The following is a 72,089-nucleotide window of genomic DNA, read 5'->3' as shown; positions in this document are numbered from 1 at the left end:
GACAAATGATACCAGTGGGAAACCTTGGGCTACACAAAGAAATGAAGAACACCAGAAAGGCAGAAAGGGTAAATATACGTATGAACATAAATAATTCCTTTCTTGTTATTTAAATATGTTTAAAGGATTATTGGCTGTTTAAAGAAAAACAACCATGTATGACGGAGTTTATAATATATGTAGAAGTAAAATATATGAAAGCAAGGGCACAAAGGCCAGGAAGAGAGAAATGGAAGTGTTATAAGATTCTCATACTATAAATGAAGCAGTATAAATTACTTGAATATATCACCTGACTGTGATATATTAAAGATATTTAATATAAACCTTAAAGCAACCACTGAACTAATAGAGCAAAAGATTATAGCTATTCATCCAAAAAAAGGATAAAAAATGGAATGATAAAAAACAGTGAATTAATGAGAAAGAAATCAGAAAAAGAAGAAGAGAGAAACAAAAATCAAATGGAACAAATAAAAAACAAATTGCAAGATGGTATATATAACACCATATATATCAATAATAGAAATGATCTAAATATATCCATTACAATACAAAGATTGTCTGATTAGGTAAAAAAGTAAGATCCAGCTGTATGCTATTTAAAAGAAAATTACTTTGAATATAAAAATCTATATGTTAAAAGTAAAAAGATAACAAAAAATACCATGGAAACACTAACCAAAAGAAAGCTGGAGTACCTCTACTAACCTCAGAAAAACTAGACTTTAGAACCAGGAATACTATCAGGAATAAAGAAAGATACTACATAATGGTAAAACTGTCAGTTCTCCAGGAACACATAAAAATCCTAAACGTGTATGAACTTTCAAAATATATAAGGCAAAAACTGATAAATCTGAAAAGAGTGATAGATAAATTCACAAGTATAATTAAAGACTTCAACACTCCTTTCTTAGTAATTGATAGAACAAGTAGGCAGAAAATGTTAAAGAATATAGATTACATGAACCACATAATCATTCGGCTTGATCTAACTAATATTTATAGAGCACTCCACTCAACAAAAGCAGAATAGACATTCTTTCCAAGTACACTTGAAGAAATCACCAACATAGACCATATTCTAAGTAATAAAGCAAACATTAAATTTTAAAAGGATACAAATCATGCAAAATATGTTCTCAAACTATAATGTAATTAAATAAGATTAATAACAAAATATCTTGAGAAATTCCCAAATATTTGTAAATTAAACAACACACTTCTAAATATCTGGCACATCAAGAGGAAGAATCAGGGAAATTTAAAATATTTTGAACTAAATGAAAATGAAAATCAAACATATCATTTTTTGTAGGATGCAGCTATCACAGTGCTTAGAAAGAAAATTATAGCATTAAATTCTTACATTAGAAAAGAAGAAAGACCTTATGGTGATAACTTAAGCCTCTAATTTATAAAATTAGGAAAAAAAGAGCAGAAGAGAATTAAACTTAAAGCAAGGAGAAGGAAGAAAATAATATAGATTGGAGGAGAAATGAACGAAGCCAAAAATAGAAAAATAATAGTGGAAATAAATGAAACCAATAGATGGTTCTTTCAAAAGATCAATACAATTGATAAACCTCAAGCAAATCTGAATAAGAAAAAAAAGACGCAAATTACCAACATCAGAAATGAAAGAGATCTCTACTGATCGCACAGATATTAAAAGGATAATAAAGAAAAATTACTACAAAACAACTCTATGCCCATAATTTAACAACTTAGATAAAATGGACCAATTCCTTAGAAGAGATCAACCATCAAAAATCACTCAAGAAGAAATAGCCTAAATAGTCCTGTGTTTATTAAATAAATTGAATTTACAGTTTAAAAAAACCCCTTCTATCGGCCATCAAAAAAATGAAATCTTGGGGCACCTGGGTGGCTCAATAGGTTAAGTGCCTGCTTTCAGCTCAGGTCATGATTCTGGTGTCCTGGGATGGAGCCCCACAGCAGGGATCCTGCTTCTCCCTCTCCTTCTGCTGCTCTGCTTCTGCCCTCTCTCTCACTTGTGTTCTTTCTCTCTCAATTAAATAAATAAAAATCTTTTTTAAAAAATCTTTTTAAAAAAACTTCCAAAAAAGAAAATTCAGGCCCAAATAATTTCGCTGATGAATTCTACCAAATATTGACAAAGAAATTATACCAATTCTAAACACTTCCCTACAGAAAATAGGATATTGCGCACCTTATCTCATTTTATGAGGTCAGCATTCCTTTAATACCAAAGCATAAATATTAAAAGAAAACTGCAGATCAAAATCCTTTCTTCAACAAAATCTTCACAAAACACTAACATCAAATCCAGCAATATATAAAATGGATAATACAATACCACTAGGTAGGTTTCATCTTAGGATAGCAAGACTGGTTCAACACTTGAGAAATCAATCAATGTAATTCACCATTTTAACAGACTGAGTAAGAAAAACCACACGATCATGTCATATGGTATGCATTTTCTGTAATCGATGCAGAAAAAATATTCAACAGAACTCAACACCTGTTCCTGATAAAAACTCTCAGCAAACCAGAAATAGACAGGAACTTTCGTAATCTACTAAAAGGCATCAGTGAAAAATCTACTCTAATGTCATACTTAATTAATTTATGAGGAAAGCAAGGATGTCCTCTCTCACCACTCCTGCCCAATGTCATACAGGAAGTCCTATTATGTGCAAAAAGACAAGAAAAAGAAATGAGGCATCTAGATTGGAAAGGAAGAAATAAAATTGTCCTTATTCACAGATGACATGATTGTTCACCCAGAAATCTAAAGAAATCTACAAAAATCTCCTAAAACTAATAAATGAGTTTAGCAAGATTACAGGATAAAAAATCAATATAAATACTGGCAATGAACAGGTAGAATTTGATATTTTAAAAATACCATTTACAATAATGCTGGAAATGAAATGCTTAAGAATAAATTTAACAAAAATATGTACGCATTTTGCTGAAAACTAAAAAATATTGATGAAAGAAATCAAAGATGTAAATAAATAGATATATTCTATATTCATGTGTTTGAAGCCTCAATACTGTTAAAAATGTCAGTCCTCCCCAAGTTGACGTATAAATTAATTGCAATTCCAATTGAAATCCCAACAGGATTTTTGGTAGATATAGACAAGCTGTTATCATACCAAAATTAAACAAAACAAAATAAAACCATTCCTTAATCTCATCAAAAATATCATCGGTATTGAAAATTATCCAGATTGTCTCAAATGGTGTTTTTTTTTTAACTGTTTGTTTTTTTGAATCACGATCCAAGTAAAATTCACGCATAGCAATTGATTTTTGCTTTTGAATTTATTTTCAAAGTTGGGACTGAAGAGATGTTGAGCTTTTGAGGATACACCACAAACAGGTTGTTTGTAGACTAGAGTTTCCCTAAGTTCAGATTTTGCTGATTGCATCCCTATGGTAGCATTGAACATGTTCCTCTGCCTTCTGTATATCTATCTTGTAAACAGGTAGCTAGATCTAAAGCAGGAATTGGCAAACTACAGCCTGCAAACAAAATCCAGCCTGCAGACTGTTTTTGTGCTGCCGCTTAAGTCAAAAATGGTTTTTGTGTGCTATGGTCTATAAGTTTGTGTCCCCTCCCTCGGATTCATATGTTGAAATTCTAACCCCAAAGGGGATGGTATTAGTAGGTGGAGCTTTGAGGAGCTGATTAGGTCATGAGGGTAGAGCCCTCACGAATGGGATTAGCACTTTTATAAAAGAGAACCCACAGTTCTCTTGTCCTCTCTGTACACTACTTATACTCACTGTGGGCTGGGGGGAGCCCCTTTTCAGCATGTCAGTGGCAGCCCCCCTCCAGTTTCAGTGTCACTGTTAATGTTTATCCAAAAGCAACTTCACTGGGGGTTTTCTTAAGGGGTAAAGGTCTTTTACCGAAGCTAACCCTTCCCCACATGTGGTAGAATATGCTGTTCTATATCTACTCCTCAATAAAGCATGTTCTCTGCTAAAAACAAAACAAAACAAAACAAAACAAAACAAAACAAAAAACCCACAGAGCCCTCTAGCCCATTCCACTATATGAGGACATAGTGAAAATGTGCCAACTATGACCAGAAAGAGGGCCTTGGTGCTAGTGCTTAGATCTTGGACTTCTAGCATCCAGAACTGTGAAAAATATATTTCTATTGTTTATAAGGAACCCAGTCTGTGGTATTTTGTTGTAGCCGTTCAAACAGGCTAAGACACTACATTTTTAAAGAGCTGTAAAAATTCAAAATAAAACAAAAAGAATATGCAAGAGAACCAATAGGTCTTCAAAGCCAAAAACATTTACTATCTGTCCTTTTACAAATAATATTTTTCAACCTCTGATTTATAGAACTGATTCTCTGACTATTTAAAATATGTTTTTTAAAAAACTGGGGACCAATACTTAAATCATACAAAATAGACTTTAAAATAAAGACTGTAATGAATCTCACACACACACACACACACACACACACACACACAAATGTAGGTTTTAAAAAGGTGAAAATTTACTAAGGTCTGTAGTCTAGTTCTCTAGTTCTTGGTAGTCTAGTTCTCTGATGTCAATTTCTGGTTTTGACATTGTACTACAAGTATGTAAGATACCACTCTGGGGTCAGAATTACCTAGGACTCTTTTGTACTTTGCAACTTTCTGTAAGTCTATACTCATTTCAAAATAAAAACAAAAAAAATTCCTTTTTAAAAAAATCACCTTTAGGGGTGCCTGGGTGGCTCAGTCTGTTAAGCATCTGACTTGGGCTCAGGATGTGATCTTGGGGTTCTGGGATGGAGCCATACATCAGGCTTGCAGCTCAGCAGGGAGTCTGCTTCGCCCTCTCCCTCTCCCCCACCCTCGCTCGTGTGCTCTCTTGCTCTCTCTTAAATAAATAAATAAATAAATAAATAAATAAATAAATAAATAAAATACTTTTTAAAAGTCACTCTTAAAAATGTCTGTTAGAAAACAAAGTGAAAAAGTAAACAAAAATAATATTTTAAAATTTCCAAATATTTAAAGTTGATAAAGTGACATCAGTTTAAGTTCACAATATTCATGGGATTAAAATGGGATTTGGTTGGATTCAGAGTGAAAAAGTGATCTGTCATCCCATCACTCAAAACCGCATGTTACCTACATGTGTGCACAAAATACATAAAATTAGCAATTAAAAAAAACTGTAACAAGAGACAAAGAAGGGCATTACATAAAGATAAAGAGATTAATCCAACAAGAGAATATAACAACTGTAAATGTCTATGCAGCCAACATTGGAGCATGTGACTACATAAAGCAATTCTAATGGACATACAGAGACATGAATAATAATAAAATAATAGTAGGACAGTTTAACATTCCACTTCCATCAATGGATACTCAGGCAGATATTCAATAAATTAACAGTGTCTTTGAATGACACATTAGACCAGATGGACATAATAGATTTCTATAGAACATTCTATCCAAAAACAACAGAATACATATTTTTTTAAGTGCACATGGAACATTCTCTAGAATAGATCATATGTTAGGCAACAAAACAAGTTTCAATAAATTTAAGGAGATTAAAATTATACCATGCATCATTTTCAACCACAATGATATGAAACTATAAATCAATCACAAGAAAAAAATTGGAAAAAAACACAAACACATGGACATTAAGTAACATGTTAATAAAAAAACCAATGTGTAAATGAAGAAATTAAAGAAGAAATTAAAAAATACATGGAGAAAAATGAAATGAAAACACAAATGTTCTAAATCTTTGGAATGGGATGAAAGCAGTTCTAAGAGGAAAATAAATAGCAATACAGGTCTACCTCAAGAAACAAGAAAAATCTCGAATAAACAATCTAATTTTCCACCTAAAGGAACTAGAAAAAGAAGAACAAAAAAGGTCCAAGGTGAGTAGAAGGAAAGAAATAATAAAGATCAGAGCAGAAATAAATCACATAGAGTAAAAAAAATAAAAATAAAAAAATCAATGAAACCAAGATCTGCTTCTTTGAAATGATAAATAAAATTGATAAATCCTTAGGTAGACTCATTAAGAAAAAAAGAAAAAGGACCGAAATAAATAAAATCAAAAAAGAAAGAAAAGAAGTAAAAACAGACACTACAGAAAAACAAAGAATTATAAGAGAATACTACAAAAAAATATATGTCAGTATATTGGACAACCTAGAATAAATGGATAAATTCCTAGAAACACATAATTTTCCAAAACTGAATCAGGAATAAATATAAAATATGAACAAACCAACTAGTAACAACTAAATTGAATCAGTAATAAAAACAAAACCAAAAACTTGAAAGTCCAGGACCAGATGGATTCACAGATGAATTCTGCCCAACATTTAAAAAAGAGTTAATACCTACTCTCCTCAAATTATTCCAAAACAGAGAAAGGGAAGGAAATCTCCAAATACATTCTGCAACGCCAACATTACCCTGACACCAAAACCAAAAACATCACAAATGGAATTTATTCTAAGGATGCAAGGATTATTCACTACCTGCAAATCAATCATTGTGATACATCACATCAACAAAACAAAGGATAAAAATCATATGATCATCTCAATAAATGCAGAAAAAGTATTTGACAAAATTCAACATCTGTTCATGATAAAAAAAAAAAACCTCTCAACAAAGTGGGTTTAGAGGGAAAATACCTCAATATCATAAAGACCGCATATGAAAAACCCACAGTTAACATCATATTCAATGGTGAAAAACTGAGACCTTTTCCTCTAAGATCAGGAACAAGACAAGGATATTCACTCTCACCACTTTTATTCAACATAGTACTGGAAGTCCCAGACACTTTAATTAAACAAGAAAAAGAAATGAGGCATCCATGTAGCTAAGGAAACTGTCATTATTTGCAGATGACATGATACTATACATAGAAAACCCTAAATACTTTACCAAAAAAAATTATTAGAAGTAATAAATGAATTCAGGAAAGTTGCAGGATACAAAATTAATACCCAGAAATTGGTAGCACTTCTATGCACTAATAATGAAGTAGCAGAAAGGGAAATTAAGAAAACAATTCCATTCATAATGCACCAAAGAGAAGAAAATAGCTAGGAATAAACCTAACCAGGGAGGTGAAAGACTTATACTCTGAAAACTATAAAGCATCAGTGAAAGAAACTGAAGATGACACAAACAAATGGAAAGTTATCTATGCTCATGGATTGGAAGAATTACTATTGTTAAAATGTCCATACTACCCAAAGCAATCCACAGATCTAATGCAATCCCTATCAAAATACCAACAATATCTTTCACAGAACTAGAACAAATGATCCTAAAATTCTTGAATCTTGAAAAAGAAGAACAAAGCTGGAGATATTGTCATCCTAGATTTCAAGATATACTACAAAGCTGTAGTAATCAAAACAGTATTGTACTGGCACAAAAATAGACACATAGATCAACAGAACAGAGTAGAGAGCCCAGAAATAAACCCATGCTTATATTTTCTTTTTTTTTTTTAAGATTTTATTTATTTATTTGACAGAGAGAGACACAGTGAGAGAGGGAGCACAGGCAGGGGGAGTGGGAGAGGGAGAAGTAGGCTTCCTGCCAAGCAGGGAGCCTGATGCAGGGCTCAATCCCAGGACCCTGGAATCATGACCTGAGCCGAAGGCAGATGCTTAACGACTGAGCCACCCAGGCACCCCCATGCTTATATTTTCAATCTATAACAAAGGAGGCAAGAATATCCAATGGGAAAATTGGACAGTGACATACAAAGAATGAAACTGGACTACTTACACCATACACAAAAATAAACTACAAATCATTAAAGACCTAAATGTGAGACCTGAAACCATAAAAGTCCTAGAAGAGAACACAGGCAGTAATTTCTCTGACATCGGCTGTAGCAACATTTTTCTAGGCATGTTTCCTAAGGCAAGGAAAACAAAACCAAAAATAAACTATTGGGAATACATCAAAAGAAACTTTTTCACAGCAAAGGAAACCAACAAAACAAAAAGGCAACCTACTGAATGGGAGAAGATATTTGCAAATGATGTATTCAATAAAGGCTTAATATCCAAAATATATAAAAATTTAATCAACTCAGAACCAAAAAACCTTACAAATAATCTGATTTAAAAATGGCAGACACTTGGATAGATATTTTGTAAAGAGGACATAGAGTTGGCCAACAGATGTATGAAAAGATGTTTCACATCATTAATCACCAGAGAAATGCAAATTAAAACCATAATGAGATATCACCTCACACCTGTCAGAATGGCTAATATCAAAAAGACAAGAAACAAGTGTTGGCAAGGATATGGAGAAAAAGGAACCCTCATGCACTATTGGTAGGGATGTAAAGTAGTGCAACCACTGTGGTAAGATTTGTGGAGGTCCCTCAATAAATTAAACATAGAAATACCATACAATCCAGTTATTCCACTACTGGGTATTTACCAAAAGAAAATGAAAACACTCATTTGAAAAGATATATGCACCTCTATGCTTACTGCAGCATTATTTAGTAGCCAAGATACTGAAGTAACCTAAGTGTCCATTGAGATAAATATAGTGCAATGTCACACAGCCATAAAAAGGATGAGTTCTTGCAATTTGCAACATCATGCTTGGACCTAGAGGGTATTATGCTACGTGAAATAAGTCAGACTGGGAAGGACAAATGTCACGTGATTTCATTCATACGTGGAATCTAAAAAACAAAACAAATGAATAAACAAACAAAAAACAGAATCAGACCTGCAAATACAGAGTATTGGTGGTTGTCAGAGGGAAGGAGGAGAGTGGGTTGTACAAAATGGGTGAAGGAGAATGGGAGATATAGGTTTCCAGTTACAGAATAAATAAATCCCAGGAATAAAATAGCACACCATAAGAAATATAGTCAATGATATTGTAATAGCATTGTATGGTGACAGATGGTAGCTACCCTTGTGGTAAGCACAGCATAAGATATAGAGAAGTCGAATCACTATGTTGTACAACAGAAACTAATGTAATACTGTGTGTCAGCCATACTCAAGTAAAATATTTTTTAAAAATAAAATATGTTATTACAAAGGTATTGTTCTGATAAGGTTTTTTAAATCCTCCTGGGGCAGTTTCGATTTACATTTTCCTAAGAATCTATCCATCTCTTTGATGTTTTTAAACTTGTTTGCATGGATATGTATATAGTACTCTTATATAAATTTAAAAAAAACTTCATTATTACTCTTGGCCTTAATTTTAAGCCCACTTTTTTTTTTTTTAAAGATTTTTATTTATTTGACAGAGAGAGACACAGCGAGAGAGGGAACACAAGCAGGGGGAGTGGGAGAGGGAGAAGCAGGCTTCCCGCCGAGCAGAGAGCCCGATGTGGGACTCGATCCCAGGATCCTGGGATCATGACCTGAGCCGAAGGCAGACGCTTAACGTCGGAGCCACCCAGGCGTCCCTTAAGCCCACTTTTATCACTACAAAATTTCTGAGCAATTTGGAACAAATCACTTATCTTGTTTTAGTCTCATAGTCTCATAAAATGGGAAGAATAATAAAACTTACCTCACAGAATTTTTGTGAGGATAAGATGCAATAATGTATGTGAAATTGGTTTCTAAAATAGTTGAGCCCAAGTTGAGGCTAGTTGTTATTTTTAACCTGCTAGGTTATTTGTTATTTTAACCAACTCATTTCATTTATGTAGACTTTTCCTTTTAACTTTGACATGTTACCTTTGAAGTGGGAAGATAGGGGATTGGATCTAGTACACGAGTGAAGGGGGTTAGCCTTATATAATAATGACATTTGTCAGGAGCAAGGGCAGAGAGTGTGGTTACAGATGTTTGTAAGTGGGTAGTTGTGGTGGTGAAAGTCTGTAGAAGTTCTCTTTTTATTGCTTTTATGTTAGTCAAGTTGAAGGCAAAGTTGTCATGTGAAATTCAGGACTAGAGAGAAAATGTTGAGGAGACAGAGGTATAATAAAATACTCGTCTAAGCGATTGGGTGAGTGACTGGACTTACAAAATATGTGTGATCACCAGGCAGCATTAACCAGTCCATAAAGCTTTGTGGTCATTTAAAGTGAGACCAGTCAGCATAGTTGCATGCTTTACTCCAATCACACTTAGCTGACTGTGGCAGGCACCAAGGAGATATGGTGTTGCGTTCAACCGGGGCTAGACTTTTGCCACATAGATATGATGAAGCAAAACAGGGCCAAAGGAGTTGAGAGTTTTGCAAGGGAGTGAGTATAGTGATCATAAATGGAGTTTGAGCCGTATAAGTAGGGAAGAGAAGACATCAGCGGGATGTGGGACAGTGAAATATCAGTAGATCAATTAATTTTAAGTCCCAATGAAATCAAAGAATAGAAGGAGTGAGGTGGTTTTGTTTCTCCCTGAGCTTGTTTCTTGCTCATCTCACATACATTAAAGCAGTGGGCTTTTCTAAGAATTCACACATAAACAGAGGTAGGAAATAATTTGGTGGGCTGAACTAAAGAATTAACTATATTTTAAGTTCTCATACAAGTAGTTCAGATATTAGTAGATTATGTATGCTTCCTTAGGGACTGCAAGATCTAGGAAAATCAGTGGCCTCAGCCTCACTTTGTCATGCCCACTCACACCATTTTCCTTTCCCAACCTTCTTATAGAGGAAACCTACTTCAAAATGATTCCAAATGGTGTTTTCATATTGCAGTTTACTTAAAGAAAGGGAAGTGAAGCTGTTCCATACTCCTCAGAGTGTTCTTTCCTTTCCTATCCTTCCCCCTGCTCTCCTTATTTACAACCTCCCTTTTTGAAAAAGAGATGTTGGGGAAGGGTGGGAAGAAGAAATGTGTAGTCCAGCAGATACATTTCTCTTTGCTCTGTGTGTAATTTCAATGAAAGTCTAATTGCAAAGGTTTTGTTCACTTTTGAAAAGTACACTTTTCAGATGAACTTATTCAGAGCAAACATTGACCAGACATTCTACATTTTTAGTTCTTGTGGTCCACTGAGCCAAGAAATTCTCCCACAGTAGTCCCATGTCCTCCTTCTTCCTAGCTACAAAAGAGAAGGGCATTGCTGCTAACAAGCAAGATAGTGAAGGATGAGAAAAATAGGCAGAAGGAATAACCAAAGGAGGTAAGGGGAGGAATACTCCTCCTTGGCTAGCTAGATACTAACACTCACCACTCAATTTACCTGCTTTGCTTTCCACTCCTCAGTTTCCCTCGACACTTGACCTGACCTGACATTGCTGACAGAATATTTTGTGTCACCTTCCAATTGCCTAAGCCCGAGACTTCCTATCTCAATATCCCATCCGTGTCCAATCCCTCCCTGGCAGGGTGGTTTGCTTTTCTTTCACTTGAAAACAAAAGCTTTCTAACAGATACAGGACACTTTGTGTTTTATATACGTATGTATTTTGATTCTTCACAACAAACATGTATTTCCATCGTCAGTATTAATAGCTAACGTTTAACTCATAGTCCTTACAACTCTATAAGTCAGCTATTGTTATTGTCTCCATTTTACAGATGATGAGTCTGAGGCACAGAGAGGTTTAGTAACTTGACAAAAGTCAAGTAAAAAGTAAATGAGTAAATGGTGGAGCTGAGTTTCATACCCAAGTGTTCTGGTTCCAGAGTTTATGTTCTTATTCACTTCACTAAGTTGCCTCTCTTTTTATAAATGCAAATATAAAAATAAAGAAAAAAGGAAAACAAAATTGCTCCTTTGGCATTCCTACTGCCACCACTATTTTTCAGATGTCCATCATCTTGTGTTTAGACTAGGCATCTGCCTCTCAGGCCTGGCCTCACATCCTCTCAACCCTCCATTCTGCCAGGCTGAACCGAAAAGCACTTGTCTATGCTGTGCTGTATCTCACCTTCTGTCGTAGGCCTATGGAAATCTCTTCTGCCATTCTGAAATGCGCGCATGTTTGGAGATGCAAGAGACTTAACACTCCACATAGCGACCTTTGACAATGGGATGTGGGAGCTGTAGAGAAATAGTTCCCTCTTCTGTCTCTCCAGGGACAATTGTAAAGCACATTCTCCATGGCTCCCCAGTGGTATCTATCCCCAGTTTTGCAGCTTGAAAATGTACCCTTCTAATGAACTTCCTTCCATTTCTGCTTCACTCTTCCCAGTTCCTACTGTTGCCTGGGATCACTTCCCAACATCAACATGTATATAAAAGTCCTTGTCTCAGGCTCTGCTTTCTGAAGGAAATGCAGGGTAAGACAGACTACTCTTCCAATAGAATATATTTAACTTTAACTTTAACTTTAACTTTATTGTTCACACTTTGCTACTTTCTCATTTAAGCCTCCAAAATTTAGTTTGAATTAAGTGTTGATAGTATATCTCCATTTTCATAGAGATATACTTATTCATATATTGCAATAACATGTGATGATTCTTTAAAAAAAATTACATAGAATATGAAAAGACCGTTCTCAGCCCATGATAATTTGTCCATGTCTTTGTCTTCTCTTAGTTGCAATTTAGCCGCTACACCTCCAGACATCATACCTGCATTCAGGGAAGGAGGAGTGGGGGAAGCTGCAAGCCATGCAAGCTGAATCTGTTTCTTCTATCTTACAAAGCAAATGCTTTCCCAGAAGCCTCCCTGGATGACTTCTTTTTGTTCTCATTAGCCAAAACTGGACCATATGGTCATCCCTGTCAGCAAAGGAAGTTGGAAAGATTGCCATGATTGACTTGAATTGATCATGATTCAATACTTGGGTCTGGACACATTGCCAAACTGAACAAAAGTGGGGTCTATCAAGAAGGAATAAGGGAAAAATGGATATTGTTGAGGCAATTAAATTCCTGTCTGCATTAACCTCTATACTTAACACAAATAATGTTTTTTATATGCTGCTTTTTTTCTTTTAATATATCACAGACATCTTCATATGTCAACACACAAAGACCTATTTTTCCTTTTCCAAACAATGCATGCTTAAGTGTTTAAGCATGAAGTATACTAATGTCTTTGCTTTGAAATGTATAAAGAATGAAATGAATGATGCATGAAGAGATTTGTTGGATGGACAGATGGATAGAGATGTATCCACGTATGATGGCAGAAATAGCGAAATGTGAATTGTAGAAATCTAGGTGGGGGCTCACTGTACTATTCTTTCAACTTTTCTATATATTTGGATATTTGGATATATTTGGATATTTTCATAGCAAAATTTTGGGGAAGTATGAATCAAATTGAATAATATGGACAAATGTACAAATATTAAAAATAAATTATAAAATTATTTCTTTTGCTACAAAATTATAATTTGTCACATGTTAAGGGTGTGAATGTAATTTTATGGATTAAAAAAATCATATGTCAACCGCTCTATTGAAAATATCCATTTTTTTAAAAGATTTTATTTATTTATTTGACAGAGAGAGAGAGACAGTGAGAGAGGGAACACAAGCAGGGGGAGTGGGAGAGGGAGAAGCAGGCTACCCGCGGAGCAGGGAGCCCAATGCGGGGCTCGATCCCAGGACCCTGGGATCATGACCTGAGCCAAAGGCAGACGCTTAACAACTGAGCCTCTCAGCCGCCCCAGAAAATATCCATGTTTTTAAAAAGAATAATTAATGTAGGTATACACAATCATAAATGTTGCTGGATATGCTTGTAACAGAAAAAAATGCGATGGCAATTCCTATTCTGTGAGTTGTTTCTGTCCTTTACATCTTTTCACTTTTAGAGCGACTCTGAAATTTTGTGGAGTGCCTATCCAAAAATACATAGCACTCTACTTCATCTCATACCAATCTCCTACCTTATTTGTTAAAGAGGGAACGGGTATGTGTAGCCTGAAAGGGCGCCCAGGTAACCTTAATACTGACTGAATCTACAATTACTTTATAGCCTGACCTCCTCCTAGCCCAGGGGCAAGGCAATCCTGAGTCAGAAGCGCTGAGAAAGCCCAGGGAGGAGGTACATGGTAGAGGAGTCAGAGAAATAACCTAGTTTGGAGATAGGTGTGAAAATAAAAGGTATAAGAAGCCTCGGTTGGGGCACCTGGGTGGCTCAGTCAGTTAAGCATCTGCCTTCAGCTCAGGTCATGGTCTTGAGGTCCTGGGGTCCTGGGATTAAGCCCAGCATCGGGCTCCCCACTCAGCGGGGCGTCTACTTCTCCCTCTCTCTCTCTGCCCCTCTCCCCCGCTCATGTTCTTCCTCTCGCTTGCTCTCTCACTCACTCAAGTAAATAAATAAAATCTTTTTTTTTTTTTTTTAAAGCCTCTGAAAGTGGAAAAGGACTGGAGGAGAATGGGGTAAGGGAAGGGCTGGGCCAAGGCAGCAACTGGGAAAGAGGTGGAGGCAGATAGGTTAGGGAGGGGAGTTATCAGTAATTCTTTACAATAGGAGAGGGAAGAAACTATGTTTACACCAGGAAGGGTGGAGTGTTTACACAGAGAAGTGCTATACTTTGGGAGAGGCAAGTGCCAAGAAAAGAAAATACTGGAAGTGGGAAACAGACTTGGAGTTTCTAGGGTTAGAAGTTTGCTTGTGTATTACAGAGAGAGGGTTAAGGTGGGGTTTATGGGTGAGAATATCCAGGGGGACAAATGGCCTCAAAGAGAATGAGCAAGGCTACCCCTGGCCCCCAGTGGAGGAAGAGTCTAATTGCACTGCCTGGCACTTCCAGGACAGTGTCAAATGATAGTGGTGATAATAAGCATTCTTCTCTTGGTCTTGGCTTAAATAGAATGCCAGGTATAGCAAGATGCTGACTTTTGGTTTGAGACAGATTTCTTTAAGAAATTAGGTATCCTAATGTAGTTATTATATAGTTATTATTAATAATGTATTTTCAGGAATGAAGTTGAATTTTCAGCCTCGAGATGATGGTTCTTTTCTTTGACATGTTAAAATGGTCAGTTATCACTATTGCATTTCCTGTTTCTGAATGAACTTTACATTTCTGAGAAAAACTCTACTTGGTCATGGGATATTATTATTGTATTATTTTGCCAGATTTGATTTGCTAGTGTAAAGATGTTTGTACCTAATATTGATAGTGAGACTGATACAGTTTTCTCTTTTAGTACTCTTTGTCAGGATTGATACCATGTTTATACTGGGTCCCTAGAATAAACTTGTAAATTTTCTTTTTCCCTCTCTCTGGAAAAAATTATGTAATGTAGAAATGATCTGCTCCTTGAAGGCTTGAATGAATAGCCTGTGAAACCATCCAGCACTTTGTGGGTGGGAGGGAAGGATAGATCTTGGCAACTTTATGTTAAAGTAAATACATGTCTATGGTAAAAATTTCAAACTGCATGAAAGGTTATACAACAAACAGTCCTCCCTTGAAAGTCATTAAGTAGTCCCTCCCACCTCTTACTGCCAGTCCCTCCGTTTGTCTCCTGAGGCAACCACTGTTACCAATCTCTTGTGTAGCCATTGGGACATAGTCAGTGAAAATTCAAGTATATGAATATATATTCCCTCCCCCTTACTTTTTCCCCAGATGGTAGCATACCATACAAACTGTTCTGTACTTTGCTTTTTATATATTTGATTTTTCATTTCCAAAATTTTATCCCAATGAAATTCCCTACTTCCTTTTTGAATTAATTTTGACCATTTTTCTAGGAAACTGCCTGTTTCCTCAATATTTTCTAGTTGTTTTCTCAGAGTTGCGCTTTGTATTGTTCTGTAATTTAGAACAACTAAAAAGTTCTCCATACCTATTGGCCTAAATATTAATCTCACTTCCACCACTTACAAAGTTTCTGGGCAACTTTGGGCAAGTCATGTTGAGTCCTGCTGCACTGTAAATGTTCATAGTCTAACAGAGGGTAATGACTGAAAGTGTGTTAAAGAATACCGAGCTTGGCAATTTTGTAAGATATATTTGCAACTAAAAACATAAAATAATTCTGGGGCGCCTGGGTGGCTCAGTTGTTAAGCAGCTGCCTTCAGCTCAGGTCATGATCCCAGGGTCCTAGGATCAAGTCCCGTATTGGGCTCCCTGCTCGGCGGGAAGCCTGCTTCTCCCTCTGTGTGCTGCTCCTCCTGCTTGTACTCTCTCTCTCAAATGAATAAATAAAATCTTAAAAAAAAAATAAAAACAAAATAATTCCTATTTTAGGAGCATGTCCCTATGCCACCTGCCTCCTCTACAACCGTTCTTTCTGAGTTTTTTTCTTCACAGCATATTACCTCATATTCAAGCTGTACCCTATTAGTTAAGTGAGGAAAACTGACATTTTAGCCGGAACTAATTAATGCCTAGGGAACGTGAACACTGACTGCCTGAACAATTGTTTTATGGCCTGTCCTATTCTTAACCCAGCATCAGAGCCATCTTGAAACCAGTAGCAAAGAGGCCAAGAGATGAGGTTAGATGGCAGAAGTTGGAGCTTGGGGTTAGGGAGAGATAACTTAATTTTGGAGGTTGGCAAGGAAATAGAAGAGATTATCAACGGCCTCAGGAAAACGGGAATGGACTTGGTAAACCGATAACAAGTGCCGGAAATCTGGCCTGGGGTGGAAGCGGGAGGGGTAGAGTGGGTGGCGAAGCTGGGGCTGGGGAATTTACCTAATATTCTCTTGTAAAAAAAAAAAAAAAAGTTTCAGGGACTCCTGGCTGGCTCAGTCATTAAGTGTCTGTCTTCCGCTCAAGTCATGATGCCGCTGTCCTGGGATCAGCCCCACGTGGGGCTCCCTGCTCAGCGGGGAGCCTGCTTCTCCCTCTCCCTCTGCTCCCCTGCTCCTGCTCTCTCGCTCTACCTCAAATAAGTAAAATCTTTTTAAAAAAATGTTTCAAAAGATGTTTCATATCTATTGGCCTCAATTTTAATATCACTCCCATCAGTACTTGAGCAAGTACTGAAACTGTGCTTGAGCTGAAGAATTGAGAATAAACAAACAAAAAAACCCCACACAAGCCCCCTACACCCCCCACCCCAACGTTGGAGAATTTCGTCCCACCATATTCCACATTCTTTCTTCTTAAATTTAAGACTTGATTTCTTTCTGGATTGCCTATCCAAAAATATAAAGCACTTTATTACACACCCATCCCTACCCTGTTTGTTAAAAGCGGAAACCTGATATTCATACCACCGAAGGACACTCAGGTATCCTGAATCCTCCTTGCATCAAAAATGATTGTATTACCTGATCGCATTTTAACCTGGGGCCGAGGTAAAGTGGAGTGAGAAAGACCCGGAATTAGGTAGGGAAAAGAGGTTGGGACATGCAGGTGTTTTTTTTTTTTTTTTTTTTAAAGATTTTATTTATTTATTTATTTGAGAGAGAGAGAATGAGAGAGAGAGAGTGCACACATGAGAGGGGGAGGGTCAGAGGGAGAAGCAGACTCCCTGCTGAGCAGGGAGCCCGATGCGGGACTCGATCCCGGGACTCCAGGATCATGACCTGAGCCGAAGGCAGTCGCTTAACCAACTGAGCCACCCAGGCATCCCCAGGTGTTTTTTTTTTTTTTAAGTTATTACTACAACAATCACCCTCTTTTAGACCTTAAACATCTTTAGTACTTGCTCCACATCACTTAGCAGTTTTAGAAGTTGTAGTGAGATTAACACTTTGGCCAACGTATATAGAGAAGCTAGCTTCGCCCCCCCCTCAAAGGGGGTGAGGGAGAAAGAAAAGTAACGTTGTACAGTTTATAAAAGCTGAGAAGTGGAAAGCGGCTGGTAGCGGGGGGAAAAAGCGCAAGGCAGCAGCGACGGCGGAGGAAGCAGTTGGTCAGGCGGCCTTGATCTCTTTATTCAGGAGCACGGAAACGCGAATTTCTTCTGCGGCCCGGGGAGGCGCAGGCTTTTTCCGTGAAGTGCTAGCTCTGCGGACCCGCCCTGAGAGCGAGAAACGGGTGCGCGGGTGCGATGGATTAAAAAAAGGCAGCCGTGGAGCGATCTCAGGATCGGGGCTGAGTATGAAAGGGGGAGCATGTCTAAAGGGACCTACGGTCCCTAAGAAGCGAAGCGAGGCGCGGCGACTCGGACCGCTCCCGGACACCCGGAGGGACAGCAACGTGCGACGGGACCGACAGCCGTTACCAGGCGCCTTTCGGTGACGCGACCGCCGCGCGATGACGCGCTGACCAGCCGCGGCCTCCACGTCTCAGGTTCCGCAAAGGCCTGTGGGAGCGACCGGGGAGAAGGAGGGCTAAGATGGCGAAAGCGGCCGAGTCTTCAGGAGACCCGGGGACAACATCGCCCAGGCCCCTGGTGAGCTTGGGTTCTGCGGCAAAAGGGACTGAGGGTGAGGCAGAGTGCCCTTAAGGAAGTCGGGTGACGGGCTCCTGGCCTGAGAAGGCCGGAACTCCTTCCGGTAGGCCCTTCCTATACCCGGTGCCAGAACCAGTCTCAACACTGCACCTGCTCTTTGGGCTAACCGCTTTCCCCCTGTCCTCCTCGTTCCTTCCACGCCTTCTTGTGAAACTCCTATTCATTTTCCTGTCCCATACTCTCAGGGCTTGTCCTCCTCCCGTACGTTGTGTTAAATGCCGAGCTTTAGGTGATTTCTTAAGTATCTTTGCTTCTGCTGTCCTTCATGTTATCAAGTTCTGTCACTAGTTCTTGTTGGAGTAGCAGTATTCTTGGATTAATGAGATTGCTTCCCAAAGGACGTTACAACTTGATTATTGATTTGTTCAGTGACCTCAGTAGGCTTGATTTAATCCCTGCCCTCCCTGTTGCAGTTCCTTGCAATGCTCTTCATGATGCTGTCTTGCTCCTGTCTCTACAGGGGGTACGATTTCCATTGCAAGTACAAGCCCAAAGCCTGGACAAGTATTTAAGAACACAGGTTTTGGAGTTAAACCTATCTGGGCTGGAATCACCCGCTCTGCCTCTTATGAGAGTTTGGGCAAATCATTTCACGGAGAGTGTTTCTTCATCCGTAAAATGGATATAAAAATACCTGCCTCAAAGAGTTTTTAGGAAGATGAAATGATATAATTTATGTAAAGTGTCAAACACAATCAGTGTCATGAACTGAGGAGTGTAATTATTCAACATTCTGTCCCAAGATCCCTCTTCCCAAACGGTGTTCAGTTTTATAGCAGTTGTTTAATAAATGGTACATCCCTTTCCTCTGTTTTAAATTGGCAAATTAACAGCAGAGGACTGAACTGGGAGTCAGGTGAAATTGCTTCTAGTCCTGGTTCTGCTTACTAGCACTATTTTTTCATCTCTTCATTCACTCAACAAATATTTATTGAGCATCTACTGTGTTCCCGGCACTCCTTTAGGCACTGGGGATACAGCAGTGAAAGAGAGTGAGTGGGTCCAAGTTCTCATGGAACAATTGTGACCTTGAGGAAGTCACTCTCAACCCCAGTTTCCTCATTTGGAAAATGGGATAGTAACTCATCACAGACTTAATGAGAGTACTAATGAGCTATTATACACACAGTGCCTCGTGTGACATAGTTACAGGTGCTTAGCTGTTTTTAGTTCCTGTTCCACCTCTTTTTTAATGAAGTTTTCCCCAATTAATTTTAGTGGTTCTGGTCATTCATTACTCAATGTCCAATCCACTTCTACTCAGTAATGTTTATTGAACTCCCACAATGTGCAATGCATTATGCTAGCTGTTTTAGGGCTTGCCCTTATGTTGCCTACAGTCTAATATGACACAAGTACAATGCTAAAATAAGGTAGTAAATCAGAGACAGTTACACATAAAATATTAACAAAATTTAAAGGAAGATGCTATCATGCATGTCCAGTTGGGGTGACAAAGCAAGCTACACAGTAGAAGTTATATTTGAGAGGGCGTCAAAGGGTGGGTAAGATTTGAAATTTCAGGTGAGCGTAAGAGCTATCAATGATTGAGCGCCTGCTATCTGCCAAGATTGTACTAGACATCCTCTGCATATTTTCTAAACTTCACAGCAACCATTTCAGTTAGGTGGTTTTTAAATTGTGTTTTACTTGCAGATGAGGAGAGGAGACTCAGAGAGGTTTGATCATTTCCCTAGGGTCTTAGAACCAGTTAGTGGCCGGGCCTAAAACTTGAAACTAGGTCTGCTTCTGAAGCCCAGATTATTTCCATTAAGACTGCACAACCTCTCAGAAGTTGGGAAGTGTTAATGTATTTATAGAACAACAGGTAGATCACTTTGGCTAAAGTACAGGGAAGTCTTAGGAGGTAAGCCTTAAAAAAAATAAGGCCACTGAATTAGGGAGCAGTATGAAACAGTGGTTAGGAATTTGTGCATTGGGGTCAAATTGCCTAGGTTTGATTCCCAGCTCTGTCATTTAACCTCTCCATGCCTCCGTTTCCCCATCTGTAGAATGAAGATACAGTAATAATTAGCTTATAGCGTTGTTAGGTGGATTAAATGAGTTAAGACATGTAAAATACTTGGTAGAGTGCCTGGCACGTAATGATCATACAATAATAATAATGATCATACAATATTTCTTCTTATTGACTACTAAGCTTGGAGGTTTAATAGGCAATGAGGAGCCAGTGGAAATTTTTGAGGAGGGAAGGGTTTAAAGTCATGAATTTGACAACATAATTGAGGGAGAGTTACCACGAGGAATGTTTGGAAGCTAGACTAGTGAAACCAGTAGTTCTAGGAACAAGTGATTGCTACCTGGACTATAGCAGTGGTGGGAGCCATGAAGACTGGACACAGGCAGGCTCCTTGAGGGTTTGGAGTGCTAGGGAGACTGTGTCTTGGATCAGAGTTTTTCGAACTGTAATGTGCATAGCAGTCATCTGGGGAATCTTGTTAAATGGCGGATTCTGATTTGGTAGGTCTGAGAGGACACCTGCGATTCTGCATTTCTGACAAGCTCCCAGGTGATACTGCTGCCGCTGCTGCTCCCAGTACCGCGTTTTATTTTATTTGTTTTTAAAGATTTTGTTTATTTATTTTGACAGAGAGAGAGAGAGACAGTGAGAGAGGAAACCCAAGCAGGGGGAGTGGGAGAGGGAGAAGCAGGCTTCCCGCTGAACAGGGAGCCCAATGTGGGGCTTGATCCCAGGACCCCGGGATCATGACCTGAGCTGAAGGCAGACGCTTAACGACTGAGCCACCCAGGCGTCCCCCGGTACCACATTTTGAAAAGCAAGATACTGATGCCCTGAACAGAAATACGTAAGAGGAGGATGAGGACCCTAAAAGTTGATTAATTCACTTTGGGACATGTTTAGTTTGAGATATTGGCAGGCCATCCAGTAGATACCCAGCAGGCAGTTTGTCTAAAACCTGGACTTCAGGGCTCAGAAGTCAGGACTAGGTTTAATTAGGAGTCATTTGCATAGAGTTGAGAAGACAATCCTTGGTAATGCTTACCTATTGTTTGTCTGTTTAGGGAGCAGGAAAAAGAGTTATAATAATGGCTTTAGCCTGAGGGCTGGAGGGATGTTGGCCTCAGGTAAAGGGACTAGCTGGAGACCACACCACTAGTCACCCCTCCCCACTTCTTGGAGCCAAGCCTCTTGGACTGAGCTGGTTTCTGCTTGATGCCCCCCACCCCCCAACTTGTTGGCTCTTTGCTCCAGGATTTTGGTCAGTAGTATAACCCATCTGGTCCCAGCTACTTTCTTAAGTCTGCAGTCCCTGCTTCTACTGTATCTTTTTGGCCCTGCCTCTACCTGCTCCCCTCCTTGGCCCAAGCCAGGCAGCAGAGTGTACACATGGGTTTCTGTGCACACGTGTGCATATGTGTGCATGAGCCTACCTGCAGAGGGAGAAGGGAAGAGACATTGCGTCCAAGGCACCTTTCATCCCCACTGAGAGGCTAGTCAGAGAACAAGGTCCACTAGACCTGACTAGCTGAGGGCCTAGAAGTCCTGTTTGTCATATGTGGGGCTTGAAGTCCACAGATCCTGGCTTAGCTCTCTGAACCGTATCACTGATTCTCCTGAGAAGAGATATTAAGGAAATGTTGGGATGGGGGAATAGGATAGGAATCACATGACACTTTAGTGACTGCAGTGACCTCTAAAACCAATTAGCTGGAGTTAGGCCAAACTTCACAGGTTAAGGGCACAGTCTTCCACAAGCCTGCCCTTACTTCAGACACCAGCCACAGGTTTGAATGTTCCCAGGACCACCCTTACTTCTGACCTACTGGCTGCCAATTCAGGGGTTCCCATGATCCCCTCAAGCTCCATACTTCACTAGAATGGTTCATAGAATTCAGGACAGCACTATACTTAAAATTACAGTTTTATTATAGCAAAAGGATACACTCCAAACCAGCAAAAGGGGGAGATGCATAGGGTGAGATCTGGGAGGGTCCCCCTAACACAGAGCTTCCTTGTCTTCTCCCTGTGGAGTCAGGACCCTGTTAACCCCCTGATACATCAATCTGTGACAATAGGCAGAATATTGCCCACCAGTGAAGTGCAGTCATGTATCTAGAGTCTTTATTAGTGTTTCTTTATGTAGGCATGATTGACTAGATCATTGACTCCTCCCCTCCCCAGAGGCCAGGTTTATCTGCGTTGGTGGTATAGTGGTGAGCATAGCTGCCTTCCCAGAGGCCAGGTTTATGTCACAGGAGTCAAAGCTTCAACCCTCTAATACTGTGTTTTGTCTGTCTGGAATGGTTTGCCCCCATGCTGAGTCATCTCATTAGCATAAACTGTCTAGGGGCCTACCATGACTCACCTGTTAGCTAAACTGTTAGGGCCCACCATGAATAACAAAAATAACACTATCATTTAGGAAATTCCAAGGGTTTAGAGGCTACCTTGCAGGAACAGGAGACAAAGGCCAGCCAAATTCCCCATTTTATACAAGGGACAGAACTGGAATTGACCCCCTGGGAATCTTGAACTAGAGCTAACATGTATCTAGCCCCTGCTGTGAGCCTCTTACTAAGTGCTTTACACACAGTAATGCATTTCTTCCTCACAACAACCCTGTGATGATGATACTATTCTCAATTTTATAGATGAGGAACTGAGGTATGGAGAGGTTAAGGAACCTGCTCAGTGTCACATAGGTAGTAAATGATAGAGCTGAATGGCTTCCAGCAGCACACTTAACCAATACGCTCCAAATATCGTATGTTGAGCATTGACCGTGTGCTAGGTGCAATGCTGGTGTTACCTAATTCTTACGATGGTGTTGTCTCCAAGTGAGGGCAGAGCCCAATTTGGCTTTGAAGCTCATTCCTTCTGTACTGCTTTGCCTTCCCTAGCAGTTGCAGGCAGCATGAAAACTCAAAACAGCAATCCTGGAGCTTGAAAGGTCAGTGTCATGGTAGTGAGAGAATACAGCTTCAAAAGGGGTTATTGACATATTAAGTGCTGAAGAATATTCAGAGGGCGAAGGGATCCTTGTACTTCTTGGTTATGAGGTCACTGTTACAGAGCCGTGGGGAAAGTAAAGTTGTGGGAAGGCCAAGTGCCAAGTTACAAAGGATTAAGGGAGTGGGCGAGTGCAGAGCAGTTTGATCAGGGAGGAGGAGGGGAAGGAGAGTAGTTTGAGGGAATGGCAGAAACAAGGAAATGATGTATTTAAAAATTCTATTACAGAAGTTTTTAAGTATATAAATAAAATAAAGAGTGGTATAATGAACCCAGGTACCTATCAAAATTCTGCTGTTCTTATTTCATCTCCCCACCACATTTTTTTTCTGGAATATGATTTTATTTTTTTGTTTAATCTTTTTTTTGTTTAATCTTTTTTTTGTTTATTTTTTAAGTTCACGTATGTATAACATACAGTGTTATAATAGTTTCAGGTGTACAATATAATGATTCAACAATTCTATACACATCTCAGTGCTGCTCATCAAAATAAGTGTGCTCTTAATCCCCTTTATCTTTTTCACTCATCCCCCCAATCAGCCTCCAATCTTGCAACCACAGGTTTGTTCTCTATGTTTAAGAGTCTGGTTTTTTGGTCTCTTTTTTTCTTTGCTCATTTGTTTTTGTTTCCTAAACTCCACTTATGAGTGAAATCATATGGTATTTGTCTTTCTCTGACTTATTTTACTTAGCATTACTTAGCCTCTAGATCCATCCGTTTGTTTTTTTTATATTTTATTTATTTGACAGAGAGAGACACAGCGAGAGAGGGAACACAAGCAGGGGGAGTGGGAGAGGGAGAAGCAGGCTTCCTGCCGAGCAGGGAGCCCGATGTGGGGCTCGATCCCAGGACCCTGAGATCATGACCTGAGCCGAAGGCAGACGCTTAACGACTGAGCCACCCAGGCGCCCCTAGATCCATCCATGTTGCTGCAAATGGCAAGATCTCAATCTTTTTTATGGCTGAATAATATTCCATTGTGCATATATACCACATCTTTATCCAATCATCTATCAAAGGACACTTGGTATGCTTCCATATCTAGGCTATTGTAAATAATGCTGCAGTAAACATAGGGTGCATATATCTTTTCAAATTAGTGTTTTTGTTTTCTTTGGGTAAATACCCAGTAGTGGAATTACTGGATCCTATGGTAATTCTCTTTTTAATTTTCTGAGGAACCTCCATACTGTTTTCCACAGTGGCTTGCACCAGCTTGCATTCCCACCAACAATGCACAAAGGTTCCTTTTTCTTTGGAGTATGAGTTTTAACCTGTTTATTTTTAACTAATTTTATACCTACAGAAAAGTTGCAACAGAGAGTTCCTATATAGCCCTTACCCAGTTTCCTCTAATGTTAACATTGTACATAACTATAGTACAATGATCAGAATCAGCAAATTAACATTGACACAATACTATTAACTAAATCACAGATCTTACTTGAATTATACCACATTTCTACTAATGTTTCAGGATCTTATCCGGGATCTCACATTGCCTTGAGTTGTTGTTTTTCCTTAGTTCCCTTCAGTCTTTAATGGTCTTTCATTGTCTTTCATGATCTTTTCTTGAGTGTTTAAAAGCAAATCCCAGACATATCACTTCGCCTGTAAATACGTCAGTGTGTTTCTCTAACAGGGAAGGACGTTTTCTTTATCACAATAACAAGACTAATAATTTCTCAGTATCATCTAATCTCTGCTCATCATCTCACAATTTTCTAAAAACGTGTGTTTTTATAGTTTGTCCATATCAGGATCCAAAGTCAACAAATTGCATTTGGATAATAAGTCTCATAAGTCTCTTTTACTATTAAACGTTCTCCTGTTTTTAATGTACTTTATTTGTTTAAATTCAGTCATTTGTCTTGTAGAACTCTCCACTTTCTGTATTTGGCTGATTGGTATTCTCATGGTATTTTTAGTATGTTCCTCTATCCACATATTTCCTGTTAACTCTAAGATATAGAGGCTTGATTGTATTCAGGTTCATTTCGGTTGGAGGAGGGGCAAGAATAAAAAGAACTCAGATAGCCCCTAAAATTAGGAATGTTTTTTTTTTTAATCCTTTATTTTTAAAAATTTTTTATTGTTATGTTAATCACCATACATTATATCATTAGTTTTAGATGTAGTGTTCCATGATTCATTGTTTGTGCATAACACCCAGTGCTCCATGCAGAATGTGCCCTCTTTAATACCCATCACCAGGCTAACCCATCCTCCCACCCCCCTCCCCTCTAGAACCCTCAGTTTGTTTTTCAGAGTCCATCGTCTCTCATGGTTCGTCGGAATGTTTGTTTTTTTAACTGTTTATTAAGAAAAGTTTAAGAGGTATACAAAAGTACAATGGTAAAATATACCCTTATGTACCTAACCTTTAGGACTTACCAATTTATGGCAAGTCTTCTTTTTTCTATAGCCCTATCCATTTCCCTTCTATACTATTTTGAAGCACATCTTAGGCATCATTACTTTAGTAAATATTTAACATGTATCTCTAAAAGAAAAGGAGTCTGTTTTTAAAGAACATAACAGTATCATTAGTACATCCAAAAAATTAGTAATTCCCTAATATCAAATATCTTGTCAGTGTTCAAATTTCCAGTTATCTCCTAAATGTCATATTTTTATGATTTAAAATCTGGCCCACTACCTATTTTTATAAATAAGGTTTTATTAATTGTTTATGTCTTGTCTTGGACTGCTTTCATGCTACAGCAGCAGAGTTGAGTAGTTGCAATAGAATCTACATGGCTCTCAGAGCCTGAAACACTTACTTTTGGCGCCCTTTACAGAAAAAGTTTTGTGACCCTTGCTCTAGGCAATCATCTTTTAGAATAATTTAAAACAAGAAAAAATATTTTTTATAATTATCTTCATTTTAACCACTTCTGGAGATCTTCTTTTCCTGTGTAAGTCCAAGTTTCATTCTGGTATCACATTCTTGAAGATCTTTCTTTAACATTTCTTGTAGTGTGTGTCTCAGCTTTTGCTTGTCTGAAAAAAGTATTTTGCCTTTATTTTTGATAGCTATTTTTCCTGGGTTTAGAATTCTGGGTTGACAGTTTTTTGCAGCATTCTAAAGGTATTTCCATTTTCTTCTAGCTTGGGTAGTTGTGGGTGAAATGTCTGTTATTTATCTTTGTCCCTCTGAATGCAGTGTCTTTCTCTGGCGGCCTTCAGGATTTTCTTTATTTGTGGTTTTCAGTAGTTTGATTGTGTCCAGGTTTGTGGATTTTTGGTTTTGTTTTGTCTTTAGGTATTTATCTTGAGTGAGGTTCTCTGGGCTTGGATCTATCATTTGATGTGTGTCATTATTTTTGGAAAATATTCAGCCATTCTTTTTCCAAATATTTCTTCAAACACATTTTCTCACTCTTCTGGGATTCCAATTATATATATATTAGACCATTTAATATTGACCCACAGCTCTTGGATGCTTATTCTGTTTTGGGTTTTGTTTGTTTTTTCTAGTTTTATTGAGATATAATTGACATAATAACACTGTATAAGTTTAAGGTGTACAACAATGATTTGATATATTTTTTTCTCCTTAAAATTTTCTTTTTGTTTTAGTCTGGATAATTTTGACTGACCTATCACTGATATCTTTTTTTGGCTGTGTTGAATCTACAGATAAAGCTGTCAAAGGCATTCTTCATCTGTTACTGTGTTCATTTATTTCTGGGATTACCATTTGACTTTTACAGTTTCCATCTCTTTGCAGAAATTCACCATCGTTTGTGCATATGCCTTTTCTACTAGAGCCTTTAACATATTAATCATAGTCCTATTAATTTTCCTCTGGTAATTCTAACATCTGGGGCATCTCAGAGTCTGTCTGGTTTTATTGATTGCTATGTCTCATCATAGTGGGTTGTTTCTTCATTGTGGGGGGAGTAATTTTTTTTATTGAATGCTGGCCATCATGTATAGAACAGTAGATACTGCCTGGAAGTGGCACATCTTTTCTGCCAAGGTTTTCCTGTGGGGATTAAATCAGTCTGGTCAGGAGTTGAACTGTGCTTGGGTTTTATCCTTGCTATGGGAACCTTCAGTGTGTCCCCAGCTTCAAATTCCTCTTCCATTACATTGTGCTTGGGGTGAGTGCTAGATCATCCCTGTGTTTTTCCTAACGTTCCTGTTCTATTCTCAGCTCTCTGCATTTTCCCTTTGCCCTTGCATAAGATCGTGGTTCTCTCTCCAACCTCTAGGCCCTCCCCTAGCAGTAGACTGCTTTTGGTTTTGACTCCATAGTTGCTAGCCTGGGGGGTGGGGCTAGCAAGGGAGGGGGGATTCTTTGCTGTGTTGGTCCAGCCTCAGCCTTAGGTAAACTGTGTATCCCTGTGTCTCCTGAGTGGGACTTTCTCAGTGATTCTGTTTCTCCCCCCAGCTGAAGGAGACTGTCGTGGTCTGGCCTCAGGATGTTTTCCTATCCCTCCCCCAGGAGTAGAGAGATTTGTCTTTTCCCTTTCCCCAGCCACAGCGGGTCTTCGCCTGTGTCCTGGAGACAACAGAGTTCTCCCAGTAGCTCTAAGGCTCTTGTTCTGTAGGGGAGAAGGGTCTGAGCAGGGCTCTTTGCTTTTCTCAGGATTGGCAGCTCCTCCCTTCCCCAAAACCCACACCCAGTGGAAGTCGGTGGAGAAGACTCTGCAAGTGGGTGTGAACTCCCCTTGTGTCTGATGCTTCCAGGGGCTCTGTACCCTCGTACTAGTCCATGCTTGGCCTTTAGCAATTAATTCTAAATTTTAGCAGAATTCTTAAGCATCTGTGTGATGCCTAGTGTCATTCTCTGTGTTATGATACAATGTACAAAGTGGTGCTCATGTCCCATGTTTTCCTGGAAGTACCTCTCTTTTCTCAGATTTTAATCAGGCTGCTTGGTTGCTGTACAACCTCAACTCTCTGATGGGTTCGAGGGAAGTTATGATTTTGTAGTTTATCTAACTTTTTCTCATTGTTCTAGTGGGAGGGGTATTCTTTCCAGCTTTCTACATTCTAATCACAAGTCAAATTACAGTGTATTAAAGTCACTTGAAATAGTTGCTGTGTGGTTGTGCATTTAATTCAACATACAGTAGGTTCATTTGTTTCATTTTTCTTTGTCTTAAGGACTTCTTTTAAGTTTTAATTTTGTTTCATAATTATTGCAACGATTTATATGATTTCAAGCTCTCAAGTCATATATATAGAACAACTTGTATTTGAAGAAGCCTAACTTCTCTCCCTGTCTCCTCTACCTTATTCCCCACTTTCCTTAATAGGAAGTCTCTTTAAAAAAAAATCATATGACTTACTTCTTACATACGACTTACATCACACTGCATGATTTATCTCTTACACATTTCTTACATTTAAAAGATAACATTCAGGTGCGAGAGTGTCTATTTGTATTCCCTCCTTTCTTAGATAAATGGTAGCATATTATACAAACTTTTCTCCACATTGCTTTTTTATTTAACACTCCATAAATAGTTCTTTGGAGATACTCCCATTCCTTTTACAGCTGCATAGAACTCTGTTATGTGCATATCCCATACTTTATTCAAGTAGTCCTCCGTTGAGGGGCATATGGATTATTCTCAGGATTTTGCTTTTACAAGTAGTGTTATAATGAGTAGTTTTGTTTATATGTCCTTTTGTGTTTTTGCCGCTTTGTCTTTAGACTCCTAAAAGTGGCATTGCTTAGTCAATGGGCAATCCATATATAAATTTGCTAGATATTGCCAGATTCATCTTCAGTAGACTGTAGTACCAGATGTGTGTGAATGCTTCACCTGCAGAGTATGTTGTCAAACTGTTGGATTTTTGCCAGTCTTAACAGGGAAAAATTTTTATTACAAGTAGCTTTAATTTGCATTTCTTATTAAAAGTGTGTTTGAGAATTTATTTTTCATAAGTTCTTTGAGCAACTTTATTCTTCCTAAAATTTCAGTATACTGTCTTGTACTTGGTTTACCTACAACTGCTACCCTCTAAATATTGTGCCTGTTGGGCCAAAATCCATGTGAGAAGGGATTGCTTTTGTTTTCTTAGGAACTTGAAGATTTCAGAGTTTTAGTTAGAATAATAAAATTTGGCAGATGAATGTAAGAGTTTATAAGCTTGCAATCTCATAATTCACTTTGGAAATGTTATTTGATCTGGTTTGCTAGGTAACCTGGTAAAAAGAGTAGAAATCAAGATTTATTTTGCTATTTCCCTGTTCTCCCCAGTTTCCCGTTAGGCTTCACCTAATGCTCCTTTCTAGCCAGCAGAGGCCACCGGAGCCTACCAAGGAGCAGAAGAGCTACAGAATTGTGGCTGTGTGAAGATGTGATTGCCGAAAGGTCGCTTTCAAATAGCTTTGCAGTCTTGTTAGCTTGTGCCATGTGAAGGTTTCATGCTTGAAAGAAAGCAAATATTTGAGGGCAAGAAAGTGTCTATTGCCATTTACTTCATAATTTTTTCCATCATATGCCATCTCCTTCTTTAAGTTAAAAGAAATAAGCATTTGAGAATTTTAGTTGACCATATTGTTTAATGTCTGGTAAACTAATACGTTACTTGAAAAACTGTGTAAAACCCTACAAAAAGACGTAGTCCCTACTCACTAGGAAATGATGTCTTTGAGGAATGCTGCAGTTGATTATAGACTTTACTTTTTTTTCCCAACTCTTCTCAGTTTGCAGGCCTTTCCGATATATCAATCTCACAAGACATCCCCGTGGAAGGAGAAATCACCATTCCTATGAGATCTCACATTCGGGAATTTGACAGCTCCACATTAAATGAATCTGTTCAGAATACCATTGTAAGTGAGACTAGCTGAGAGAACTTCTATTCAGTATCATGGGACTAAATAACTATAGTACTTTGTAATTATTTTTATTTGGCTAACTGATTTTCAGTATATCTTATTTATTGAAATTTAAGATTTTCCCCTAGAGAATAATTCGGTACAGCCTTTTTGGAGAGCAGTTTGGCTATAATGAGTATTAAGAATCTTATAATGTTCGAATATTTTTAAGCTGATAATTCTGCTCCACATACAGTATATGGAATTTTTTTAAAAAATATTTTTCAAAATACAGAAGAATATTAATATACAAAGATGTTTATTACAACATTCCTTATGATAAGGAGAAGTTGAACAACAGAAGGGATATCAGTTAAGTAAATTATGTTACATCTATGTAATGGAATACTAAACAACTGTTAAAAATGTATTTACAAAGAACTGTTAATGACATAAAGAAATTTCTAGGTAAAAAAGTCAGGACAGAATTAGCTCAACTATATTTTGACAGGTTATATTTGTATTACCATACTCTTCCTCAAATGTCATGATTTTTTTTAAAGGTTTTTTTATTTATTTGAGAAAGAGAGGGAAAATGAATGGGGTGGAGGCAGGGGGAGAGTGAGAAGGAGAAGCAGACTCCCTGCTGAGCAGGGAGCCCAACAGGGGGCTCGATCCCAGGACTGTGAGATCGTGACCTGAGCCACCCAGATGCCCCTCAACTGTCTTGATTTTTAAAAATCTGGCTTTTAGGATTCATTTACCAGTTAAATTGGGAATGTTGGAGATTAATTTGTTTTATATTGTATATAATGTGGTAGCTGGGGAGCAGGCTAATTGGCCCTTAGGACTTCATCAGTTATGAACTAAAAGTCAGATGCCATGTGTTGCAGAGTAGATTTTAATAGTTATATTATTTTAGTTTCTTTAAGTAACATATTGGGACAGCTATATTTTTCTTTTACAGAGCTTTAAAAAAACAGAGCTGGTGGGTGTGGTAAAGAGTTAAATGTTGGCTTAAGGAGTTAATAAAAAAGTTAATAGAGCACTGGGTAGTATATAAGACTGATGAATCACTGACCTCTACCTCTGAAACCAATTATACATTATATGTTAGTTAAGTGAATTTAAATAAATTAAAAAAAGAAAAAAAGTTAATAAGAAACGCACTACCTTTCTGTTTGTTTGTATAGTGAAGGAGTTAAACTGGAATTGTAGCTCCCAAATTCAATGAACCCAAGAGGTTAAAATAAAAGAAATTTGAGCAAATTAAGTGAGGGGACTACTTGGTAACCTTGGTCATGACAATACAACAAGTTGTTTCTGTCTTTCAGATGCGTGATCTAAAAGCTGTTGGGAAAAAATTCATGCATGTTTTGTACCCAAGGAAAAGTAATACTCTTTTGAGAGATTGTAAGTATATGAGTTTTTTGAGGATTTGCTATTTTTCAGCGTACCTTATCATAAATACTTTTATGTGGCTAAATTCCTGTGATAAGAAAACTGACATTTTGCAGAATGAAAAAATATATAAATGAACATGCAAATGAACATTCTGAAGAATTTAAACATTTAGAATGGAATTTCAGAGATTGGAAGATTTTGCTTAATATATTGTCTTCATCAATAAATATAGACTGTATATCTTCACCTGCCACTGAAAAAAATATTTCTGGAAGGTGCAAACACATAGGGACTTTATTCAACCACAGAGCTGACAGTCTCCAAGGGAAAGGCAAAATGTTTGAATATTAAATTAGAGTAATAATACCCATTAAGGATTAACAAATCAATACCTTTATTGACATTTCTACTTGCAGAACTATTAGTCTGATGACTGCTTTTTTTTGTCCACGAGGTCTATCAAAACAGTGTTTGCAATAAATTATGCTCTTATTTAGAATTTATCATTAAAATTGTTAGACCTTTTATTTTTGCTTTCATAGTACCCTTTATCAGACAAATTGAATCAGTTGTTTGAGAGTAGTAACGATGATGTTGTACATGAGTGTACCTTCTATTTTGGCAGCATTTCAGCTGTAATGTAGGGATGTCAAATATGTGGCACACGGCTGCAGTGTCAGAATCTTTTTTAACATAGTACACTGGGGGTTGGAGCTGACAGGATTTGCTACTGCTGGTATGTAGTGGAAAGAGCATGGACAGATCTGGGTTTGAATAGTGGTTCCATCACTACCTATGTGATCTTGGATAAGGCAGTTAACTTTTCTGAGGCTCAAGTTTCTTCCTCTGTTAAAGTGGAGATAATACCGTGTATCTGCTGGTGAGGCTTAGAGATAATGCGTATCAACCACCTCGCACAGCATCGGACATTTCTTGGCACCCCATAAATGGTAGCTGTTACTCTAGTGCCTTGCCCTCCCCCTACACACACTTCTTTTTTAATCCTTACAACAACCTTGTGAAGTAGGAGTTATTGCTCCTGTTTTACAGATGAAGAGAATGAGTCTCAGAGAAGCTGAGTGTCTGGTCAGGATGACACAGGCAGGACTAGCACCCAGTTTTCAAGTTCATTGCCCTTTCCATTCTACCACTGCTATCCCAGATGTGAGGATACCCCTTCAACTGCTGCTGTGGCTCAGTCCAAAGCAAGTTTGCTTCAGTGACAACGCAGAACCAGTGTGCTATCTTGCCGATTAGTGATGATGATTAGCTGTGTCATGTGTTAAGGTCCATTCCCAGACCTTGTGGGGATAGACACATAGGCTGGCACAAAGGGTAAGTCAGTCATGGCCCAAATTTGCACTTCTGCCCTGCCCTGTTAGCATAGCCCTTGGCAAAGTGGCAAGGAAAAAATTCACGACTTAAAACTAAATTAAAAAAAAAAAAAACACAATGTGATATCACTTCCCACCCAATAGGATGGCCATTATCAAAGAAACAGAAATCACAAGTATTGGTGAGGATGTGGAGAAATTGGAACCCTTGCGCATTGCTAGTGGGAATGTAAAATGGTGCAGTCGCTGTGCAAAATAGCATGGTGGTTCCTCAGAAAATCAAGCATAGAATTACTATATGACCCAGCAATTCTACTTCTAGGTATATACCCAAAAATTGAAAGCAGGAACTCAAGCAGATATTTGTGCACCCATGTCCATAGCAACCTTATTCACAATAGCCAAAAGGTGGACGGATGGATAGACAAATTGTGGTATATACACCGTGACATATACCATATACTAATAGACTATGACTCAGTTTTCTTTTTCTTTTTTTAGATTTTATTTATTTATTTGACAGAGACACAGTGAGAGAGGGAACACAAGCAGGGGGAGTGGGAGAGGGAGAAGCAGGCTTCCCGCTGAGCAGGCAGCCCGATGCGGGACTCGATCCCAGGACCCTGGGATCACGACCTGAGCTGAAGGCAGACGCTTAACATCTGAGCCACCCAGGCGCCCCTATGACTCAGTTTTAAAAAGGAGTGAAATTCTGATCCATGCTACAACATGGAAGAGCTGTGAAGACATTGTGCTAAGTAAAATAAGCCAGTCACAAAAGGACATATGTTTTTTCACTTACATTTGGTTCCTAGAGTAGTTGAATTGATAGAAAGTAAAATGATGATTGCTGGAGGCTAAGTGGGGAATGGGAGTTATTATTTCAGGGTTGGAGTTTTAGTTTAGGAAGATGAAAAAGTTCTGGAGATGGATGATACAAAGGTTGTACAACAATGAAAAAAAAAAAAAGGTTGTACAACAATGAATGTACCCAAAGCCTGTACACTTAAAAGTGACTAAAATGGTAAATTCCTTAATAGAATATATATATATATTCTACTAAATAGAATATATTCTACTAAAAATAGAATATATTCTACTAAAAATATATATATATATATTCTGCTAAAATAAGAAAATAGTTCTAAAATACTGTTACAGATTTTTTATGAATTAAAAAAAAAACTTAAGTGTATTTTTTTAAAAGCCAGTGTATTAATGTCAGTTGTACTTGAATTCACTTTTTTAGTTGATAAGTTCAAAAATTTAACAAGAAAAACAATATTTTATCAGAGTGGTAGGATTATAATTTTTCTTTATACCTTTTCCAAACTTTCCTCAGTGGTGTCAAAATTACATATATAATGTGAAAAAAAAAACCAATATAAGTATGTACATATGCATACTTCTTTAAAGTTATGTACATAAGAGGTTAAAGTTAGAAATGGTATATGTATCTTTTTTCATATTAGTGGAGGAAGGTAATTTTGCTGTAGGCTGTATGTTACTGAACTGTTGGCTGATTAATTTACCTAACAGCTATTAACTGAGAACCGCTGTGCTTAGACCTGATGTTGGCAGAGCCTTTTATACTTTTCCAAAAGCTTTCATGTTATTTGCTAAGGTTTGACCTTATGAAATTACCAATATTGGCCTGTTTTTTCACCTATAAGAACAGCAATTCCATACTAGTTCAGTGTAATGATTATAGAAGGGAAGCAGTGTGGCAGAGTGGAAAGAACTTTGGAGTAGGACTCAGAAGACCAAGGGTCTGGTCCCCCCTCCATACCTAACTATTTATATAAACTTGGGGAAGTCACTTCCTTCTAAGCTCCATTTCTCATATTCTTGAGGTGAGCCTGATTATACTTGCCTTGTCTAATGTAGTCTCAGTTTGGTGGAGTGACTTGGCTCTAGTCTTTCTGAGGGTGGGGCACCTAAGTCTTTTGACTCCCGGCCCCTTGGTCTTTACAGCATGCTGGAATGTGGCTTAGTAGGTGGGAGAGAGGTGATTTGTGGTCTAAGAAGTCAACAAAATTTAAAGGATATATGAAGAAGGGCATTCAGAATTGGGGAGCAGGGAGGGCAGGTAGAGGGGTAGGAGAAGTGGGAAGGCTTGGGCAGGCAGAAGGAGCCTTGATGTCTGAATTCCAAGAGTGGGAGAGGTAGATAATTGGAATAAAGTTAGAAAATACTACATAGTTGTTTCTTAATAGTCTTCTGTTTTTTCTTGCCTCATAGGGGATCTGTGGGGCCCTTTGATCCTTTGTGTGACACTTGCATTGTAAGTACTTACATTTCCTTCCTTTGTCATTTGAGATAGACTATACTTTTTTTGTGTGGAGTTTCAAAATTGAGGGGAATTTTGAATATTTAATTTAGAACTTCTATGACATATTGTACTCCTTATGATTTAAATCTAAAAAGTGAAGCAGGTTTCCAGATCAATTCAAAGAGTGATGGAATTAAAGGTATGAAAATTGCGCTCCTCTCTGTTTACCAATAACTTATTAGCCTGTTTTAGCCATTTCTGTTGAACTGACATTTGTTTATTCTCATGCACCTCCCCATCATTAAACTAAGTGAATTAAATATCTATAGGTTTAAGCACTGTTTATTTGTGAACATAGTTCTTTTTAAATCTTAATAATAATACAGATGAGAATGAGAATAAATTAGAGTAGAACTGGTAGAGTTCAAAGCAAGATCATGTTTCAAAGTGTTAGGCTTTCCATACACATTGTACTTAAAGGGAGAAGACAGAAGAGCGAAGTTCCATTGGAAAGGGGAATATAACCATTGGTAGCATGGAAAAAAATACTGCATTAGGATTCAGTTCTGGGTTCTCATCCTGACTGTGCTATCAGCAAAGCGATTTTGGGATACTTAGAACCCTAAAATGTGTATAATGATTTTTCCTGGTTTACAGAAAACTTTTAAATACCTTCTCTTTATTTTATCCTCATAGCAAGAATATTATTTTCTTTTTTTTTTTTTTTTTTTTTGACAAACAAGCTTAGGTTCAAAGAGATTGGGGACTGAACCGAGATCACTACAATCAGTGGTAGACCTGGGATTCAACCTCAGATTTCCTTGATTGCCCATTTTCTTCCTCTGTGATTATTATACGTCTCTTCCCACCTAACCCCTCTCGGTCTCCTCTTCCATATCTATAAAAGGAGATGGCTAAGGATCCCTTCCAGGCTTGACCTTTGATGATTCTAAATTCAGCAAATTTCTAATGACTTCTCTGCCCGTATTTAATGTGGTAATTTAGGTAATAACATAGAGTGCTATTTCTTATGCCTTTAATAACCACAGCAAGGGCAATACTCAGTGCCTTGACGGACAGGTTTATAGTAGAATCACTGAGCATATACTTTTTTAGTTTTAAAAGGTTAACATTAGAGATTATGTAGTTTAACCCAATTTATTTGCAGAGAGGACAACTGGAGTCCCAAGACATCAAGTGATTTACTCTAGTTTATACACCTAGTGACAGAACTAGGATCACTTTCTGGATCTCCTGCCTTTGAGGCCCATTAATGTTCTCCCATCATACCATGCTGAAGCAGTAGAGATTCTAGACAACAAGTGATGAGTGCCAGCATTCCTTGCATCGGATTGTCAGGACTCAGAATGGAGTACGTACAACTGTAGAATACAGAAGCCTGTCCCGGCAAACAGCATAGCAGGGCGAGACTTACTATGTGATTCCTCTATACTATGTAATAAAAAGAGATTGGGAGCTTGGTGTTACTATTTTTCTGGGGGAAAAAATGACACTCAGTCCAAGTGTTCTAGTCCACAATTCAAAACAGTTTATGTCTGTAAAATTCTTAGACAAAGAAAATATTTCAGTGACTGTTCAACTACTCCATTTTAAAGCAAAGTCTTCTAGTAATAATCTGTGTTTTGATTCAAAAAAATCACCTAAATAGGTTTATAGACTGTTTCCATTTTGAAATGTCAGAACTAGGGGCACCTGGGTGGCTCAGTCAGTTAAGTGTCTGCCTTGGGCTCAGGTCATGATCCTGGGGTCCTGGGATCCAGCCCCATGTCGTGCTCCCTGCTCAGTGGGGAGCCTGTTTCTTTCTCTCCCTGTGCTCCCCCCCTGCCCCCCGCTCTTTCTCTCTTGCTCTGCTCTCTCTCTCTCTCAAATAAAATCTTAAAAAAATAATAAATGTCAGAACTAAAGCCTTAACCAAAGGATTACAAATGCAAATGTGTCTAGGGGCTAGAGAAGTAACCTAAATGTGTGCATGATTTGGTGACCTGAAGCCCCTTGTGAAGGGACCTGCTTCTATGTCAGTCAACTGCTCCCAGTTGTTGCCATGTAGGAATGTAAGCCCACTGTTAGAAAGTCTTCAGGTTTTTCAGGAAAATCCAGAAATACATATTTTTAGGTGAAACCTCCCAATTTTAAAAACTGTCACTTGAATTTAAACCCATTTTAAGTTTTGTACCGACTGACAACCTCATGTCTGTGAGTCACATTTGACCCTTCAATTTATAACCTCTGCTTAACCAAAAAGGTCTTCAGTAATCCATTTACACATCCCAACAAGGCCAAGTGAGGTGACCCTTGTAGTCCTGAGGCATTTGGAATTGGAAGTAAGGGAGCCTTGCCAAATATTTCTGGCATTTTACTTTCATACAACCTATATATTACAGATCTTCAGGTAAGGTTTAGGACAGCTCCCTGATTCAAAGTTGCCTTAACTTTATTGCTCTAAATAAAAGATGAAGCAATTCTCATGTCATTTCCTTGTCACAGAATGCTTCAAAGAAGCTCTATAGATAGTGAAAAGGATGGAGGGCCCCAGTTTGCAGAAGTGTTTGTCATTGTCTGGTTTGGTGCAGTTACTATCACCCTCAACTCAAAACTTCTTGGAGGAAACATGTGAGTATTATTAAAATGTACTTTTTCCCTTGCCAGGTAGCATATCAGATTTTTAAGGAAGTCTGGCTAGTTAGGTATTGTTTTAAAAGAAAAATGAAAATAAATGAGGGCTAAAGAGAAAGTTCTCTTAAACCCACTGAACAGAGATAACCTAGTTTAACTTACCTTAAATTATCTAGGGTCCTATGATAAGCTTCAGATGCTCTCTCCAGCTCCTAAAATCATATGGAGACTTTTTTTGTGTTAGAAGATTATGTCCATTTTGCAGAAGAGATGGTCTGTAGCTTTCAACAAATTCTCAAATAGGTCTTTAAACTAGTCTAAAATAGAACAGATTAAGAACAACTGTCTTAGAGGTTCAGTGGGAGAAGGAAGTCTCTAGGAATTAGAGTGGATCATCTGGTACCCTAGATGGTTGACTCTCAAGGAGTTTGAGAGGAAAGGAGGAAGAGTATGGGGAGAGAAAAATTAAAGCATATGCTTAATACAGAAGCCTCTCCTCATAAAATCAATGTTAGGGTATAGGTATTATGTATTTGAAGGAAGGTAACAATCCATGATATATAGAAATCTGTGTAATAAACTGTATCATGATACAGATCAACTATATTTATGATCTTTACAGATGTATGTTATTTTTTAGATCTTTTTTTCAGAGCCTCTGTGTGCTGGGTTACTGTATACTTCCCTTGACAGTGGCAATGCTGGTTTGCCGGTTGGTGCTTTTGGCTGAGCCAGGACCTATAAACTTCATGGTCCGGCTCTTTGTGGTGATCGTCATGTTTGCCTGGTCTATAGTAGGTAAGAATGTACTTATCTCTACAGTAGCAAAGCAGACAAAAACATGAGTTAGAGATGTAGACCAGATGAGGTGCAGTGTAACTCCTGAGTCATATGTGAGTGGTAGGATTCTTGCCAGTATCATCCATAGAACCCTCTTCTCTAAGTAGGCAATGATAGGGATGCTCTCCATCTTATCTGAGTTGGATATCTGGACTTCTGAGATGTGGACAGTCATATCCTTTCTTTTTTATTCTTAAATAATGGATAGGGTCGGGAAAGGAGATTACAGTAGACCTAGCTCAGAGCCTAGCATATAGGATGAGGCATAGGTGACTTGAGAAATGACTTGGGCTTTTTCCTGACAAATTAATCATGATGAGAATAGTAGCCAGCATTTACAGATTGCTTATTCTAGGCAAGCACTGTTGTGAGTGCTTTATATGCATTATCTCACTTAACCCTCACAACTCTAATAAATAAAAACTAGTATTATTAGTCCCATTTTTACAGATGAGGAACAGACCCAGTGAGGTTAAGCAACTTGCCTTAGGACACATAACTAGTGAATACGGAATGAAGTTTCAAACCCAAGCAGGTGACACACCTGTTTAGAGCTGTATTATACTACCTCCCAGTATAGGTTGTTAGGTATATCATCTATACTACTTTGCTGCTTCAGTAGAAAATTCTGCCAAAGATTAGGAAGAGCCTGTAGCGGTGGCAGTGAATGCTATGTGCTCGTTGTTGTTGCATTCCTAAAATTCTCTTAAAATTCTACCTTCAACTAGAACTGTTCACTGGCTTCTTACTTCATGGGACAGACAGACTGCCTAATATTTTTAAGTGCATTAACATATCTTTGCTCTGGAACATGGTTAAAATCCAAGAAGTAACCCAAAAATAAGGTCTGAGAATGCCACAATTGATATTATGAAGACTGTGTGTTAAGCTCGAGTGCTTTACCCATGGGAGAACCCCCTCATTCCCTCACTTAGAGTCTGATAATTTACCATACTTGTAGTTCTAAATATCCAGTGTCCAGGCTCATGGCAGTTCAGAAAGTAGAATTTTAGAAGAGAGAGAAAGGCATTCCATTTTTTAACTCAGCAAATATTTCTTGAGCACAAACTATGTGTCAGGCATTTTGCTAGGCATGGTCTCTATCCTCAGAGTTCAGAACTTAGTGGAACAGCCAGACAGGGAAACACTTAAGGGCAATAGGCGTGCCAGGTGGGAGATGGAAGTCTGTGCAGGGTATGGTAGGGACACACAGGAGGTAAGTGGGCAGTTCCGCCTGGGATGGCGGGATACAGGATGGTTGTTCAGGAAAGACTGCCCGTGAAGGGTGATCACTGATGAGTAAAAGGATGAGTCTCATTTCCTAGGTGGACAAGAAGAATGGCATCTAAAAGAGCCAATAACTTAATAATGAGAACAATTACTCAAAAAGCACAGCAGTATGAGGCCATTTGCCATAGGAACAACTCGCCTTATACATCTTTCTCAGTGTATTTGGCACAGGTCAGTAACTTTTCAGAAAAGGGTAGGAAGCTCCTTTTAGAAAGATTTTCATGTGAAATGGTTGAAAACTTTCAAAGTTTAGTATTGGAAACAAGTAGCTCTCAACTGTCTGGAAAACTATGCTGCAGAATGCCTTTTTCTCTGAAGATCACAAATATAACTGAGCTTTTTGTGTAATTCTGTGTTCCAGACTATGCCAAGCACATTAAAGTATAGTAAATGTTAGCGGTTGTGACAATCTTATTATATTAAAGATTCCATTCTGTTTTGTTTGTTTTGTTTAGCCTCTACAGCTTTTCTTGCCGATAGCCAGCCTCCAAACCGCAAAGCCCTGGCCATTTATCCCGTTTTCTTGTTCTATTTTGTCATCAGTTGGATGATTCTCACATTCACTCCTCAGTAAATCAGGAAATGGAAACTAAAAACCAGTGAATTGAAAGCTCATCTGAAAGATGCAATTCACCATGGAGCTTTGCCTCTGGCCCTCTTTTGTCTAATTTTGGAGGTATTTGGTATGTGAGGAGATTTAAAAGGGAGCCATAAAGCACCGTCACTGCTTATGTAAGGAACCGATGTTTGAAAGGCTGTCCTTTGCCTCCTGATGTTATTTCTTCAAAATACGTAGTATATGCAGTATACTGCCTCAAGGCATGTTAGGATCACTGTGGTCCTTTCGAGTGACAACCAATGATTTGGGAAGCACATGGATACATCCTGCAAGTTGAGTGGACTTAGCAACTGTATTTTCAGTTTTGAGAATACCAGTTCAGGTGCAGCTCTTAAACACATTGCCTTATGACTATTAGAATATGCCTCTCTTTTCATAAATAGGAATGGGTAGTCTATCCATGTTGTTTTATTTCTTTTTTAGGCTTAAAAAGGCAATGACAGACGTTGGGAAGGGGCTTCATAATTGGGGAGGAGAAAACATGCATTAACCAGTATTCAGATTTTGACCGGAGAAAATTCTGCACTCGTAGCTTTTTAAAAAAGCAAAGGACATCTAAAGAATCAGCTTCTTTAGTTGTTCTGTATAGTCCCTTTTCCGCCATGCTTATTAACAGCACCGTACTGACACTCTAGTTTTTAATCTTACTCCCTAGCTCTGAATATATAAGCTGTTAGCAGTCAATATGTAATTTTCCTTTCATTAAAGTTCTCAGTGGACCAGTGCTTGAACTTATCCGAGTGGAAGACCTCAGAAATTTAGATTGGTTGGTCCTTAATGCATATTATCATTTGGGCACTTGTTTCTTCTTCAGGGTAGAATGAAGCAGTTTGGATACAGCATAGCTCTTAAGGAATTCTTCATTATTCTGTGTAATCTGGCCTCTTAACTAGAAAGTAAAGCTAAATCTGAAGCCTGCATTTAACCATGTGCACATGGAGGGATTTAGTGTTCTGATGGCTGGTTCACAGAACAACTAGATGCTTAGAGCATGACGTTGGATGACGTGGGTTTACAGCTGCCACCTCTTCATAGTGGGCTTAGCAGTTTTTTCATTAGATGTGCTTTTTGGGTTGGGGAATAGCAATTTGTTTTCTTGGTTTTAGACTTTATTTGTAAAGCTACTTAGCTTTTCTTTAGACAAGTACTTTTTTTGCACATGTGCACCTCTACTTGTATCCTCAGCTATTTATACACACAAGTGTGAAGGCTTTTCAGGGAGCAGAGTGTCTGGAAAGGCTGATTCTAAGCTAAACAGGGCTCCTTTAAGGTAATATGAGCTACTGCCTTCTATAAATTGCACATTGAAGAGCTCTTAATAGACAAAAGATTAGGAGTCAGGCAGAAAGCATTCATTGTATATACAGTTACTTACAAAGATAGGAATTTATTCCACGGTTTTTCTTTATCATGGAATCTAAATATTTATTCATTTTCTATCTAAAGACTATCTACACATAGATATATAATTTTAAAAACATATTTTCTCCATTCCCAGATTAACTAAGAACACTACTAGGACAAATGAGTTCTTGGAGTGATATTAAATTAGTGAGCATTACAAAGTTGGTCCCTTCTGTCCCAGCCTTGTCCAGAGGTTTTGGTTATATACTTATATTCATTTCAGTTTCCCTTCTAATTAAAATAAACCTGGTGAGCACAAAGCCGATTTTTCAATCTTGAATTGGTAAAGACAATATTTTGAAACTGGTTTTGATTTGAAATTGGTCCTTAAGTTATCATCCATTTCCATTGTCTGAAATTTCCTAACCTTTACTAAAAACATCTCTCTTCCGAAGTTATTTCATAATCTGTCCCAATGGTTATAATGTAAAAATTAAAGAAATGATCATGTTTCTCAAAAGGGAATTGCCTACTGAATTGTACTCAGGCTAAATATTTTGGTCAGAAATTTTTAAGGCTACAACAGGGGTGGGGGTTGTGTGGGTAGAGGGAGGGGAGAGGGGGTTATCACATTGGGTATTAAGGCAGCTTGTTCTGTGTGTTAATCTGTTGCTCTCGGCTGACTTAAGGAATGGTTTCATTTGATTTAAATGAAGATGTAAAATGGAGATTATCTTTCTGAAAATGAATGGTCAGTTTTATGGTATAAATGATTATTTTCTTAATATATGCAAAAAAAAAGTGCATTGCTTTCTGTGGCAGAAGACCTGATTATCTGGAAGTTGTAACCCTCAACACAGCTTTCCCTGGTTTGCTGCAAAGGCACATGGCTAATTTTAGAAAGAAAGACTAGAGGAGAAGGGGATTTTAACAAAGGAAACCCTGTTCCAGGAATTGGGAAGTTTCATGCTTTAGATGAAACTCAAGTGTGTGAGCATCATTACCAAATGTGGTATATCACTGTCATGGCTTGTCATTTGCTGCTCCTACTTCTGAGATTGAGCCTCCGTTGTCACATTCTTTAGCAATAGGAAAGGTGAAGACTGGAGTAATTGCTGTTCAGATTATAAAAACTCAACTGATGCAAACATATTTGAATGTGCAGTGTAGTCTTAAATGTCAACTATTAACTGTCAAGTCTTTTGCCTCTTAGGAGTCTTATTACATGAGTTGAATAGGATCTTTTTATTGTGATGGGTTTTTTCTGTTGTTGGGCAAGGTGGGCTTGTCACAGGGCATAGGAACAGTCTGCATTTTGCTGTTTACTGTATTTGTCTTTTTATGAAGTATCCGCCGGATGTGATTAGAAGGCTAACAAGCCTGTATTTGAAGATTTAATTGTATACTTCTTATAATCTAACTACTTACTGTACCTGGACTTCCTGTTTATTCCTGAAGATGAAAATGAAAATCTTCGGTCATTTCAAATCCTAGGGTGACATCAAGTCATTGAAATTTATTTAAATGCTATAATGATATGATCAGACATCCATTGCATGAGCTGTTTTATTCCAGAGTAAAACACTGAAATTGTTATTCTTAGTTAGACTGTTAATTTCTGAGACAATTTGGATAGAAATAAATGTGTGAATGTTAATTCGTGTATGTAAATTAGAAATACTTTTCTAGATTCTGTGGGCTTTTATTGAAAATAAAGAATTTCTAGGGATTTACTCAGGCCATAGGATGGCCAAGTAATAATAATGACAATAATATTACTACTAATAATGGCTTAACATTTATTGGGCACTTACATTGTGCCAGGCAATATTCTATTTTTTTAAGAATTTTTATAACCGCTTTATTGAGATATACTTTTACCATAAAATTCACCCTTTTAAAGTGATGTACAATTAAGTAATTTTTCAGTATATTCACATAATTGTGTAATTATCACCACTAGTTCATTTTAAAACATTTTCATCACATCACAATAAAATCCCATATCCAGTAGCATCACTTCCTTTTCCCCTTCTCCCCAGCCTCTGGCAACCACCAATCTGCTTTCTGTCTCTGTTGATTTGGCCAGGCACTATTCTTAAGTGCTTTTTATGTATCTCCTCTACTCCTTAACATAAAGTGCTATAATTCTCATTTTACAAGTAGAAAATTGAGTCACAGAAGGGTTCAGTAAATTGCCCAAGGTCACACAGTAAATTGATTTAAAATAGGAAAACACTGTAGATGGGAGCATAGTAAGACAGTTTTGAATTGCATTGTTATATACATGAAATGAATGTACCCCTTTCCCAGGGTATGCTCCCTGTCATTAGCCATTACACCCTACAACTGACTGGAGGTAAATATCTCTCATTCTTTTTTTTTTTTTTCCCCCTGAGTAATAGAACACTATATTAGCATCTGCAGGAAACATAAGAGCAGTTGTACATTGGAAAGAGTTAGGTTTGCTGCCCTCCCCCACCTTGAGCCCCTTTTCTCTCCTTTCCCCCCACCCAACACACACACACACACTCTCTCTCTCTCTCCTCTCCTTTTTCCCAAAGTCTTAAGAGTCAAGCGACTTCTGCCTCTTTCATTTTTATTCTCCCAGAGGGATGGTTAATGCATCAAAATTTAACCTGTTTATTCAGGTGTTTATAGTCAGGGGATGCATCTAGTCATTTATAATACCAGTTATATTTCTAAGACCTCAGAGAGCAGTAGTGTGAGAATAAAAATCCTTTTTTTACTTGGGTTAAACTAGGTGGGGGAAATAACAGAGTAAAGGCTTTGCCTTAATGAAGTCAGTGGTTCCGCCTGGTAGGAAGTGGCCACAGGCTGCTCTTGTCCATTCTGTTGTGTTTATTTCAGAGCCTTTGTACTCTATGCTATCACTGCTGGTAATTTCTTGGTTCTCTTCAATACTCCATTTTAATCCTGATCTTTCCTGTAAATAATGAACCTGTGGAAAGAATAAATCTGTAAAATGATTTGTGAATGTTAAGTGTGCAAATAAAAACACTGGAAAAGGAGATTGTGTACGTGCCTATTCTTGAGCTGAAAGACGCAGACATATTTCCTGCATACTGTTTTCAGATGTAATATATTGTGATCAGACAATACTGAATGCTGTGTAGGATTGCACAGGCAGCAAGTAAAAAGGGAAATCACATTTACTGAGCAAGTAATATATACCAGGTGTTATGTTAGCTACTTTATAACAGTATCTCCTCTAATCACAGCAGCCTTTTAAAGTTTTGGTATTATCCTTATTTCAGAGTTTTGGAACCTGGAAATTGGGGGAGGTTAAATAAATTGCCCAGAGTCACAGTGAGTGGTGCAACCAGGGTTCAAACTCAGGTTTTATGACTCCATAGTCTTCTATATTAGTTCCTTGCCAAACTAAAATCATATCTACGTACTTAACCTAAGCCACATCAATCAGGTAGCTTAATAATATGGTGGGAAACTGGGTTTTCAGCCATCTGCTGGGGACTGTACCAATTTCTGCCTTCAGTTTATGATCTACTTGGAGAAACCAAGTTCTGCACCATCTGTACACACTAATAGTTGAAATGCGTTGTGGTTCTTATTTTTGGTACCACATAAGCCCTCAGGATGGTCACTGAGTACAGGAAAAAGTCTTTGAAATATTGGGAGAATTTGTATCATCCAAGAGGAGAGGGGGGACATTCCAGATGGTAGAGAATATTTAAGAACAAAGGTGAGAGGGAGCAGGCAAGTCTAAAGCCATCTATCTGCACATGTGCAAGTGTCACGTTGTTGTCTTGTACATAGTCAAAATTTTGTGAAATTTTCTAGCTGCCTTTATATATTTTATTTCACTTTGCAAGGTAGGTAAAACTTCTAAGCTTATAGCTAAGGAAGTAGGCTCAGGTAAGTGAAGTAATATGCCTTGGGTGATGAAGCCAGTCTCAGGAACACAATTGGAAAGTTGTTCTTCATGTTAATATTGATCCTTTTCTAATGATAGCTTGCATACTGAAATGAATTCAGCTAACTTTGGGAAATAAAGTTGGTGGATAAGATGAGACCAAGTTACTGAGGGTAGGTATTGAAAAGTAGGAAATTGTGAGTAGGTGTGGTAGGAATAGTGAGTACTGTGGTAGGAAATAGGATGTTTTCAAAAGTTCTGGAGCAGGGGAATATCTTGAAGAAAGTTACTTATAAAGGAATAAATGAGGACATATTGAAAAATCGGAATCCAAGTAGGGTAGAGAGAAGAAAGGAGTGCCAATATATTTCTAACCATGGGCCTGGAAGAATGGTGTGTTTCTGAGAATAGTTGGGGAGGTGCTGAGTTTGGCTATCAAAGTGGCCATATCCTAAGACAACTGGAAATATGAGTCTGAAGTGTAGTAAAAATCATAGCTAGAAATGTAAATTTGAGCTTGCAGATGTGATGCATGTTGAGAGAATGTATTGTTTCAGTCTTGTTGACAGGTATAGTTGCTAAAGGGCAGGACTGGATAAGAATCAAAGATGAGAAAGAAGGAATGAAACTTACTTATGTGCTGTGGATTTCTACATGCTACCTTTATCTTACATTAACCTTTTGAGGTAGTTTCCTTCATTTTTAGAGGAGGAAGCAGTTTGGATTTGGTCAGTGGCAAAGGCAGAATGTGAACACAGCTCTGTCTTAACTCAGAAGCCTATGCACTTTCTGCTATGCTCTGCTACCCTTATAGAAAGTTTTATATGCCGACAGCCTAAGAATGAGTGCCTTGCACAAAGTAGATGTTCAGGAAATGTGTTGAATTAGAAGAAAAGTAGGCAGTAAATAGGTACTACATGCTGAGTGTGGAGGCATGATGAGGAGCAAGAGTTGAGAAAATATATTTGGCTAGAAGGCTATGGTAAATTGATTGCATTAGTGTCCCAGTATTTTACTCCTCTCTGAATCCCTGCCCTTTGCCATGTGACTTTGGAGTTCCTCTCAGTAAAAGGCAGAACCTATTCTCTACCCCTTCTTTCTAGGTGGTCTTTGTAGCCTGCTTTGCCTAATAAAATCTGGCAAAAGTAATGGTGTGCCAGTTCTGACCCTGAATACCTGAGGCTTTGTGTGTTTTTTATTTGTCTCTGATTTCTCGGCCCTATCTGTGAGAACATGCCTGAGTTTGCCTGCTGGACATATGGAACATAGCCCAGTCATTCCAGCCGTAGCTATTCTAGATTAGCCCAACACCAACTGACAGATAAATGAGTGAGCCCTCTAAGACTAGAAGAACTTCCCAGCTGTACCCAACCTAAGTTGCCAATCTGCAGACTCAAGGACTTGATAAATGCTTATTGTTTTAATCTACTGAATTTTGAGTGGTTTGGTATGCAGCATTATAGTGGCAATAGAGAACTGGATACAGAAGCCATTCTTTAAAAGAATTTTTTGATGTTTCCAAAGTTATTAGGAGATGGAGGCACTGAGTATTGGTTTCTTATTTGTAGAGTCATATCAGGCACAGAACATTAGAGATGAAAGGAATTTTAGAGATAATTAATTCCATTTGCGCATTTTACAAAATGAAAAGCTGAGGGCCAGAGAGAGGGAAGGTTACTTACTCAACACTATTGAAAGGAACCAGAATAAAACAGTTTTCATTTCCAGTCCACTGCTCTTTATATAACATAACACAGTAGAGTAGCTGAAAGGGCCATAACCTAATGCAAAAAAAAAAAAAAAAAAAATCACCAACACTTTGTCAGTGGATATGTGCATATGTAACAGTGGAAAAGGAAGAAGCTCATGGGAAATAGTGATAGGCTGCAAGTAAAAGGGTTTATTAAGGGAGTAACTACCCAAAGGAGATGAAAAGGATTCTGAATAGAATTGGTAGATTTAGCCTTGGAGAAAGTAGAGAAATCTCTTGTCAGGTGAAAGGGAAGAATGAGTGATTAGATGCATGGGTGATTAAATGTTCACACATTCAACAAACTGGTTGACCATTACATTATGCTAGATATTGAGGATTCAGAAATGCCTCAGGGTAGTGATATCACCAAGATGGTGGCATAGATTACTCCTAACTTTGCTCCCCCCTCACAAGAAGAAAACTAACAACTATTCAAGAACAAGACACCACTGAGAGAACCCTAGAACATAGGGGTGAAGCTGAAGCATCCCCCTGTACCACAGAGACCAAGACAGATGGAATTAGGGCAAAAGAAGTACCTGCATGTTGACGACATTGCTCCTCCCTCAGGCCAGCACAACACCATGGGGAGAGGTCTCCCCTAAGCTTCCGGTTCCTCCAGTGGGACAAGATAGCCCAAGGGGGACAACCAGCCCCTCCATCATTGTGGGTTGCTCTGCAGGAGCCCCTGCTCTGATCTCACACCATTGGGATTGTAGGGAAATTTATGGGGCTCAACCACTTGGAATCTGATGGAGAAGGGAGAAGCTTGCAACAACCAGCACATGGATCTTGGCAGACCAAATTCATATCTACAATACCTGTGTAGTAATCCCACCTAGCAGTTTTGCTCACCTACAGAACCAAGCTGGAGGCACACCCTGCATAGGTAACTTGGTGGGGTGCAGGTGTGCCTGATTCAGATCCTCAAATGAGATATGCTGGCCCTAGAACCCATGTTGCCTATGCAGAGGCAAGGAGCTGAATCCCAGCTCCACCCACCGTGGAGGGTCTTCCAGCCCCATCTGACCAGAAGGGCTGGCAACAATTCCTGGAAGCTGTGCTGGCCCAGTGGAGCTTGAACTGAGATGCAGGAAAGCAGGACTGACCACCCCCTGAGCAAAGCCAGTATTGGGCATGGAGCATTCCTGTGTTATGCACAGGCAGGGGGATTAATTCATAGCCAAAGCTGAGGATAGCTCCTAGCCCCTTCCAATCCAAGAGACCGAGAAGTTGAGAGTAGCCTAGAGTGCCCCTACCCCCAGCCAGGTCAGGGAGCTGAGACCTAGCCCCACTTGCTGTGAAGAGTGTCTTCTGGTCTCATCAGACCAGAAAAGCTGGAGACAGCTCCTGGAAGCTGTGTGGCTCAGCAGCACTTGAGCCAAGAGGTAGGCAAAGCCAATAATTTTCAGAGGAAAGACAGTGGCCTTGTTCAGTCAGGGAATTGGGGTGTAGGTTGACATGACTTAAGACAACAAAGAGCTTTTGCCTTTACAGGTGCTTCTCCTGCTGTGCCAGGGCAGGGACTCTAATTCATAGCCCTACTTATCACCGAATACAGCCCTCAGCCCATCCTACCAGGGAACCTAACCAGAGCACACAGGAAGTTGCATAGCCCATTCAAAAACCCTATATATAATAGCACTTGAAAAGAGAGCACAGCTCATGGCTTACATAGTCTGCCAAGCCAGGCTAGTGTCCTCCCAAGTACTCCTCGCAGTGGAGTAAGAGGGCACTAGGCTCATCTCGTCCCACAAACACAGATAACTATCAAATCATCCTAAATACCCCACAAATTTACCTGAAGACTGACAAAATAAACTCCACAACTAAAGGGAGAAAAGAGGCCACATCAAGGAACTTAAGACCTGTGGACATGGTTTAGGGGAGAAATGGATCATGGGTGCTGCAGAGGGGAGGGAGTCATGGTCACAGAGAAGGACGAGAGATGGGGGCACACAGGGGAACACAAAAGGAGAACGTTTCCCCAAAGGTTTTGGCTGGGAAAACAGAGGGGCTGAATTTTGTGAGTTCTTGGGAGTTTTAAAGGTCAGCAGACTTGGCTGGGATAGTGCCTGGTGGGCACTGCCCTGCTCCTGGAGAGAAGGCAAACAACCCAGGGGCAGATAGCATGGAAACAGTGATCTAAGGAATGCCTGGGGCACACAGTGGGGAGATTATTTGCTCTGCTTGGAGCCTGTCCCTGAGAGGCAGCTTTCACCCAGACACCTCTTGGAAAACAAAGGAGCTGGCTGGCACCATTCCTCTCCTCCACCCCTCAGCATAAACACAGAGCCACCTGCTGGAAGCAGCACACTGCATACACTGGCTGCCTAACTTGCATACACCAAGCCCCAAACCCCTGCTGTCTGGTGGAACTGCCCTTCTCAGACACGCTAGCCTCAGTCCCAGCATGGCAAGCCCCTCCCCCAGAAGACCAGCACAAACCCCTGCCCACACCACATCTCCTGACCAGAGAGTTCTGCAGGGCCTCATTCTGCTGGAAGAAGTATGGGGTCCCCTTTCACAAGCGGACCAGAGCACACATAGTTAAAACTTGCGACATTCAGTCCAAGGACCAAATACTGCCCACTGCAGGCCAGGAGATCCTCTACAGGCAACTGGCCTGAAGGATGGAGCAGCCACAGCACAACAGCAGAGTGCGTGGAACAGACACCGTGTGAAGCAACAGCCCTGGGCGCTATACGACCTCTTCTTCGTAAAGCTATTGCTTTCAGAAGCAGGAAACATAATTGGTGTTCCTAACACAGAGAAGAAGGCAGAGAGTTAGACAAAATACCAAGATGGAGGAATTCATCCCAAATGAAAGAACAAGATAAGGACTTGCCTAGAGATCTAAGCAAAACAGATATAAGCAACATGCCTGATGGATAATTTAAATCGACAATCATAAGGATACTCACTGGGCTTGAGAAAAGAATAGAGGACATCAGGGAGACCCTTAATAGAGATAAAAGGGTTAAAAAAGAATCAGAGATGAAGAGTGCAATAAATAAGATTGGAAACAGCCTCGATGCAATGAACAGTAGGCTGGAAAAAGCAAGGGAATGAATTAGTGATGTAAAAGACAAAATATATGGGGCACCTGGGTGGCACAGTCAGTGGCATGTCCAACTCTTGGTTTTGGCATAGGTCGTGATCTCGGGGTCATGAGATCAGGCCCCATGTTGGGCTCTGTGCTCAGCATAGAATCTGTTTAAGTTTCTCTCTCCCTCTCCATCTGCTCCTTCCCCCTGCACTCTCTGTCTCCCAAATAAATAAATAAATCTTAAAAAAAAGACAAAATAATGAAAAACAATTAGCCGGGCGTGCCTGGGCTGCTCAGTCAGTTAAGCATCTGACTTTTGATTTTGGCTCAGGTCATGATCTCAGTCAGGGTCGTGAGATCAAGCCCCACATCAGGCTCCACACTGGACATGGAGCCTGCTTAAGATTCTCTCTTCCTGTCCCTTGGCACCTCCCCCCAACTTGTGCGCACTCTCTCTCTAAAAAAAAAAAAGAAGAAGAAGAAAAAGAAAGAAAAATAATGAAGCTGAACAAAAGAGAAGAAGAAGAATTATGAACACAGGAATAGACCTGAGGAACTCAGTGATTTCATCAAATGTAATAACATTTGTATTATAGGAGTCCCAGAAGAAGAGAGGAAAAAGGGGACGGAAAATTTATTTGAGGAAATAATAGCTAAAAACTTCCTAATCTGGGGAAGGAAACAGACATCCAGATTCAAGAGGCACAGAGAACTCCCATCAAAATCAAACAAAGCAGGCCAACACCAAGACATATTATAATTAAATTTGCAAAATATATTCATAAAGAAAAAAATCTTAAAAGCAGCAAGACAAAAGAAGTTCTTGACTTACAAAGGAAGACCCATAAAGCTATCTGCAGCTCTCTCAATAGAAACTTGGCAAACCAGAAGGGAGTGGCATAATATATTCAAAGTGCTGAATGCAAAAATCTGCAGCTAAGAACACTCTATCCAGCAGGGCTATCATTCAGAATAGTAGGAGAGATAAAGAGTTTCCCAGACAAAGAAAAACTAAAGGAATTTGTGACCACTAAGCCAGCCATGGAAAAAATATTAAAAGGGACTCTTTGATTGGAAAGGAAAGACCAAGAATGACAAAGACAAGAAAGGATCAGAGAAAATCTCCAGAAATAATGACAAAACAAGTAATAAAGTGGCACTAAAAATATATCCGTCAATAATTACTCTGAATGTAGGGGTACCTCGGTGGGGCAGTTGGTTAAGCATCTGACTCTTGGTTTCAGCTCAGGTCGTGGTCTTGGGGTCATGAGATTGAGCTCTGCATCAGGCTCCCCACTCTGCACCGAGTCTACTTTAAGACTCTCTATCCCTCTCCCTCTGCCCCAACCCTCTGTGCTTGCTCTCTCTCTCTCAAAATGGATGGATAAGTCTTAAAAAAAATTACTCTGAATGTAAAGGGACTAAAAAAATCAGAATACATAGGGTGTCAGAATGGAGAAAAAAAAAAAAACCCAGGCCTATCTATATTCTGCTTATAAGAGACTTATTTTATTTTATTTTTAAAAAATATTTATTTTAGGGAGAGAGCACGAGCAGGGGGAGGGGCAGAGGGAGAGGGAGAGAATCTCAAGCAGGCTCCCCACTGAGTGTGGAGCCCAACATGGGGCTTTATCCCACCATCCTGAGATCATGACCTGAGCCAAAACCAAGAGTCAGATGCTCAACCAACTTAGCCACCCAAGCACCCCAGGAGACTCATTTTAGATCTACATACACCTGCATGTTGAAAGTGAGGGGATGGGGAATCATTTATGAGGCAAATGGATGTCAAAAGAAAGCTGGGCTAGCAATACTTATATCAGAAAAATGAGACTTTACAACAAAGACTGTAATAAGAGATAAAGAAGGGCACTATATCATAATAAAGGCTACAATCCAACAAGAAGATACAACAATTGTAAATATTTATACACCCAAGATGGGAACACACAAATATATAAAATAATAACAAACATAAAAAGTCATTGATAATAAAACAATAATAATAGGACTTTAACACCCCACTTACATCAGTGGAACAGATCATCTAAGCAAAAAATCAACAAGGAAAGAATGGCTTTGAATGACCCACTGGACCAGATGGACTTAACAGATATATTCAGAACATTCCATCCTAAAACAGCAGAATGCACATTCTTTTCAAGTGCACATGATCATTCTCCAGAATAGATCACATATTAAGTCACATATCAGCCCGCAACACATAGAAAAGATTGAAATCATACCATGCATCCTTTCTCACCACAACACTAAGAAACTAGAAGTCAACCACAAGAAAAAAATTGGAAAGACCACAAATACATGGAGGTTAAGCAACATGCTACTAAACAATAAATGGGTCAAACAGGAAATCAAAATAACAGACTTTTAACTATAGAGAACAAACAGAGAGTTGCTGGAGGGGAGATGGGCAGGAGGATGGGTTAAATGGGTGATGGGTATTGAGAAGGGCTCGTGTTGTGATGAGCACTGGGTGTTGTATGTAAGTAATGAATCACTAAATTCTACTCCTGAAACTAATATTATGTTATATGTTAACTAACTGGAATTCAAGTAAAAACTTGAAATAAAAAAAAAAATAAGAAAACACATGGAAACAAACGAAAATGAAAACACAATGGTCCAAAACTTAGGGATGCAGAAAACGCAGTCCTAAGAGGGAAGTATACAGCACTACAGGCCTACCTTAAGAAGCAAGAAAATCTCAAACTAATCTTACACCTACAGGAGCTGGAAAAAGAACAACAAACAAGGGCTAAAGCCAGCAAAAGGAAGAACATAATAAAGATTAGAGCAAAAATTAATGATACAGAAACTTAAAAACCAATAGAACCGATCAGTGAAACCAGGAGCTGATTCTTTGAAAAAAATTAACAAAATTGCATCTAGTCAGACTTAGCAAAAAGAAAAGAGAAAGATCACAAATAAAATCACGAATGAGAGAGGAGAAATCACAACCAACACCACAGAAATACAAACAATTTTAAGATAATATTATGAAAGACTATATGGCAAAAAACTAGACAACCTGGAAGAAATGGATAAATTCCTAGAAACATATGAACTACCAAAACTGAAACAGGAAGAAATAGAAAACTTGAACAGACTGATAACCAGCAAAGAAATTGAAACAGTAATCAAAAACTCCCACCAAAAAAAGGTCCAGGACCAGATTGGCTTCACAGGCCAATTGTACGTTTGGTAGAAGAGTTAATACTTATTCTCAAAGTACTCCAAAAATTAGAAAAGGAAGGAATACCTCCAAATTCATTTTATGAGTCCAGCATTACCCTGATACCAAAACCAGATAAAGACTCCACTAAAAAAGAGAACTACAGGCCAATATCCCCGATGAACATGGATGCAAAAATTCTCAATAAAATACTAGCAGACCAAATTCAACAATACATTAAAAAAGGCATTCACCACGATCAAGTGGGATTTATTCCTGGGGTGCAAGAGTGGCTCAATATTGGCAAAACAATCCTTGTGACACATCATATCAATAAGGAAAGGGTAAGAACCTTATGATTATTTCAGTAGACACAGAAAAAGCATTTGACCAAGTACAACATCCATTCATGATGAAACCCCTCAACAATGTAGGTTTAGAGGGAACATACCTCAACATAATAAAGCCCATATGTGAAAAACACACAGCTAACATCATCCTTAATGGGGAAAAACTGAAGATTTCCTTTAAGGTCAGGAACAAGACAAGGATGTCCACTTTCATGACTTTTAATCAACACAGTACTGGGACTCCTACCCACAACAATCAAGAAATGAAAGGCATCCTTTGTAATATAACTTGAAATCCAGAATTTTGATGCCTCCCATTTTGTTTTTCTTTTTCAGAATTGCTTTGGCTATTCAGGGTCTTTTGTGGTTCCGTACAAATTTTAGGATTGCTGGTTCTAGCTCTGTGAAAAATGCCGGTAGTATTTTGATGGGGATTGCATTAAATGTGTAGATGGCTTTGGGTAGTATAGACATTTTAACAGTGTTTGTTCTTTGAATTCATGAGCATGGAATGCTTTTCCATTTATTTGTGTCCTCTTCAATTTCTTTCTTAAATGTTCTATAGTGTTCAGAGTATAGATCTTTTACTTCTTTAGTTAGATTTATTCCTAGGAATCTTAATGTTTTTGGTGCAGTTGCAAATGGGATTGATTCCTTGATTTCTTTTTCTGCTGCTTTGTTATTAGTGTATAGAAGTGCATTGATTTTATGTCCTGTGACTGCTGAATTCATGTATGAGTTCTTGCAATTTTTTGGAGTCTTTTGGGTTTTCTGCATAGATTATCATGTCATCTGTACATAGTGAAAGTTTGACTTCTTCTTTGCTGATTTGGATGCCTTTTATTTCTTTTTGTTGTCTGATTGCTGAGGCTAGGACTTCCAGTACCATTTTAAATCAAAATGGTGAGAGTGGTCATCCCTGTCTTGTTCCTGACCATAGAGGAAAAGCTCTCAGTTTTTCCCCATTGAGAATGATATTAGCTGTGGGTCTTTTGTATATGGCCTTTATGATATTGAGGTATGTTCCCTCTCTTCCTACTTTGTTGAGGGTTTTTATCAGAAAGGGATGCTGTATTTTGTCAAAAGCTTTTTCTGCATCTATTGACAGGATCATATAGTTCTTATCCTTTCTTTTATTGATATGGTGTATTATGTTAATTGATTTGTGAATATTGAACCACCCCTGAAGCCCAGGAAAAAATCCCACTTGATCGTGGTGGATAATTTTTTTAATGTACTGTTGAATTCTATTTGCTAGTATTTTATTTTATTATTTATTTTAAAGATTTTATTTATTTATTTGACAGAGAGAGACACAGTGAGAGAGGGAACACAAGCAGGGGGAGTGGGAGAGGGAGAAGCAGGCCTCCCGCAGATCAGGGAGCCGGATGCGGGGCTTGATCCCAGGACCCTGGCATCATGACCTGAGCCGAAGGCAAATGCCTAACGACTGAGCCACCTAGGCACCCCTGCTAGTATTTTATTGAGAATTTTTGCAGCCATGTTCATCAGGGATATTGGCCTGTAATTCTCCTTTTTAGTGGGGTCTTTGCTTTTGAGATCAAGGTAATGTTGGCTTTGTAGAATGAGTTTGGAAGTATTCCTTCCATTTCTATAGTTTGGAACAGTTTGAGAAGAGGAGGTATTAACTCTTCTTTAAATGTCTGGCAGAATTCCCCTTGGAAGCCATCTGGCTCAGGACTTTTGTTTGTTGGGAGATTTTTTATTACTGATTCATTTTTTTTTGCTGGTGAGGGGTCTGCTCAAATTTTCTATTTCTTCCTGTTTCAGTTTTGGTAGTTTATAAGGTTCTAGGAATTTGTCCATTTCTTCCAGGTTGCCCAGTTTTTTGGCATGTAATTTTTCATAGTATTCTCTTATAATTGTTTGTATTTTTGTGGTGTTGGTTGTGATCTCTCCTCTTGCATTCGTGCTTTTATCTTTTTGGGTCCTTTCTCTTTTCTTTTTGATAAGTTTGGCTTGGTGTTTATCAATTTTATTCTTTTGAAGAACCAGCTCTTAGTTTCACGAATCCCTTCTACTATTTTTTTTGTTTCTATATCATTTATTTCTGCTCTAATCTTTATTATTTCCCTTCATATGCTGGCTTTAGGTTTTATTTGCTGTTCCTTTCCTAGCTCCTTTAGGTGTAAGGTTAGGTTGTGTATTTGAGACTTTTCTTGCTTCTTGTGGCCTGTACTGCACTGTACTTCCCTCTTAGGACTGCTTTTGCTGCATCCCAAAGGTTTTGGTCTGTTGTGCTTTCGTTTTCATTTGCTTCCATGTATTTCTAAAATTTTTCTTTAATTTCCTGGTTAATCCATTCATTCCTTATTAGGATGTTCTTTAACATCCATGTATTTGAGGTCTTTCCTAATTTTTTCTTGTGGTTGACTTCCAGTTTCATAGTGTTGTGGTCTGAAAATATGCATGGTATGATCTCAGTCTTTTTGTACTTGTTGAGGGCTGATTTGTGACCCAATATGTGATCTATTCTGGAGAATGTTCCATGTGCACTTGAGAAGAATGTATATTCTGCTGCTTTAGGATGAAATGTTCTGAGTATATCTGTTAAGGACATCCAGTCCAGTGTGTCATTCAAAGCCATTGTTTCCTTTTTGATTTTCTGCTTAGATGATCTTTCCGTTGCTGTAGAAGTGATGTTAATTGTCCCCTACTATTATTGTATTATTATCAATGAGTTTCTTTGTTTGTTATTAACTGATTTATATATTTGGGTGCTCCCAAGTTGGGGGTATAAATATTTACAATTGTTAGATCTTCTTGATGGGTAGACCCCTTAATCATGATATAATGCCCATCTTCATCTCTTGTTACAGTCTTTATTATTAAAATCTAGTTTGTCTGATATCAGTACGGCTACTCCGACTTTCTTTTGACTTCCATTAGCATGATAGATGGTTCTCCATCCCCTCACTTTCAATCTGCAGGTGTCTTTAGGTTTCAAATGAGTGTCTTGTAGGCAGCATGTAGATGGATCTTGTTTTCTTATCCATTCTGATAGTCATGATAATCTGATAATCATGTCTTTTGATTGGCACATTTAGTCCATTTACATTCAGAGTGATTATTGAGGGAGATGAATTTAGTGCCTTTGTGTTACCTGTAGAGTTGGTGTTTCTGGTGATGTTTTCTGGTCCTTTCTAGTTTTTGTTGCTTTTGGCCTTTTTTCCTCCACTCAGTGTCCCCCTTAACATTTCTTGCAGGACTGGTTTAGTGGTCACAAATTCTTTTAGTTTTTGTTTGTCTGGAAAACTCTATTTATCCTTCTATTTTGAATGAAAGCTGTAGTCACAGAAACAGATACACAGATCAATGGAACAGAATAGAGAACTCAGAAATGGACCCACAACTATATGGTCAACTAATCTTTGACAAAGCAGGAAAGAATATCCAATGGGAAAAAAGACAGTCTCTTCAACAAATGGTGTTGGGAAAACTGGACAGCAACATGCAAAAAAATGAAACTGGACCACCTTCTTACACCATATACAAAAATAAATCAGAATGGATGAAGACCTAAATATGAGATAGGAAACCATAAAAATCCTAGAGGAGAACACAGGCAGCAACCTCTTTGACCTCAGCTATAGCAACTTCTTACTAGACATATCACCATAAGCAAAGGGAAAAAAATGAACTATTTGGACTTCATCAAGGTAAAAAGCTTCTGCACAGCAAAGGAAACAATCAACAAAACTAAAAGGCAACCTACAGAATGGGAGAAGATATTTGCAAATGACATATCTAATAAAGGGTTAGTATCCAAAATTTATAAAGAACTTATCAAACTCAATACACAAAAAACCAAATAATCCAGTTAAGAAATGGGCAGAAGACATGAATAGACATTTTTCCAAAGAAGACATCCAGGTGGCTAACAGACCTGTGAACAGTTGCTCAACATCACTCATCATCAGGGAAATACAAATGAAAACCACGATGAGACACCACCTCCCACATGTCAGAATGGCTAAAATTAACACAAGAAACAACATGTGTTGCAAGGATGCAGAGAAAAGGGAACCCTCTTACACTTTTGGTGGAAATGCAAAGTGGTGCAGCCACTCTGGAGAACAGTATGGAGTTTCCTCAAAAATGTAAAAATGGAACTAACCTACCATCCAGGAATTGCACTAGTAGGTATTTACCCAAAGGATGTAAATATAGATTCGAAGAGGTACATGCACCCCGATGTTTATAGCAGCATTATCAACAATAACCAAACTATGGAAAGAGCCCAAATGTCCACCGACTGATGAATGGATAAAGATGTGGTGTACAGACACACACACACACACACACACACACGCACACACAGCAAGAGGGAGAGAGAGAGAGAATGGAATATTAGTTGTAAAAAAGAATGAAATCTTGCCATTTGAAATGACGTGGATGGAGCTAGAGTATATTACGCTAAGTGAAATAAGTCAGTCAGAGAAAGACAGATACCATATGATCTCACTCATATGTGGAATTTAAGAAAGAAAAGAGATGAACATATGGGAACGGGGAAAAGAAAAAAAGGAGAGAGGGAAAGAAGACAAAAGAGATTCTTAACAATAGAGAACAAACTCAGGGTTGATGGAGGGAAGTGGGTGGGAAATCAGCTAGATGGGTGATGGGTATTAAGGAGGGCACTTGTATTAAAAGAAAAACACAACGCTCGGTATTGTATGTAAGTGATGAATCATTGAATCCTACTCCAGAAACCAATATTGCACTGTTTGTTAACTACCTAATATTTAAATTAAAAAAAATAATTTAAAAATAAATAAAAATTAAAATTAAAAAAGAGAGAAATAAAAGGCATCCAGATTGGTAAGGAAGAAGTAAAACTTTCACTATTTTCACCTGATGTCATACTATATAGGGAAAACCTGAAAGACTCCACCAAAAAACTGCTAGAATTGATAAACAAATTCAGTAATATCACAGGATACAAAATCAACATACAGAAATCTGTTGCAGGGGCACCTGGGTGGCTCAGTTGGTTAAGCCTCTGCCTTCAGCTCGGGTCATGATCCCAGGGTCCTGGGATCGAGCCCCGCATCGGGCTCCCTGCTCAGTGGGGAGCCTGCTTCTCCATCTCCCTCTATCTACTGCTCTGCCTACTTGAGCTCTCTCTGTCAAATAAATAAATAAAACTTAAAAAAAAAAAAAAAAGAAATCTGTTGCATTTCTGTACACAAATAATGAAGCAGCAGAAGGAGAAATTAAGGAATCAATCCCATTTCTAATTGCACCTAAACAATAAGATACCTAGGAATAAATCTAACAAAAGAGGTGAAAGACCTGTACTCTGAAAACTATAAAATGCTGATGAAAGAAATTGAAGATGACACAAAGAAATGGAGAGACATTCCATGCTCATGGATTGGAAGAACAAATATCGTTAAAAATGTCTGTAATGTATGGTGATTAACCGAACAAAATAAATTTTAAAAAAATGTAGTACTCAAAGCAAGATATATATTTAATGCAATACCTATCAAAATACCATCATCATTTTTCACAGAACTGGAGCAAACAATCTTAAAATTAGTATGGAGCCACAAAAGAGCCCAAATAGCCAAATCTATCTTGAAAAAGAAAAACAAAAGTAGAGGTATCACAATTCCAGACTTTAAGTTATATCACAAAACTGTAGTAATCAAAACAGTATGATACTGGCATAAAAATAGACACATAGATCAGTAAAGAGAATAGAAAACCCAGAAATAAATCCACAATTATATGATTAGTCTACAACAAAGGAGGCAAGAATATACAATGGGAAAAAGACTGTCTACTCAACAAATGGTGCTGGGAAAACTGGAAATCTGCCTGCAGAGAATGAAACTGGACCACTTTCTTTCACCATACACAAAAATGAACTCAAAATGGATTAAAGACCTAAATGTGAGACCTGAAACCATAAAAATCCTACAAGAGCACAAAGGCAGTAATTTCTCTGAAATTGACCCTAGCAACATTTTTCTAGATTTGTCTCCTGAGGCAGGGTTAATAAAAACAAAAATAAATTATTGGGACTACATTAAAATAAAAACTTTCTGCACAGCAAAGGAAACAGTCAGCAAAACTAAAAGGCAACCTACGGAACAGGAGAAGAAATTTGCAATTGACATATCTGATAAAGGGTTAGTATCCAAAATATATAAAGAACTTATGCAACACAACACTCCAAAAAACAAACAATCCAATTAAAAATGGGCAGAAGACATGAATAGACATTTCTCCAAAGAAGATATACAGAAGGCCAACAGACACATGAAAAGATGCTCAACATCACTCATCATCAGGGAAATACAAATCAAAACCACAATGAGATATCAATTCACACCTGTCAGAATGGCTAGAATAAAAAAAAAAAAACACAAGAAACAGCAGGTGTTGGTGAGGATGTGGAGAAAGGGGAACCCTCTTACAATGTTGGTGGGAATGCAAAGTGGTGCAGCCACTTTGGGGAACAGTATGGAGTTTCCTCAAAAATTTAAAAATAGAACTACTCTATGATCCAGTAATTGCACTACTGGGTATTTACCCAAAAAATACAAAAACACTAATTCAAAAGGATACATGCACCCCTATGTTTATAGCAGCATTATTTACAGTAGCCACATTATGGAAGCAGCCCAAGTGTCCATTGATAGATGAATGGATAAAGAAGATAGGGTATTGTGTGTATATATATATATATATATTATAAAATATATAATGGAATATTATGCAGCCATGCAGAATTGCAATCTTGCCATTTGCTACAAAATGGATGGAGCTAGAGAGCATAAGTCTAAGCAAAATAAGTCAGAGAAAGACAAATACCATGATTTCCACTCATGTGGAATTTATGAAACAAAACAAACTTGCATTAGAAAAAAAAAGAGAGAGACAAACCAAGAAACAGACTTTTAACTGTAAAGAACAAACTGATGTTTACCAGAGGTGAGGTGGGTGGGGGGATGGGTGAAATAGGTGATTTGGATTAAAGAGTACACTTAGTGGGGCACATGGGTGGATCAGTCGGATAAGTGACCCACTCTTGATTTTGGCTTAGGTCATGATCTCAGAGTCCTGGGTCGGGCTCCATGCTCAGCATGGAGTCTGCTTCAGGATTCTCTGTCTCCCTCTGCCGCTCCCCCCACTCATGTGTGTGCTCTCTCTCTAATAAATCAATCTTTAAAAAAAATAGAGTACACTTATCATGATGAGCACTGAGGAATGCATAGAATTGTTAAATCTATATTATACACCTGAAACTAATATAACACTGTATGTTAACTATACTGGAATTAAAATAAAAAAACTCAATAAGAAATAAAAAATAAAAACAGCTCACAGATACACAAAACAGATTGGTGGTTGCCAGAGTTGGGGGTTTGGGGGAGGGCCAAATGTGTGAAAGATGTAAAATGGCACAAAAATCCAATTAAAAAATAAATCAGTGTTGGGAATGAAATGTGCAGCCTGTTGACTATAGTTAATTAATACAGTATCACATATGTGAAAGTTGCTGAGAGTAAATTCAAATGTTCCCATCACATAAAAAAACATTCTGTAAGCTTGTATGGTGATTTATGTTAGCGAGACTTATTTCGCAATATGTACAAATATCAAATCATTATATTGTAACCTGAGACTAATATAATGTATGTCAATCGATTATATCTCAATAAAAAGTTGAAAGTTTGGGCATCATGAGAATTCTTTTGGTAAAAAAATTTAAAAATAAAATGTATTCCTAAGTATTTCATTGTTTTTCAAGAGTGATGTAAATTGAATTGTTTCCTTAATTTAATTTTGAGATTGCTCATTGCTATTCTATGGAAATATGATTGATTTTGTGTATTGATCTTGGACAACCTTACTGAACTCATTTATTAGTTCAAATAGATTTTTGTGGTTTTATATATAAAAGATCATGTTTTGTGCAACTAGAGATTGTTTTACTCTTTCTTTCCAAACTGGATACCTTTTAATTTCTTTTTCTTGCCTAATTTCTCTGATTAATACTGCCATTACAATGTTAAATAGAAATGACAAAAGCAGGGGTGCCTGGTTGGCTCAGTTGGTTAAGCATCTACCTTCAGCTCAGATCATCCCAGGGTCCTGGGATCGAGTCCCACATCGGGCTCCCTGCTCAGTGGGGAGTCTGTTCCTCCCTCTTCCCTCTGCCCCTCCCCTGGCTTGTGATCTGCTCTCTCTCGCTCACTCTCTCTCTCTCAAATAAATAAAATCTTAAAAAAAAAAACAGAAGTGACAAAAGCAGATATCTTGTTTTCATCCTGCTTTTAGGTAGAAAATAGTGTTTCCCTTTTAAGCATGATGTTAGCTATAAGATTTTCATAGATATCCTTTATCAGGTTGAGAAAGTTCCCCTCTAATCCTAATTTGTTGAGGTTGCTGGATTTTGTCAAATACTTTATTTTTAAAATGATTATGTGGTGTTTGTTCTTTATTCTATTGCCATGGTGTATTACACTAATTGATTTTCATATGGTGAACCAACCTGGCATTTCTCACATAAATACCACTTACTCATGCTTAAAAATCCTTTTTATATGTTGCTAAGTTTGCTAGTGTGCTGTGTTGAAGATTTCTGTGTCTATAGTCATAAGAGATATTGATCTGTAACTTATTGTCCTATGATGTCTTTTTCCTGGTTTGGGTATCAAGGTCATACTGTCCTCATAGTATGAATTGGGAAGCATTCCTACTTCTTTCATTTACTGGAAACATATTTTAATGATTGGTGTTAATTTCTTATTAAATATTTGGTAAAACTAATCAGTGAAATTATTTTAGCCCTGGGATTTTCTTCATAAGAAGTTTTTTTTTTTTTTAATTACTAATACAATCACTTTGCTTGTTCTAGGTCTATTCAGATTTTCTGTTTCTTCTTCAGTTGTTTTTAGTAGTTTGTGTGTTTTTAGAAATTTGTCTATTTCATGTTATCTTTGGCATACAACTGTTCACAGCATTTCCTTATCCTTTTTTCCCTTAAAATTGGTAGTAATGTCCCCCTTTTAATTTCTAATTCTAGTGATTTCAGTTTTCTCTCCCCCAACCCCTTTTCTGTCTGGTCAAATGTATGCCAATATTTCTGGTGTTCTCTAAGAACCAACTTTTGGTTTCTTTCATGTTCTCTATTCTTTTTCTAGTCTCCATTTCATTTATTTCCCATCTAATCTTTATTATTTCTTTCCCTCTGCTTGCTAGGGGTTAGTTTGCTTTTCTTTTACTAGCTTCCTAAGGTGGAAATTTAGATTAATGATTTGAATTTTTTAAAAATATATATAGGCTTGTATATCTATAAATTTCCCTCTAAGCATTGCTTTAGCTTCCTCCCATGCTATGAACTGAATATTTGTGTTTCCCAAAATGCATATATTGAAGCCTAACCCCTGATGTGATGGTACTGGGATGTGGAGCTTTGGGGAGGGGATTAAGTCATGAGGGTGAAGCCCTCCTGAATGCAACTAGTGTTCTTAGAAAAGAAACCCCAGAGAGGACATCTCACAAGTTTTGTGTTTTATGTTTTTGTTTTCATGCATATCAAAGTTTTTTTTCTCATTTCTGTTATGATTTATTCTTTGGCCCATTGGTTATTTAGAACTGTGTTATTTAATTACACATATTTGTGAATTTCCCAAAGTTCCTTCTGTTATTAATTACTAATTTTATTGAATGCTTCATATTTATTTGAGATAAATATATATTCTCCTTTTGTTGTGTGGAGTTTTCTAGAAGTTATAGTTGGTATATAGTATTGTTCACATGTTCTATTTCCTTGTTGATCTTCTATCTAGTTGTTCTATACGTAAGTAAAAGTGGGGTATCAAAGTCTCCAGTTAATATTGTTTGCTTGTCTGTTTCTTCCATTCTGTCAGTTTATGTTTCATGTATTTTGGGGCTTCATTTTTAAATGTGTATACGTTTAAAATGGTCATATCTTCGTGATGGATTGACTCTTTTATCATTATTAAATATCCTTTTTTATCATTATTAACAATCTTTGACTTATCTATTTTGTTTGATATTAATATAACCAACCCAGCTCTCTTTTGATTAGTGTTTGCATGGCATATCTTTTGATCATTTTACTTTCAACTTATTTGTGTGTTTTTTTTTTTAAGATTTTATTTATTTGACAGAGAGAGACACAGCGAGAGAGGGAACACAAGCAGGGGGAGTGGGAGAGGGAGAAGCAGGCTTCCCGCTGAGCAGAGAGCCCGATGTGGGGCTCGATCCCAGGACCCTGGGACCATGACCTGAGCCGAAGGCAGACGCTTAACGACTGAGCCACCCAGGCGCCCCTTATTTGTGTTTTTTAATGTAAAGTATGTCTGTTATAAACAGCACAGAGTTGCATCATGTTTCTCTATCCATTCTGCAAATCTCTGCTTTTGATTAAAGTGTTTAAACCATGTGTATTTACTGTATTAATAAGGTACAATTTACATCTGCCATTTTGCTTTGTTCTGTGTGCATTTTATGTCTTTTTTGTTTATCTAGTCCTCCATTACTGCCCTCTTTTATGTTAAATTGGTATTTTCAGTGTATAATTTTTAATTTCCTTGTCTTCTCTTTTACTATGCTTTTGAATTATTTTCTTACTTTTTGTCCTGGGGATTACAATTCACAACTTAATTTAAAACAATCTACTTTAGATTAATATCTACTTAATTTCAATAGTATAGGAAAATGTTACACTTTTATAGAATAGAGCTCCAACTCTGTTCTGCCTCTTCGATTGGCTACAAGGCTTCCGATTTCACTGTGATTGTGGGCCATGTAGAGCTGGAAAGGGTATATGGTAATAGGGCAAGTTAAAATGCCACAAAATATGTTGTTGTTAGTGAGATTCAGCCTTCTTGAATAAACACTCCTCTAACTATTGAAAAATTCTAGTTGGTTTCCAAAGATTTGAAAAAAAGTTAATTCTGATCATTTCTGCTAGTATTCTTGTTGATTTCATGGAGGAAATAATTTCTGGTGTCCCTTACTCTGCTATTATGGATGACATTACTCTTAGTGGCCTTGCTTTAAAAAACTTTTATCTTGCTCTCTCCACTGCACTAAGGAAAAAGAGTTCAAAATCTTTAACTTTACCTCAAGGCCCACTAAGATCTGGCTCGTTCTTATCTTTCCAGCTTCATTTCTCACTCCTTTGCACTCTATTCTCAGACAATGCTGAAATTATTTTCTTTTCTTTGAAGTATTACATTCTCTTTTATTTCTGAGCTTTTGCACACTGAATTCCCCCCCCCCCATTTCTGGTGTGCTCTCTTTACCCCATTTTCATCTGGTTAACTCCACATAGATTAATAAGTCCTTTCCCCCTCTGTCCACTCCATTAGCACTTAACATGTGTTGCGATTATTTTGGCAATGTCTGCTTTCCTATTAGACTATAAGCTCTGGGAGGTTGTGCCTATGTTGTTCACAGTTTTAGTCACTTAGTAGATGCCCAGTAAATATTTGTGTGTGCATGGATGCTATCCCCACTATATAGTTGAGGCAACTAAAGCTCAGAAAAGTTAAGTAACTTACCCAATGTCATTCATGTGGTAAATAGCAGAGGTATGTTTTGAACCCATATCTGATTACAGAGCTAATGTTTATTCCTCTCTGCCATTCTGCTTCTACATGACCCCTCTCAGGCGGGTTGACTGCAGGTCCTTATGAAGTCAAATTTGACTCTCTGGGAGTGGGAGAAATTCTATTCTGGCCTGGGCAAAGCAGTTCTTGGTTTTTCTCAGCACCCAGGTTGGGAAAAGTTCTGACTGCGCAAAGCTGACATATGACCAGCACTGAGGTGAGAGCCAGCCTGCTAGCACAAGACACTCTTACTACATCCTTTCTCTGCATCATCACACTGCTGAACAGAGTCAGAGCCAGAATTGACAGGAGAGCTAAACAGTGTGATGGCCAAGATAATAAAGTCTGTATCCTTAGTGGGAGAGGCAGGTCATGTGTAGGATGATTTGTAAGGTAACGAAGGAAGACACAAGGAGGGAAATGTTCAATCCCCTTTGACCCCTTGCAGTAGAGCTTCTGCCATCACCTTTCTCTGTATATATCACTGATGCTCTAGTTTAGAATTACAATCCAGAGGCTTTTCTCCAATATTCATCTTAGTGCAGCCTTTTATTAATATAACATTGTTGACAATCCCTTCTTTCTTGGCTCTTGATTCTGCTGTGAGCTACATGACACAGCTTCATATAAGTGAGCTTTTGTTCCACTTCTCTGCTTATGCCCTCTCTGTATTCTTTAGGATCTTCTCTTGCTGACCCTCAGAGTAGTTGTTTAAAAATGCCAGTTTTGATGCTGGGTAGATGTGGAAAGTGAGGCTGAAGACATGGGTGTTGAGAGTCTGTATACTCTAGAAGAGCTAACCCCTCTTTGTAGGGAGTAACTCTCCATTCCTGGTTTCCAGGAGAAGGAATTTCCTAAACATTTTTCTTCTCTTCCCACAACTCTAATTGGTGAGTTTGGAAGGTGAAAGCAAGCAGGTGAGTGTAGGCCCTTCCTCTCCGCTTCTTCTAGGGAGGGTCCTGCCCACAGAGAAAGCATACTCTCAATGGATCTCCACCATGCAGCCACCTTAGCAGAACAAGCCCTGCCTGTATGGGGAGGCCTGGGGTGGATGGTCCAGCATTGCAGACAACTGAGTGGGTGAAACGCTCTAATTCTAGGCTTCAATGTTAGGAAACCAATTTAGCCTCATATTATAATTTCAGATTTATGGGTATAAAGATGATATTTTGTTGTGCATATCCTTTTCTTTTTTATCTCAATTGTCTCCTTTGTCAATTTCTCGAATAGTTCAGATATTAGGCAGAGAACACAGGTACTAAGATTTCAGCCCTATCACCCTATTACCTTCTAACAACTTCTTCACTCCCATTCTTAGCAGTCAGCTAAGCAGTCTAACAACTTATTCATTCCCATTCTCAGCAGTCAGCATTTCCAAAAAATTGGATGATTGTTCTCTAAAGAATCGACAAACTCCAGAAAAAGTAAGTACCTTCATTTTCTGACATTTGGGGTTCCCTAGTAACTGTCCAGCTCACCCCAGTCATCCTAAAATGAAGCTTGTCAATCAACAAGTCCCTCCCACTAGCTCCGAACCAGATTTTTTAAATGCTTCTTTATTTTATTTTTAAATTACTTCATATTTACAGAAAAGTTGCAAAAATGCTAAAAGAATTCCTGTATACTCTTCACTCACATTCCCCAGAGTGTTAACATTTTACCATATTTGCTTTGTCTTCTCCTATCTATCTGCATTTACATTTATCTGCCTAAAATTTTACATATATAATTTTAAACCATTGGAGAGGAAGTGGCAGGCATGATACCACTTTACTCTTAAATACTTCAGTGCCAGTTTCCTACGAAAAAAGACATTCTCCGTATAACTGCTGTAGAATTATCAAAATCATGAAATGAACATTGATGTAATACTATTATCTAATCTATAAACTGTATTCAGTTTCCACTGACTCACTAATATACTTATAGCAGAATAAAAATAAAATTTTTTTCTGATCCAGGATCCGATCTAGTCCCCTTTAATTGCGATCAGTTCCCCCATCTTTCTTTTTCTTTCTTAACATGACCTTCAAAATTTTGGAGGATATAGGCTATTTATTTTGTAAAATGAATATTCCTCATTTTCAGTTTGTTGATGTTTCCTCAAGATTAGATCTGGGTTATGCATTTTTTTTTTTTTTAACACTGCTCTAAAGCAGCGTGTTAAAAAATTTTTTTTTTTTTAAGATTTATTTGACAGAGAAAGAGCACAGGCAGGGGAAGCAGCAGAGGCAGAGGGAGAAGCAGACTCCCCACCAAGCAGGGAGCCCGATGCGGGACTCGATCCCAGGACCCCGGGATCATGACCTGAGCCGAAGGCAGACGCTTAACCATCTGAACCACCCAGGCGCCCCCTGGGTTATGCATTTTTATCAAACATTTTGCAGAGGTGATGTTTTTTTTTTAAATATTTTTTATTTATTTATTTGACAGAGAGAGAGAGAGAGAGGCAGCTAGAGAGGGAACACAAGCAGGGGGAGTGGGAGAGGGAGAAGCAGGCTCCTGGCCAAGCAGGGAGCCCGATGTGGGGCTCGATCCCAGGACCCTGGGATCATGACCTGAGCCGAAGGCAGACGCTTAACGACTGAGCCACCCAGGCGCCCCCAGAGGTGATGTTTTGTCTTTCCCAGTGCATCATATCATCAGGTATATAATGTCTGTCTCATTACTGGTAATGTTCACTTTAATGTTTGTTTTAAGGTGGTGTTTGCCAAGTCTGTCCACTATAAAGTTACTACATTTCTCTTTGTAGTTAATAATGAGGTTCTAGGGAGATACTTTGGGTTATGTAAATATCCTGGGTTTTTTTTTTTTTTAATCACATTTTTACCTACTAGTTTTAGCATCCAATGATGATTCTTTTTTTTTTTTTTTTTAGCGTTTTGTTAAACTGGTTTATTTTGGTAAATAAACTGGTATATTTTATTAGCACTGGTAAAGATGCTTATTCTTTAAACTATTTTTTTAGTTTTTTTAAAATTTTTTATTGTTATGTTATTCACCATACATTACATCATTAGTTTTTGATGTAGTGTTCCATGATTCATTGTTTGTGCATAACACCCAGTGCTCCATGCAGAATGTGCCCTCTTTAATACCCATCACCAGGCTAACCCATCCTCCCACCCCCCTCCCCTCTAGAACCCTCAGTTTGTTTTTCAGAGTCCATCGTCTCTCATGGTTCGTCTCCCCCTCCAATTTCCCCCCCTTCATTCTTCCCCTCTGGCTATTTTCTTCTTTTTTTTCCCTTAATATATATTTCATTATTTGTTTCAGAGGTACAGATCTGTGATTCAACAGTCTTGCACAATTCGCAGCACTCACCATAGCACATACCGTCCCCAATGTCTATCACCCAGCCACCCCATCCCTCCCACACCCAACCTCTCCAGCAACCCTCAGTTTGTTTCCTGAGATTAAGAATTCCTCATATCAGAGAGGTCATATGATACATGTCTTTCTCTGATTGACTTATTTCGCTCAGCATAACACCCTCCAGTTCCATCCACGTCATCATTGCAAGTGGCAAGATCTCATTCCTTTTGATGGCTGCATAATATTCCATTGTATATATATACCACATCTTCTTTATCCATTCATCTGTCGATGGACATCTTGGCTCTTTCCACAGTTCGGCTATTGTGGACATTGCTGCTATAAACATCAGGGTGCACGTACCCCTTCGGATCCCTACATTTGTATCTTTGGGGTAAATACCCAGTAGTGCAATTGCTGGATCATATGATAGCTCTATTTTCAACTTTTTGAGGAACCTCCATACTGTTTTCCAGAGTGGCTGCACCAGCTTGCATTCCCACCAACAGTGTAGGAGGGTTCCCCTTTCTCCGCATCCCCGCCAACATCTGTCATTTCCTGACTTGTTAATTTTAGCCATTCTGACTGGTGTGAGGTGGGATCTCATTGAGGTTTTGATTTGGATTTCCCTGATGCTGAGCGATGTTGAGCACTTTTTCATGTGTCTGTTGGCCATTTGGATGTCTTCTTTGGAAAAATGTCTGTTCATGTCTTCTGCCCATTTCTTGATTGGATTCTTTGTTCTTTGGGTGTTGAGTTTGATAAGTTCTTTATAGATTTTGGATACTAGCCCTTTATCTGATATGTCATTTGCAAATATCTTCTCCCATTCTGTCGGTTGTCTTTTGGTTTTGTTGACTGTTTCTTTTGCTGTGCAAAAGCTTTTTATCTTGATGAAGTCCCAATAGTTCATTTTTGCCCTTGCTTCCCTTGCCTTTGGCGATGTTTCTAGGAAGAAGTTGCTGCGGCTGAGGTCCAAGAGGTTGCTGCCTATGTTCTCCTTTAGGATTTTGATGGACTCCTGTCTCACGTTTAGGTCTTTCAACCATTTTGAGTCTATTTTTGTGTGTGGTGTAAGGAAAGGGTCCAGTTTCATTCTTCTGCATGTGGCTGTCCAATTTTCCCAACACCATTTGTTGAAGAGACTGTCTTTTTTCCATTGGACATTCTTTCCTGCTTTGTCAAAGATTATTTGACCATAGAGCTGAGGTTCCATTTCTGGGCTCTCTATTCTGTTCCATGGATCTATGTGTCTGTTTTTGTGCCAGTACCATATTGTCTTGATGATGACAGCTTTGTAATAGAGCTTGAAGTCTGGAATTGTGACGCCGCCAGCTTTGCTTTTCTTTTTCAACATTACTCTGGCTATTTTTGCATCCATGTTCATCAAGGATATTGGTCTGTAATTCTCCTTTTGATGGGGTCTTTGTCTGGTTTTGGGATCAAGGTAATGCTGGCCTCATAAAATGAGTTTGGAAGTTTTCCTTCCATTTCTATTTTTTGGAACAGTTTCAGAAGAATAGGTATTAATTCTTCTTTAAATGTTTGGTAGAATTCCCCTGGGAAGCCATCTGACCCTGGGCTTTTGTTTGTTGGGAGATTTCTGATGACTGCTTTAATTTCCTTAGTGGTTATAGGTCTGTTCAGGTTTTCTATTTCTTCCTGGTAAACTTTTGGTAGTTGATACATCTCTAGGAATGCATCCATTTCTTCCAGATTATCTAATTTGCTGGCATATAGTTGCTCATAATATATTCTTATAATTGTTTGTATTTCTTTGGTGTTGGTTGTGATCTCTCCTCTTTCATTCATGATTTTGTTTATTTGGGTCCTTTCTCTTTTCTTTTTGATAAGTCTGGCTTAGGGTTTATCAATCTTATTAATTCTTTGAAAGAACCAGCTCCTAGTTTCGTTGATCTGTTCTACTGTTCTTTTGGTTTCTATTTCATTGATTTCTGCTCTGATCTTTACTGTTTCTCTTCTCCTGCTGGGTTTAGGCTTTATTTGCTGTTCTTTCTCCAGCTGCTTTAGGTGTAGGGTTAGGTTGTGTATTTGAGACCTTTCTTGTTTCTTGAGAAAGGCTTGTATTGCTATGTACTTTCCTCTTAGGACTGCCTTTGCTGCATCCCAAAGATTTTGAACAGTTGTGTTTTCATTTTCATTGGTTTCCATGAATTCTTTTCATTCTTCTTTAATTTCCTGGTTGACCCATTCATTCTTTAGTAGGATGCTCTTTAGCCTCCATGTATTTGAGTTCTTTCCAACTTTCCTCTTGTGATTGAGTTCTAGTTTCAAAGCACTGTGGTCTGAAAATATGCAGGGAATAATCCCAATCTTTTGGTACCAGTTGAGACCTGATTTGTGACCTAGGATGTGATCTATTCTGGAGAATGTTCCATGGGCACTAGAGAAGGATGTGTATTCCGTTGCTTTGGGATGAAATGTTCTGAATATGTCTGTGAAGTCCATTTGGTCCAGTGTGTCATTTAAAGTCTTTATTTTCTTCTTGATCTTTTGCTTAGACGATCTGTCCATTTCAGTGAGGGGGGTGTTAAAGTCCTCCACTATTATTGTATTGTTGTCAATGTGTTTCTTTGCTTTTGTTATTAATTGGCTTATATAATTGGCTGCTCCCATGTTAGGGGCATAAGTATGTACAATTGTTAGATCTTCTTGTTGAATAGACCCTTTAAGTATGATATAGTGTCCTTCCTCATCTCTTATTATAGTCTTTGGTTTAAAATCTAATTTGTCTGATATAAGGATTGCCACCCCAGCTTTCTTTTGGTGTCCATTAGCATGGTAAATGGTTTTCCACCCCCTCACTTTCAATCTGGGGGTGTCTTTGGTTCTAAAATGAGTCTCTTGCAGACAGCATATCGATGGGTCTTGTTTTTTAATCCAATCTGATAGCCTGTGTCTTTTAATTGGGGCATTTAGTCCATTTACATTCAGGGTAACTATTGAAAGATATGAATTTAGTGCCATTGTATTGCCTGTAAGGTGACTGTTACTGTATATTGTCTGTGTTCCTTTCTGGTCTATGTTGCTTTTAGGCTCTCTCTTTGCTTAGAGGACCCTTTTCAATATTTCTTGTATG

General features: G+C 38.3%; 1 protein-coding gene across 2 annotated transcripts; it reads left to right on the top strand.

The window, feature by feature from the left end:
* Positions 1-18,111: 18,111 nt before the first annotated feature.
* YIPF6 (Yip1 domain family member 6) lies at positions 18,112-45,556 on the top strand. 2 transcript variants are annotated; one of them, XM_032393836.1, is made up of 7 exons: positions 18,112-18,235; positions 29,963-30,091; positions 31,411-31,489; positions 35,056-35,098; positions 37,592-37,717; positions 38,361-38,518; positions 40,306-45,556. In XM_032393836.1, exons 1-7 carry the CDS (start codon positions 18,179-18,181, stop codon positions 40,422-40,424), a joined length of 711 nt encoding a protein of 236 aa, XP_032249727.1. In that variant the 5' UTR covers positions 18,112-18,178; the 3' UTR covers positions 40,425-45,556. The 2 variants fall into 2 exon arrangements, with proteins under 2 accessions (XP_032249727.1, XP_032249728.1); XM_032393837.1 differs by having other exon boundaries at positions 18,181-18,269.
* The last annotated feature ends 26,533 nt before the right edge of the window (positions 45,557-72,089 follow it).

The sequence above is a fragment of the Phoca vitulina genome, unplaced genomic scaffold (genome assembly GCF_004348235.1).
Source record: "Phoca vitulina isolate PV1807 unplaced genomic scaffold, GSC_HSeal_1.0 scaffold77, whole genome shotgun sequence".
Taxonomy (NCBI): domain Eukaryota; kingdom Metazoa; phylum Chordata; class Mammalia; order Carnivora; family Phocidae; genus Phoca; species Phoca vitulina.
The sequence above is the reverse complement of the archived record's forward strand: the minus strand, read 5'-3'. Positions and strand labels throughout refer to the sequence as shown.

What these genes read in the sequence shown, in the direction of transcription:
- YIPF6 (XM_032393836.1), top strand. Translation starts at nt 18,179, where the DNA reads ATGGCGAAAGCGGCCGAGTCTTCAGGAGACCCGGGGACAACATCGCCC. An exon ending in AATCTGTTCAGAATACCATT is followed by an intron (nt 30,092 to 31,410) that starts GTAAGTGAGACT and finishes TCTGTCTTTCAG; the next exon opens with ATGCGTGATCTAAAAGCTGT. An exon ending in GTTTGCCTGGTCTATAGTAG is followed by an intron (nt 38,519 to 40,305) that starts GTAAGAATGTAC and finishes TGTTTTGTTTAG; the next exon opens with CCTCTACAGCTTTTCTTGCC.